The sequence below is a fragment of the Elaeis guineensis genome, chromosome 4 (assembly GCF_000442705.2).
Source record: "Elaeis guineensis isolate ETL-2024a chromosome 4, EG11, whole genome shotgun sequence".
NCBI classification, from domain to species: domain Eukaryota; kingdom Viridiplantae; phylum Streptophyta; class Magnoliopsida; order Arecales; family Arecaceae; genus Elaeis; species Elaeis guineensis.
In genome coordinates this window covers 35269414-35341502 of record NC_025996.2, presented here as the reverse complement: position 1 = coordinate 35341502, position 72089 = coordinate 35269414, and the positions used below count along the sequence as shown (strand labels likewise).

The following is a 72089-nucleotide window of genomic DNA, read 5'->3' as shown; positions in this document are numbered from 1 at the left end:
GGCCAATGCAAATGATCAAGTGGTGACAGGTATTATCCCAGTCAATTTTATTCATGCTCGTGTGTTATTCGATTCTGGCTCTTCACACTCTTTTATATCTCTCAAGTTTGCTACTTCTTTGAATTGTGTGCCTGAAAACTAAATGAACCATTATATGTTAGCACACCTTTTAAAAATATTGTTGTTGCTAACATTATTTTTAAGAATTATATAATCCAAATAGAAGAAAAAGAATTAGCAGCAGATTTGATTCAGCTAAATATGTATGATTTTGACGTTATTCTTGAGATGAACTAGTTATCTTCGTACCATGCACATATTGATTGTTTTGGAAAAAGAGTGGTATTTCAAATTCCAGATGAACCACAATTCTTCTTTCAAGGCAAAGTTCATAATACGGAACCCAGACAATCTTTGGGTATTATCTCAATCATGAATGCAAGAAAAGCTTTAAGGAAAAGATGCAAAGCATTTTTGGCCCATATAATAGACGTCGAGAAGGAAAAAATAAAGTTGGATGATATCCCAATTGTCAAAAAAATTTTTGATATTTTTCCAGATGAACTATCCGGACTGCCCCCAGAGTATGAGGTTGAATTTAAAATTGATATCACACCAGGAATCGGACCTATATCAAAACCTCCTTATCGGATGGCTCCCATAGAATTACGAGAATTAAAGGATCAACTACAAGAACTTTCGAATAAAAAGTTTGTCCGATCAGGTACATCACCTTGGGGAGCTCCTGTGTTATTTGTGAAAAAGAAAGATGGGAGCATGCGTTTATGCATTGACTATCGGGAGTTGAACAAGATAACCATAAAGAATAAATATCCTCTTCCTCGAATAGATGACTTATTTGATCAACTTCAGGGTGCACAAGTTTTCTCCAAAATTGACTTACGATCAGGCTATCATCAACTAAGAATTAGAGATGAAGATGTACCTAAGACTGTATTTAGAGCCAGGTATGGCCATTATGAATTTTTAGTAATGCCTTTTGGACTAACCAATGCACCGACTGCTTTTATGGATATGATGAACAGAATTTTCAAACCGTATCTGGATCAATTCGTTATTATTTTTATTGATGATATCCTAGTTTATTCTAAAAATATAGAGGAACATGAGAGACATTTGAGGATCGTGTTTCAGACCTTGAGAAAAGAGAAGCTCTTCGCCAAGCTTAACAAGTGTGAGTTCTGGTTGGATAGTGTTGTCTTCCTCGGCCATGTAATATCTAAGGAAGGAATCTCAGTCGATCCAAAGAAGATAGAAGCCGTGGTGAATTGGCCTCGTCCGACTAATGTGACGGAAGTTAGAAGCTTCTTAGGCTTGGCTGGTTATTATAGAAGATTCGTCTAGGGATTTTCTTAAATTGCAATTCTTCTAACTCACTTAACTCAGAAATGAATAAAATTTGAATGGAGCAGTGAATGTGAGCAGAGTTTTCAAGATCTGAAGCAACGATTGATATCTGCCCCAGTTCTTACTTTACCATCTAATAAGGGAGGATTTGTCATTTATAGTGATGCTTCCAAGAAGAGATTAGGTTGTGTGTTGATGCAGAATGATAAGGTCATAGCTTATGCTTCTCGACAACTAAAAGCCTATGAGTAGAATTATCCGACACATGATTTGGAGTTAGCAGCTATTATTTTTGCTTTAAAGATTTGGTGACACTATTTATATGGAGAATCATGTGAAATCTTTACTGATCATAAAAGCTTGAAATACTTATTTACTCAAAAAGAGCTGAACATGAGGCAAAGAAGGTGGCTTGAACTATTAAAAGATTATGATCCAAAAATTAAATATCACCTTGGAAAAGCCAATATGGTGGCAGATGTACTTAGTAGGAAGTCTTCAGCGAATGTGATGACTCTGCTATCCTCAGCAACAAATTCTGAGGGATCTTGAAGATTTACAAATTGAAGTGACTTGTACTGATGTTAAGAATGTGTTAGCAAATTTAATGGTACAACCAGCATTGATCGAATAGATAAAAGTGGCCCAACAAAGTGATATTCATTTATGTCAGTTTAAGAAGGACATGGAGAAAGGGCAACGAACTGAGTTTAGGCTACATACAGATGGAACTCTTTATTTTGAGAACATATTATGTATACCAGGAGATCCTGAACTAAAAAAAAAATTTTGGAAGAAGCCCATAAATTTCGTTTCTCTTTTCATCCGGTAGTACAAAGATGATAGAGATTTAAAACAACTCTTCTGGTGGAATGGAATGAAGCAGGAGATAGCTCTGTTTGTATCTCAATGCTTGGTATGCCAGCAAGTGAAAGTCGAACATCAAAGACCTGCTAGTTTGCTAAGATCATTAGAGATACTAGAATGGAAATGGGAGCATATCACGATGGATTTCGTTACTGGACTTCCAAGGATAACAAAAAAAAATGATGCAGTGTGGGTGATTATTGATCGGCTTACTAAATCTGCTCACTTTCTACCTTTTCAAGTTGGCACTCCACTTGATAAGTTAGCCCAGATATATATTGATGGAATTGTATGCCTGCACGGTGTTCCAATAAGTATTGTGTCTGATCAAGATCCATGATTCGTATCTAGATTTTGGAAAAATTTTCAAGATGCTTTGGGGACAGAATTGAGGCTTAGTACTGCATTCCATCTCCAGACCGATGGCCAATCTGAAAGGACAATTCAAACTCTTGAGGACATGTTAAGAGCTTGTGCTTTTGATTTCGGAGGACATTGGGATAATCATGTGATATTGATTGAATTTGCATATAACAATAATTTTTATTCTAGTATCCGGATGGCACCCTATGAAGCCCTATATGGAAGAAAGTGTAGATCCCCTCTGTATTGGGATGAAGTAGGTGAAAAGAAATTAATAGGTCCTGAGTTAGTTCAAGATGCTAGAGATAAAATTTATCTAATCAAGAGAAGACTCAAGGCAGCACAGGATAGACAGAAGAGTTGGACAGATAGAAAAAGAAGAGAACTAGAATTTCAGGTCGGTGATCATGTTTTTCTAAAAGTATCACCTACTAAGGGTGTCATGAGGTTTGGGAGACATGGCAAGCTGAGTTCGCGATATATTAGACCTTTTGAAATTTTAAATCGAGTAGGAGATGTTGCTTACGAACTAGCCTTACCATTAGATTTATCCAAAGTGCACAATATCTTTCATGTTTCACTACTGAGAAAGTTTGTACCTGATCCAAATAATGTGATAAAGTATGAGCCATTACAAGTTCATGAAGATCTAACCTATTAAGAATTTTCCTTCCGAATTATTGATCGAAAAGAGCAAGTTTTAAGACGGCGTATCATTCCGTATGTAAAGATTCATTGGAGTAATCATGAAGAGAGAGAAGCCATATGGGAGCTTGAAGATGATATGAAGACGAGATATCCATACTTATTTGAAAATGAAGGTATGTTAAATTTCGAGGATGAAATTTTTTTTAGGAGGGTAGAATATGATAACCCGGCCCGATGGGCCAAAAGCCCACTAAGCCCATTTAAAAAAAAAAAAAAAACAGGGAGGAAGACTCCCGATCGGAGTCTTCCCCTTTCCCGGTTCTGATCAGAAATCGGAGTCCTAGGGCCATTAAAAGACCCTAGGACGAGCTCTATAAGAACCCCCCTCCTCTCCTCTAAGAGAAGACACAACAGTCACCGACGATCGCCGGAGTTCTTCTCCGATTTTCCTGATTGAAGCCGCGGCCCCTCGACTTGTGCTCGCCGCGATTTCACGCCGGTGGGGGTCATCGGAGGCTGTGGTAAGTTTCTCTTCCTCTTCCTCCCTTCTCTCCCTTCTTTTCCGTGCCGGTGGGCATGACTGCTGGCGACAGGAGTCACCGAATTTCGTCGGAAAAGGAAAGCCCTGTTCGGCCTCTCCCTTTTTCTGGTTTTTAAGGTGCCGACGGTCACGCCGACCACCGGCTCTGGCCTCTCCAAACCCGAGGGAAGGTCGTCCCTTGCCGTCGGCCACCGTCGGACAAGGTACGGTCGTGAACGATCGGTCTAAGGTACGAGGACCTCTAGGTCCCCTGTTTCGGCCAAAGAAAGCCACGGGAAAAAGAAAAGAAAAGGAAAAAAAAGAAAAGAAAAAGAAAAAGAAAAGAAAAGGAAAAAAGAAAAGAAAAGGAAAAAAAGAAAAGAAAAGGAAAAAGAAAAGAAAAGGAAAAAGAAAAGAAAAAGGAAAAAGAAAAAGAAAAAGAAAAGAAAAGAAAAATATATATTTATATAATAATGATAATAATAATAATAATAATAATAATAATAATAATAATACACATGAAAGAAGTTTCTCTCATCCCTTTCTAAAGTCTTTCTCTCTCTAAAATTGGACTCTTTCTCTCTCTAAAAATTTTTTCTCTAAGAAGCCCTATGAATCTCCTATTAGGCCATCTTCTCCACTCCTAGGGATCTATGACCTTAAATTGGTTTAGAGCCGAAGGAAGAGATTTATTAGACTGATCATCAAATCGGTAATCTCCTTATATTATGTAATTTTATTAAATATATGAAATAAAATTTATTGATGATTTAATATTTTAAATAGGACTGTCTGATTCTTTTAAAGAAGATTAAAAGGTCCAAGACGATCGAGGTAAGTAGATCTTATGCTCTTTATTTATTTTTAAATGATCATATTTTTATGTAAAGAATTGCTATTGATGAAATCATAATTTTTCATAAAATAAAGATCGGTATATGTGATATGAAAAAGCATGTTTTATTATGAGCATTGATTTCATGAATATGTCTTATGAAAATAGAATGATTATGAAGCATGAATTTTATTATTTTTTCATCTATGTATATGTATGCTTTAAGAAAAAGATATAATAATTTCAAAGGCTCTCAGATGGCTATGAATGAATCCCTTCGGGAAGGTCGACATTCGAAGCTAGCATCCACACGAAACATGGCCCTGCCAGTGGGTATAAAGTTGGCACATGAATTAAGAATTCTGTCGATTAAGAAACATGGCCCTGTCACGGGTATAATAGTGACCTTAGCACGAATATCTGTGAGCAATGTTTTGAAACATGATATGAATACATGATGAAAATAATTTACGATTCATAATTGTGAAATATACATGATTTATGCATGCATGATGAGCTTATAACTTGTTTTATTATACGCTCTATGAAATGTTTATTTTTACAATAATTGTTATTTGCTAAATGATGCATTATCATAGAAAACATATGCTTGATCCGGTAAGGAAGCAGAAGTCTACTAACTGAGCTGGTGTAGCTCATATTCTTTTTATTTTCTTTTTCATGTACAGAGAAATAAGGCTAGGACTGATGGAAAGGGAATCCAGGCTTGGGGATCAGTAAAGCAAGCTTGAAAATTTTGCACTAGAAATTCAGTTTATGTTTATCGATTGTAGTCATTATGAATTTTAAGGCTTGGATTATTTCATCTTTGGATTTAGATGCTCTAAACCAGTTTTGGTTTAATTAAATATTTGAATTGAACTTCATTATTACATTTATTTATGATACATCTATTATTATATTTAAGAAGATGAATTTTGGCTTCATGTTATCGTGGGTCCATCCCTCGGTAGCATGACTGTGTTATGTCTCAGATTTGGGGCGTGACAGTGAGTACCGGTGTATCCGAGAAGTTTCCATCGGGTATTGGATTTCAGTAAGCTACAATTTCTACAGCATTCTCAATTGGACTTCAGACATCGATAAATTACAGAAAGGAAAAGCGAAGCATCAAGCTACAAAGTTTCTTTTAATCTCATTGTGTTTCTAGTTGCGTAAGCATACATAAATGTGATGCATTTGCATGATGAGCAGTTGACCAATAATTTTTATATACTATAATATTTAATCATTTACATTTGATAACAAAAATACCGCACTATCTGCAGGTTTGAAAGCGGATTGCATTTTTTTTTCTTTTTTTTTTTGGGGTGGGGGAGCGGGGAATTGTAGAAACCTGCATTTTCAATGGCCAAGGATAAAAAAAAAAAAAAAGGGTGAGGAGGGGGGGGGGAGAGGAGGGAGCAACCTATCCTGGTCCCACATTGATTCATATAAAAATGCCTTGCAGGTTTATTGGTCTGGTCCAATCCTTCTAATAGCTTTAGCTTTTGGGTTATGGTCCATGGCAAGTGGCATTAGAGCTAGGCCTAACATGCATCATAATTTCTATTAGTCATGTGAGCCTCTTACTCAAGGATACCAAAGTTAAGAAGGAAATGATAGGTTTGACTAGGCTCTATGCCATGGATGCCCTCCCTCCCTTGAGGAGGAGCCAATCGTGATGAGGACATCATGGATATCATAGTCCTATATTGACCATAAAAGGGGTGCTACATGTATTTATCATCGAGGATTGGTCTTCTCAATAGCTTGTGGTTTTGGGTTGTGGTTTTGGGCTATGATCCATGACAAGTTGCTCTAACGTGATTAATGTAGACATATTAGGAGAGAACATATGGTGATATGCGAATTAACTTCACTCTTTTCTTACATATAGATGCGAGTTTCGGTAAAAAAAATTACTACGATTTCAAAGCCTTAGTCAATCTTTGGAGGTGCAAGTGAAATCTTTACCAAAAATAGGCACCAATGAAATAAATTCATAGGAGGTCAAGTTTGTTTTCAAAACTGAGTGGAACGAACCATATGCACAATAATAAAGGGATCAGTGTCTTTTGATTCAATGTTTGGTTGGCAAGAATTAAGAGTTAGGAATAGTTATTAGTTGTGTTAGTCCATTCGCATGTTTTGCAACTCATTTAGCTATAGAAAATGCTAATTCTCATGGGTATTGAAATCCTACAAAAGGAAGAATCCATAACCAATGAGCTTAGGTATTAATATTAGTTATATCACAAAAAGATGATATAGAATATTTTATACATTGGTAATATAATACTATATAAATTTGTGTTATGTACTAATATGACATATATTAAAATCATGCTATATATTATACTTGAGATTGTCATATCATGTCATATTGTATTATATATTGAACAATTATTATATTATTAAATTATATTATTATTATGCTATTATAGTTATATTATTATTTTATTTATATTTAACATACATAAGTATATAATATTACATATTAGATAATATAATCTTATGTACTATATTTGTATTTATACTATATTATAACTACATTTTTATTATATATTAAAAATAAAAATATTATATTTGATAACATTTATTAATAATATTCTTGTCATCACATATTAATATACTATATTTATTAGCATTGTTCTTGCATTATTAAATTATATTATCATAACAATAATATTATATTAATTATTATCTTTTTGTAATATATGAATATTGTTAAGCAAGTCATTGATGAAAAGGTAAAGGTAGCACTAACTAAAGATAAATTGAAAAAAGAATGATTGATATGGTTTGGACATGGACGATGTAGACCAAGAGATGTAGTAGAAAGAATGATTTGATACTTATAAAATGAAAGCGATTAGAGATAGACTAAAACTCATATGGTATGAAGTAGTAAAGAAGGATTGGACTGATTCATGTAGCTGACTCAACTAGTTCAAGATTAAGGCTTAATTGAGTTGAGTCAATTGATATATGAATAGAGCTATTAAAATATAAAATTATATTATATTCTATATTATTTATATTTGCATTATTTTGGAACACTATAATAATATTAATTAATATTATAGCAAAAGATTAATAATTTTATTGTACTGTGAATATTTATATTGTTATATTAATAGCACAAGTATCATCGAGTAAATACTTTATATTCTGTTATTATATTTGTATAAATTATAAATTATACAATATCATATATCACATTATATCATTTTATCATATTTTTTAAGTGTTATCATTAGGTTATAATAATATGGGATCAACAATAATAGTAGTAACACTAGTGGTATAATATTGCTGATATAAACACTAATATAACTTTTATGTATTATAATATATTGGTTGTAAATAATATATTGGATTATATACTATAAGGTTTATTTCATTCCCTTGAGATTACCCAGCTTATCCAAAAATGAGAATTGAAACTAGTCATTATCCAATAACAGATTTCCTAGAAATGAGCATATTAGGCTCAATTTCTATTCCCGGCAACCAAGTGTGGCATAAGAATTATGTGGTTTACATGTCTCTCTTTTCCACTAACCTCCTTTTGTTATTTTTTGTTGTCTTTTTTTTTTTTAATTTTTTTAGAGAAGTTGGATTAGTGAAGCATGGTCGAATATAGGATTAAGGGTGTGTAAAATCCATATTTACCACATGAACAAAAGAAAGTTAACCAACTGAGCTAGTTGGCACCCTCATATCCTAAGCCATTCTTTTATTTTATTTTTATTTTATCAAAATTTAAATGCTATAAATCTTGAAAATCACTTTATTTCCATCAATCACCAATGTTCTCCCCTTTTTGACATGTAGAACTTGAAGAAATAGATCTATTTTTTAGTATTTTATCATAAAAATAAAGTTAAAATAGAAGTGGTCGACATCGAAGGGGTACCAAATATAGTTTCCCACATTAAGTTAGAATATATATATAAGTGAGACATATGTTGTCTATTTAACCATTTTTATTATCGTGCCATGTCGATAGCTTTGAGGTGCTTATGTTTGTCTTCTTGTAGATAGATTATTTTGTATGAGACATTAGGTATTTTACTATCATGGGATTGCTTTGCCATTGCAACATAAAACTAGAAACAACCAGTTCTCACTAAATATTATTTTATTTATGAGTAAAATGGTGGCAAACAACAATTGATTAGTGAGATGGATGAATACAGATGACATTCTAATTGAACAATATACAAATAGCAAAACAAATTAAAAAAAGGAGCAATCATTAAAAGAGTTCTTAAATTTGGATTCTTACATATTTGGATTGGGGGTGCTTGCACTATCATTAAGAGAGAGAGAGTGAGTTACAATCGCAGCACCATCCATACCTGCTTAGCTATGCTTGTGGTTGCTCTTCCCCATAACAAACTTTAACTTGGTAAATTTTATTGCTAACTCTACATAAATCCAATCATATATTCTATCAATGAATCCAAGATAAGAAATCCTGATATCCTTTTTGATCATTACTGCACCAACAAAACCCCAGAATCCCATGACAAATCCCAATGTTGAGATGGCATAAATCCATATCGTATCAAAGTCATCTTCATCTACTTCATCTTCGTGATGTGGAGATGCATTAATAGGGCAGTCTGGTAGTGGTTGTCCGCAAAGATAGAGATTACCAATATAGATAGAGGGGTCATTAAAGGTCACAAATTGGCCCTCTGACAGAATTCTTCCTGATAAGTTGTTATATGATAAGTTCAAGTCACTTAAGTAATTCAAAGCAAGCATGGTTTGAGAAATTTGGCCTGAGAGATCATTCATTGATAAATCGAGTGATTCCAACTGCCTTATGTCGTTGATATTGTGTTTTGTTCAATAAAATGATCCCTAGATAAGTTCAAGAAATGTAATCCATGAAGAATTGTAAATTCATCAGGGATCTCTCCAGAAAGATTATTGTCTGATAGGTCAATACTTGTAACCAGTAACAGCATGCTAATGTACTCAAGTTCTAATTCTTTTGTATTTATCAAGAGACTCTCTTTGTAATATAACATTGTTGTACGATTTGAAAGCATCGGTTTGCCTCTCTCCTGTTCTTTTACCATGCAGTAAAATTTCTGAAGGATGATGGTGGATTTCCTGAGAAGTTGTTGTATGCCAAGTCCAAAACCTGAAGAGACGATAGACTAGATATTTGCATCGGGATATTACTATCAAAAGAATTCGATCTTGGATGTAGAACTCTTAGAGATGAGAGGCTTTCTCCAATCCATATGGGTATGTTGCCTGAGAATTTGTTTTCACCAAGATCAAGAATAACCAATTGTGTACAGAGTCTCAAGAAGGAAGGAAAGTTACCAGATAAGCGATTGTTTCTCACGTGCAAAGATTGGAGCTTAATAGGACATGCCATTGTGCTAGTCGTATCTTCTACTCTCATATTTTCTGGTACATCAAGGATTTCTTGATGTAATTTTCTCCAACAGTCTGGAAATCCTCCAGATAACTCATTACTGGAGAGGTCAAGAACCTCCAAAGAAGTCCAATTACAAATCCAGCAGTCTGGAAATTCTCCGGATAACTTATTATTAGAGAGGTCTAGAACCATCAATGAAGTCCATTTACAAAGGAACCGCGGAATGCTTCAAGTTATTTGGTTGTCGGATAAAGAGAGTACTATAAGGTCTACCTTTTCAGAGAAGTCCAAGGAAGTAGGTCCAGAAAAAGAGTTGTTGGAGAGAATTATGACCTCAGCCACCAGATAAGGTATTGGACCAGAAAAGCAGTTGGAGCTCAGATCAAGAGATGTATCAACATGGCTCCCCAAAGAACGTGGTAGCTGTCCTTCCATACAATCATGGGATACATTGAGATCAAAAATATCCCTATACCACAACCATGATGGAATCTTGTCTGAAATTCCAGTTTCATCTAGCCACAATGATTTCAGATGTGCCTGTGTTTGAAGCCAAGCCGAAAATTTAGGTCCCAAATGGTAAGAGGTCATATAGATATAAGAAGCATTGAAAGAAGGAATCCAACCATCACTTGGGATCATTGTCAAGGAGTTGTAAGACAGATCAAAGTAATCTAATGATGTGAGGTTGGAAAAGCGCTCCTCAGTCAAGTATCCTGTGAAGAAGTTCAAAGACAAATCCAAATGTATGAGTCCGGATAACTGGCCCAACTGTTCTGGGATTGTCCCACTAAAATTATTGTTGTTCAAGTCAAGAAATGCTAAACTCTGAAAACAGCTTCTCCCACCCAATTTATCATTAAAGCATTTAGAAAATCGTTCTATGAGTCTTGTGATGTCTCCTCCAATACTGTTATTTGATAATTCCAAGGAATACAAGTTGCATAGTTTTGATGTGTTTTTTGATATCTGTCCGGTAATATTGTTATTCGACAATAATAGATGTTCTAAATGGATAGAGTTTCCAATAGTTTCTAGTATTTGTCCGGCAATATTGTTACATGACAAATCTAATTTCTGCAAGTGGGCAAGGTTTCCAATGACTTTTGGAATTCTCCAATAATTCTGTTATAAGATAAACTTAAATGCTCTAGGTGGCTAAGATTTCCCACGTTTTCCAGAATTTTTCCACTAATTTGATTGCCATCCAATGCCAAGTGCATGCCTCAGTTGGCTAAGATTCCCCAAGATTTCTGCAGTAGTAATTTGGTTTTCAGATAAATCTAAATGCTCCAAGTATTTATTATTCCGCAAAGATTGTGAAATGCCCCCAGTAATATAGTTCTCAGAGAAATCCAGGTTCTTCAAATGGTTGAGATACCCCAGCATAGCTACAGCATTTGATAAGCTCCCATGAAAGTAACAAGCACGGAGTTCGAGTCGAACAAGATTGCTAATATTAAGCAGCCAGGAGGGGATGGTAGATTCAAAAGCATTGTGAGAGAGAGAAAGCATGGTGAGAGAAGTGAAGTTTACATGCTGTAGAGTAGAAGGAATACCAGGTAGTCCAGTAGAAGATAATTTCAAGACTGACAGAGAGGGGTGCAAATTGATCTCACGAAGCCAATTTGAAGCTTTTGAGAGGTTGGCGAAACTCAAGTCAAGGTATTGCAGAGAGATGATTCGGGAGAGCCATTGAAGGTCATTGACATGTAGAGCTATTGCATAATATTCAGAGTACATACCCACTTGATCATAAAACATGTACCCACCCCGAAGATCTAGATAGTGCAGGCTCGAGAGATTTCCAATCTGGAGAGGAATGGGTCCACCAAACCAAGCCTTGGAGAGGTTAAGGTACTCCAAGTGCATGAGAGAACCAATAAATTCGGGGATGGGAGCGCCAGAGAAGTTGTTCATGCTCAAATCCAAATACCTCAAATGTATCAAGCTTGATAAAGAAGGACTTACCTTACTTGGTCCAAGGAATTCAGTTCCATAAATCAGTTCATAACCATACGGGAATCTGAGATCAAGCTTTGCCACATGGCCGCTGGTGGTGTTGTCACAGCCGACTCCCCTCCATTGGCAACAGTCTTGGCCCGTCCAAGAAGAGAGCCACTCATCAGGGTCATAGACATCTGCTCTGATGGTAAGGAGAGCTCTTTTTTCACTCTCTATGCTGCTGCCCCCCATCTTGGAGCCATCTCCACTGCCTAGGCAGAGGCAGAAGGGGATGTCTCCCACGCATAAGAGGAACCCAATCAGCATAACACGTGTAATAGTGAGAGATCTCTTGTTGCATCCACCATCATTGGCCATAAGAGAAAGTCCCAACATTAATGTCACGTCCTGAATCCAACATCCGAGTCGGATACATGATGGCCGCATACTCCTTAGAGCAAGTCCTAAAGAATATGCAAGGTCAAAATAAATCATTACAACCTTAACATCCATAATAATTAATTTCAACAATAACTAGTAAAATTTGCATAATTACAAATTAAATTTTTTCTTCAATCTTCTGATCAGGTACTATGACACTCTATTTATCCATCTGCTCACCCGTAAATCCAAGCCATAGCCAATCATCAACATCCTGTAACTCTGAGAAGAAAAAAAAGATGAAGGGATGTGAGCTTTATAGCCCAGTAAGAATTTTCATATCACACTGATATAATAATATAATTTAAAAATAAAGATAAATAATAAAATATAAAATTTCATGTTCAATATCCAGAATAATACAAATATCTATAAATTATTTATCTTGTCAAAAAAATATACCATCATATGTTAACAGGTAAAATACTTTTGTTCAACAATTGTTTCATATCTTATCTTTCATTTCTCTTTTCATAATATCTTCAAAGGTGGTCGGTCAGACGGAACTAGCGGCGACTGAGAGCACAGCGAGGGTGGAGATTGGAGAGATGATCAAATGGAGATGTGGCAAGGGTGAAGGTGGAGATGAACGATCGCAGAGATGGAAGTCACGAAACATATTTTTTTTTAATATTTTTTATAAATAGATATTGAGTTTTATTTCTTTTTAAGGATTATAAACAAGTTGTAAATAGGTCGAATCAAGTAACCTATTTATTAAATAGGTCGGATTCGGATTTTAAAATCTGACCTATTTATTTAAATAGATCAGGTTTGGGTTCAAAATTTTTTGACTCAATCCATATCTTAACCGATCTATTTATATTCAATTCGATTGGTTGCCACCCTCAAGAGAGGCTGAGTGAGTAGTGTTGGAAATAGTCTATTTTAAGAATATGATAAAACTGATGGTATTAAGGGTAAGAGTAGTCTTTGGAAGTATTTTTAATATGGAAGGGCTTTTAATGCGGAAGTGTTTTTAAAGATATTTTTGTACTTTAGTGAAAAACGTAAGGATATTTCTATGCTTCCTACTCAGTGCGACGTGGAAGTTTTTGTGGTGGGTCTTTTTGTAGTTTAAGGGATAACAAAGAATATTTCTGTAATATGATGTTAGTATATTAAAAATTAATAAATATAATATATTATTAATATATTAATAAAATATATATTTATCAAATAATATATTATTATATCAATAAAATGATATTTTATTATAAACTAACAAAAATATTTATTAATAAAATAAATATTTTATAAATAAATAAGATATATTATTTTCTGAATAATTATATATTTTTTTAAATAAAAAATGTGCCCTGTACATAGCATAGGTAATATGCTAGTGAGTGGTAAACTATAAATCTGATAGATAACCAACAATTTAGTTCTTATTAAAAAGGGTGATAAGCGAAAATGTAGTTCAATTGAGAGTTCACCGAATTATAGTCGCTTATTTTATTGGATCCATGTTAGAAATGGTTAAGCGGGGCATCGTCAAAGTCAAGAACCTAGCTAGAGGGCAACAGCCAATCCTGCACTTCGTACGAAATTTTAATGGAACGCAAGAGTTAAGGAAAACATAAAATCCCAATGGAGGGATAACCCTACAAATAATAAATGCTGCAACAACATTGTCCCTTCGAAAAAGTCAAAAATACTGGGATCTCTGTGTAACACCCCGGCCCATTTGGATCCTGGATCAAGCCCAAAAACCCAACGCCCATACAAAAAAAAAAAAAAAAAAAACAGAACGGAAAGAAGACTCCCGATGGGAGTCTTCTTCTCCGATGAATCCCGGACGGAGAAGAGTTCTGGGATCCTTAAAACTCTAGGACCCTCTATAAATAAGACTCTCTCTCCCTCACGAGCCTCCATCGGCGACCGTTGAGCCCGATTCCTCCCATTTTCTCTGTGGAAGCCGCGGCAGCCTCTTTTCGTGTTCATCGAAAATCAAAGGTCGAAGAGGCCATCGGAGCTCAGGTAAGGCTCCAAATTTTCTTCCTCTCCCTCTTTCCTTTCTCTCCTTGGTTTTAGACCCTCACCGGCCGTCGGGATCATCGAAAAATCCATGAACAAGGTGAACCCCCATTTTGCTCTGTTTCGGCCGGATCCTTTCCTCTTTTTTCCGGCCACTGGTGCCGTCGGTTGCGGCGTCTCATCCCTAGGATAGGATCCTCATCCCTTTATCTCTCTTCTCTGAAGGTATTGGCCGCCGGTGATCGGCCAATGACTGGAAAACAAAAGGAAAAAGTGGCAGTCCTCTGTTTTTCCGATCTTTTCTTGATTTCTAGCCGGTCGACCTTGCCGCCGGCCATCCCTTGCTCCACCGCCGCCTCCACCTGCTGCCGGACCTCTGACGAAGCCGTCGCCCTCGTCGGAGCCAAGTTGGAGCCCCTTGTCCGTCCCCTGTTTCGGCCAGGAAAGAACCCGAAGAAGAAAAGAAAAAGAGAAAAGAAAAGAAGAAGAAGAAGAAGAAGAAAGAAGAAAAAAAAATAGAAAAAGAAAAAGAGAAAGAGAAAAAAAAATAGAAAAAAAAAGAAAGAGAGAATTTTCTCTCTCTTCTCTCTCTTTTCTCTTTCCTCTCTCTATCTTCTCTCTCCATTTTCTCTCTCTAGATTCTCTTCCTATTTTCTCTCTAGACCTTTTTCTCTCTTTATGGATTTTATCTCTCTAGTGTCTTTCTCTCTCTGATTTCATCACGGATCCTAAGATAAAATTGATATGAAAATATGATGATCTGAGATTACTCCGATATTCGTGCAGTAGATTAGATCCCGATCTGATCTTTATTCGAAATTGATAACATCAATCAAGATTAATCCATATTGAGTCACCCTGATATGATCTTTGATGATCTCGATCATGATTGCCTCGTCTGAAGGATACAAAAATTTTCTCTCCATTTTCTCTCTATAGAATTTTCTCTCTTCATGGATTTTCTCTCTCTAAAAGTCTTGTGGATCAGTGGAGGATCCTGATACATAGACAAATCCTAATTTTGGTTAATCTTGAGAGAGGTCCTAGATTTGTGTTATTAGGATCGATTATTAAGTAATTTTTTTCATATATGATTTTTATATTTGATTAGAGTTTTGAAGAGATGATTGTCTGCATATGATATCGAGTGGAATATTTTATTAAAGAAATTTATAAATCAAAGAAGAATATTGATTTCTGTGCTTGGATCAATCACCGGTAAAGATAAGAATTCCTGTACATGATCACTATTATATATGTTATTTTACCGTTGGTTTTATCTCATTGATTTTATATCATTGGATTTGAGATCGATGAATTTGTTATATCTGAGACACTATTATTTATTTATGTGATTTTGAGCATGAGTATGCTATATCAATACATATGTATCAGCGATTGATGGCATGATTATATGTGTATGATATATTAATTACACTGCAAAATTTGAATTGATTAATGAAGTCAAATATTATAATTTCATGAAAATGAAAAGAAAGAAAAATATGGTTTGGACTGACCTTGTCATGTCGAATAGCCTGCTAGGAGCATATGCCTGGGACAGCCCCCACAGGCTTATGTGTGGAAGAATCTGATCCGAGAAAGATCATGAATGATTTGATCCAAGAAAGATCATGGCCACTTTGATCCGAGAAAGATCATGAATATTTTGATCCGAGGAAGATCACAGAAATCGATCTGAATAAAAGATCGTCGCATGATCCTGGTAGTCCAAAGCCAAAGCCAAAAAGAAAAGGATTAAAGATGATGTGATAATAGAAGAAAATAGAAAGATAAGACATGAAACAATCGTTGAATAAAATTGTTTCACTTATTAACATATGATAATGCATCTCTTTTGATAAAATAGATAATCTATAATTGTTTGCAGTATTCTGGACAGTGAACATCGGCTTTTATGTGTTATTGCTTATCTTTATTTTCAGATTATATTATTATATTGGTATGATATGAGAATTCTTACTGGGCTGTAAAGCTCACACCCCTTCATCTTTCTTTTTCTTCTCAAAGTTACAAGATGTCCATGGTTGGCTATGGTATGGATTTGTGAGTGAGCGGATGCATAGATAGAGTACCGTTGATACCCGATCAGAGGATTGAAGGAATGTTAATTGTAATTATGCAAGTTTTATGAATTATTATTGAAATTAAATATTATGGTTGATAAGGTTGTAATGATTTAATTTGGCCTTGCATATTCTTTAGGGCTTGCTCTAAGGAGTGTGCGGCCATCACGTATCCGATCCGGATATTGGGTTCCGAGCGTGACACTCTATTAAGGCATAGTGCTCGATGGCAAGACAACCCTCAGGTGGTTCAAAAATACTGGGATCTCTATTCACAAAATGGCAAGTGAATGAGTCTAATAATTTTTTTTAGGGTTTATCCAAGGGGATTTCACGAGGCCTAAAGTTTTCAGCTGATGAATTCCTGATGAAACAAGTTGATATGCATCTATTGTCGGACTTATGTTTTGCATGGAGGCCTCTGGTCAACATCTTTATAAGGATTTATAAAGGAGGAATTCCACAGGCACGGTTGTAGCATAATTTTCTTCCGATGCCAGACTTGGTGAACTTTCCGCGATCAACGCCAGAGTAGAATGGAAGGCGTGATGGTGTATGGGCCGTACTTTGGAGGGGGTATGTGCCGTACTTTGGAGGTACCGTGGAGAAGTTTCTGGAGGAGCATTAATTGTCAGGCGTTAGTATTGTTGTATATTGCAATCACTTTCACAGATGCCGCCACGCTTTTGACATTGCGCGGATGCTATTTCGGAAAAACTGAAATGGAAAAGATAGGCATTGAAGGTTGCAACTCATTGCCTTCAAGGATTTATAATATGGAGGAATTTGATGCCCTCTATATTGTCGTTTTATTCTTTTAAGTCAAAGTTGATAGCTCATCGGGACTTGGTGAGTTTTAATCCACAACTATTGACGTGTGGAGTGCTGCTCCACACGATAAGGATGGAGCGTGTGCCATGCTTTGAAGATATTCGCAGAGTTTCCGCCGAGACAAGGTGCAGTGGCACTACCGCAGTTGCCTTCATGAATGTTTTTTTCTCCCTCTCATTACTCAAGTAAAAAGTATTGCAAGTCTTATATCAATCCATTCTCCCTTGTTATCAAGTCACACAAGAAAAGTTTCTCTTGAATCATATTGAGAAACTGTCATGTTTAAACAATAAAAAATCAAAGAAGTTGTTGAGGTCTACTGCCCATAGTACGAAACCATTTTCTCCACCCAATCGTGAGGTATTATCCGCTCTGAGGCGGGACCCAGGCCTTTGACCCGGTCAGCACCCCATCCCTCACGGTTTTACCCTGCAAAAGGCACCTCACGTGGGAAAGGGGAAACTTATACTAATAAGCAGTAGGCTCTCTTGATTGTATCCGATATCCGGTATGGGACTTTCGGGCTCGATGCCCCCGATGCCCATCCCACAACAGCCCCCCCAGCAAAGGAGCGTACTGCTGCAGGTAGGGGACGGATTCCCAGGTGCCTCACGTGGGAGAAGAGGAACTCATACTAATAAGCAGTAGGCTCTCTTGATTGTATCCGGTATGGAACTTTCGGACTCGATGCCCCCGATGCCCATCCCACAACAGAAATCATATTGTTATTTTGGGATTTGTTTCCATGTCTTTGTTTTTAAAGCAAAATTTAGATATCGTCTCAACCATTGAAAAAGAAAGCCCCTGAAAGAAAGGTGTTCGGCAATAACCACTGCATTCAAATTCTAAAATGTAGTTAGAACTGCCATTTCATTTTTTTTGTTTTTGGAATATTTTTAGGGTGATAATCTGTACTTGCAACCAAACTGTGATGCTGTGCTTTCCGTGTACCATGCACAATCTCACCAGTGCCAAGCTAGACCTGTTTCCTAAAAATTATTATTTCTGAACAACTTAATAACCATCCTTCATATGGTGCAATAGGTATGATTCCAAAATGATCATCCTGTGCCAACAGGGCTGAGCAAATAATCGAAACTTAAAAAAACTCACCCAATCCGACCCAATAAACATCGGTTTCGAACGATTGAAAGATAAATAGAATAGAATTAGATTGAGATTTGTAAAAAATTGATTATTTACGATCAGATTCAATTCCTATACTTTTAATCGATATGAAACCGAATCCAATTGATGTAGTATTTCACAAACTCATTTTTATTTTGAGACGTCATTATTTAGATTTTAATATTTTATTAAAAAAAATACCCCGTCACCCATCTAGATTCATGAGAATATTAATGTTGAATTGTTGATGAAAGCACATCAATTTGAGACAATTCTAAAGTGAACACTTTCAGATGTAGTTACTTTCAAATGAATAAATCTTTTTTTTTCTGTTTTATTCTGTATAAATTTAAAAATAAACCTAAAATTTATAACTTATAAGATCTAGATATTTTTTATATTAAATTGATAAAAAATTTTAAATAAGCTTAAATGGGTTAATATTGGACTTAAAATCAATATTGAATCAATATTGAAATCCAAACTGATACAATCCATCCGATTCCGCTACAAATCATTTATTTCAGTTTCAAATAGTTTGTATTGAACAAGTTTACATTTGATTTGAAGTTGTGACTCGGTTGATTGATTTGGTATTTAATTGGTTATTTAAAATTTTGAAGTGTTAAATTATTAGGCCTTACATGATCCTCAGGGCATTGCTCTAGGGTTGTGTGGCCGTGTCTCATGCCCAACTCAGGTACTGGGTTTGGGACGTGACAATACTTCTCCTCAGAAAATATTAGGATTGTTGCAATCTGGCTCTTGAATTACTCCTGGTCTGCACTCATGTTATGACCATTGATGTGCAAGCGGCATATGCTGGTTATCATATCGGTCTTCCGGCCTTTGGTTTTAGTTTTTATGCCTTAAGGTAGTATAAGCGAAAAAAATATATAACATGTAAATATAACAACTGTTATGCCTTTGCTTGCTGTAATGGGTTATTTGATCTATCAATTTGAAGTTTTAATATCCATGGAAATGTGAGAACAGAGCATTTTATTTCTTTAAAATAATATTCCAGACATTTTGTTATCTTCATCAGCCAATTTATGCATGCATGTTAAGAAGCCTCATCTTGAAGGTATGCTGTGTATTTTTCGCACTCTTATTGTGAGCTCTAGCACACTTCATCCTGTAAAGCCAAAAACAGCTCTTTGTGAAACGAACCCTCGCTTCACTATCGCTCTCCTTTCACCCTAGCAACCTGCCTACTCTTATCTCCTCTAGCTTTTATTTAAGCATTCATTATTGTTTGTCACACTGGATTCTTATTTTACAATGTTATTAAGTGTATAAATTATTTGTTCTTTAAAATTTTAATTTACAAACTTGTATGATAAGTGTATAAACTATTTAAGCATTAATTTCTTTATCTAGGAGGAAACGTCTAAGAAATCAGTATACAGAGACATGATGCGGATTCCATCAGTTTTTCCCTTTTCTTTTAGAGTGAGGCTATAAATGTGTCATCTTAGTATTTTAAGTTGTCCATACCCACATGTTTTATTTTTTTGATATTATAGTTTATGCTAAATGGACTCTTGTAGTTTACCAGAATCTTCAAAAAGATGTCAGTAAATGGCATGAACCATGCATGTTTAACTATAATAAATAAATGGGCAATACAAGTTCGACATACGAACTGGCTGATCTAAATGTCGAAGCTATGCATCAGGTGATGATGAGGATGACATTGGCCGGGAGGAATGGTGAACTAAGATAAATTGAAAGTTTTGTATGTGCCTTTTATGAACCAGGCGAGCTCCCTTCGCTGACAATCCAATGTTTGTTATAGTCCCATATGCTAAGAAATAAGCACAGAGTATCCTTCCAGACACGTCTCATTAGCATATATAATGACATCCGATGACAACAGAATATGCATTATTGGATTAGCTTTTCTGCAGCGTGGAGAAAAATTTACACCAAGGAATTGATGGAAATTCAGCTGATACATTGTACTGTCATTCTTAATGCATCCTACCAACAAGTTTTTTGACATTCTGGAGTGCAACCCCAGACCGTGTTTATGATGATCAAGCCAATGGGAAGCCTTTTTAATGCTTTCTAAGCAACCTATACCCATGGCACATATATACAGCTAAAACTAAAGAATGAATTACAAAGCCATAAATATGATGAAGGTGTTATTTGCTAATTCAAGAAACCCAATCCTTAGCTCTAACGCCATGTGTGAATAACTATGTATTTGCGATTCAAGAATTGCATGGAAGAAAGGAAGAGGGGAAAAAGTACAAAGTGCCCTTTCAGTCTTTTGGTATGCCCTCAAACTTCAGCTTCTTTACCTTCAGCTTGAGTTTTTTTTTTTTGATTGAATAGGAGGCTGAGAAAACCTCAGCCACCTGAAGCTTTATTAAAGGAAGAACAGAGAACCAATGGGATCTTAAACATAATTTTCCAATCTCAGTAACATAACACTCAGAGAACTCCTACTTTTATAGTAAATTGAATGGGCATCACTTCAGGATTTTTCGGAAGGACAATTGAACCACCTGGTGAATTGAAGAATTCTCGAGGTCAACTAGAGATCCTGTAACGGTAATGAAATATTTCCTATCTTGTTCGAGATCCTCCCAAAAGGAGGATGCAGCTTCTGATTACACATGATAGACCACTCAATGAAGAGTGTTGAGTCCTTTCACGGCTGTAGGGGGAATCAAACTACTTTTGCTGAGAAAAATTCTGTAGTTCCTTTCATTCCATTGAACCCAAGCGAAGGCCGCGTAAAGCATCAGAATAACTAGTTGCAGAGACTTTGAGAAGGTCCTCCTCCTCCACGATAGACTAAAATCCTCAAAAGAAGACTGTGGATGAAGCACTCCGAATAGAGAGGACACAGCCTTCCAAATTGTTGAAAAGAAGAAGAAGAAGTTTATGTGGTGGGTCTTTTTGTAGTTTAAGGGACAACAAAGAATATTTCTGTAATATGATATTAGTATATTAAAAACTAATAAATATGATATATTATTAATATATTAATAAAATATAAATTTATCAAATAATATATTATTACATCAATAAAATGATATTTTATTATAAACTAACAAAATTATTTATTAATAAAATAAATATTTTATAAATAAATAAGATATATTATTTTTTAAATAATTATATATTTTTTAAATAAAAAATGTGCCCTACACATAGCATAGGTAATATGCTAGTGAGTGGTAAACTTTAAATCTGATAGATAACCAACAATTTAGTTCTTATTAAAAAGGATGATGAGTTAAAATGTAGTTCATTTGAGAGTTCACCGAATTATAGTCACTTATTTTATTGGATCCATGTTAGTAATGGTTAAGCGGTGGATCATCAAAGTCAAGAACCTAGCTAGAGGGCAACAGCCAATCCTGCACTATGCACGAAATTTTAACGGACCGCAAGAGTTAAGGAAAACATATGTTGCGGCCAATCTCCCTCTCTCGCCCGATCGCCGGTGTCACGCACCTGCAAGAAAAATCCATATTGATTGGAGATGCCTCCGGCGGGGACCTTCCGATGGTCAAGTCAGAGAGGAGACTAGGCAACAGTAGAAAAGAATCAGAGGCTCAGCGGGAGAGAATTAGAGAGAGAGAGAGCTCAGGGGCCTAGAAAAAACCTCCTCCAATACAGTTGCCTTCTCCATTTTATAGCAAAGCGCGGCGTGGTCCTGCCATTAATGGCACAGACAACCGGGGAGTTGTCAAATCGCCGGAGGCTGTTAGAGTCACTGCGGACTGACAAGTCACCGTGGGCTGTCAAATCACTGGGGCTGACCTATGTCCTTGGCAGGACGATGCCCCCAGGGCGGTCACGTCACATGTCCTTGTCAGGACAGCAGCCCATAGCAGTCGTACGGTATTTGGGGGAGCTGACCGACCATACATCGGCATTCGACTGCGAGACGTCGGGTGAAGACCCGGGGACACCGTCGGTTGGTCTGGCGCATTGCGGGAGTCGGACATCGGCTGCCACCCCCGTTCGACAGTGAGTCGGTAATCTAGGCTCCGTCGCTCGATTAGTAGGAAACAGAATGGATCTGCCCGACCGACATACCTTCGGTCGGATAATGTCGGCAGCTAGTGTCGGCAGTCGTCGGTCGGTGCGGTCGGTAGAGTCGGGCATCGGTCGGACAGGCCCGAGGATGAGTAGGTGTAAAAGGGGTCGGTCGGTATATCCCAACAGTTGCCCCCCCACTCCTGAGTCGGATGTCGTGCTGGCCAGCATTTCTGCGTGGGCGATGGCTTCGGGCGAAAGGAGTGGATATCCATCACATCATGCTTCGACTCTGACGACCGTATCAATGATCGGTCCGGTGTCAGACGTTCCATTGGTGTCAGACGTCCCATTGGTGTCAGACGTCCCATTGGGAACAAGAACCACCATTTTCGCCGTCTCCTCGGGAACGCAAACCGCCGTCGGTTAGTGAATCCTGAGATGCGGTTTTTCCACCACGTGGCAGGGGGCCATTGGGCCGAACCCGTTCAGGCGGATAGAGGTGATGTGGCTTGATCTGGGACAGGTGCGTCAAATCGTCGAACCGAGGGAAGGCCCAGATGCTGCCATGTGTCAGAATCTGGGAGACCCTCATTGGGCGTGCTCTCATCCTGGCCGTCAAGGGACACTATATATATAGGATCACCTGTATCCAAGACTCCACTTTTCACAGCCCTGTTGCCGAGACTGTGGTCGAGTGGTCTTCCAGTTCCAAGTTCTAGGTAGTTGTGCCTGTCTCTCTCCTCGGGAAGCTTTCTTTGAGATTTTTGTCTCCTTGCATTTTTTGCTTCCTTCGCTTCCTTTGGACTTTCTTTCGTCTTCTTCTTCTTCATCCTCCGACCTTGGTTCTAGCATCATGGCCAGAATCTCTCCACGAAGAAGTCAGTCGGGGAATCCGACTGACGACTCACGGTCGACCCCGGAGGTGGAGGTTTCTTCACTTTCGGGGGCAAGTGTCGAACGGCTCAGGGAGCAATACAGTATCCCAAAGCAGTTCGAGCTCTTCGCCCCTAGGGCTGAGGGTCAGGTTAACAACCCGCCTCCGAGCCAAGTGGCCTTCTATATCGAGGACCTTCAGGTAGGTCTTCGTTTTTTGATTTCGGAGTTTGTCTGGAACGTCTTGGATTACTACAGGCTCTGTCCAGTGCAACTGACGCCGAACTCAGTTCGGCTAGTAATCAGTTTCGCCTTGCTGTGTTGGCTTTTGCCGACCTATCCTCGTATTTCCCTCTTCCGGGCATTCTTTGTCCTCCGACCCCACCCAAAGGCCCGAGGATGGTGGTTCTTCAACCCCCGGAAGGGTTTCTCGTTCATCACTGATCTTCCATTGTCAATCCACGGATGGAAGAATCAATTTTTTTTGCTTCTTCTCTGCTTCCTTGGGGGTTCCCTTCCCGCTGGGGGGACCCCCGGACTCAGCCGAATGAGAACAGTTGGATGGAGGACGGAGATCGAGAGGATTTCCACCGATTGAAGGATATCTCGGTGCCGAAGCAGAGGGAGCTCGTCATCGAGCAAGCTCTATACGACGCCGGCCTAAGCTCGGTTCCTTGTTTAGGTACATCTCGATCTGTCATTTTTTGTCTTTTTTCTGTCTTTGGATCAGTGCTGATCCTCTGTTAAAATTGCAGGCACGCCATCGAGGGTGAGGCCGACAGATGCCGACATTCGGCAACATACGGCGAGGAAGAGGCCGGCGCACGGAGCCGAACCATCGTGGCCTCCCAAGAGGCCTCAGATAGCATCGCCGAGCGACCCTGCGGTGACAGGAGCGCAGCTCGACTCCGAACGTGCATCGGGCCATGAGCCAGTTATTGCATTGTCGGTGCCGACGATGCCTCCCGAAGCACCATCCGAAGAATGGGCGGCCGAGGGAGTAGCCAAAGGTGTGCCGGCTGCACAGCCCACAGAAGAAGTTCGGGCCGAAACACGCGAGCCCGAACGACCTGCGTCGGCAGCCGTCGCGGCCTCAGGAGGGACCCAGTCGAGCTCGAGCCTCCCGTCTTTTCCTGACTTCAGGGCCTGGGCGGCCGAACGAGGGAAGGCTCCGATGGCGCCAGGCGACGACAGAAGGTCGGCCGGCCGTGCCGCATCCTCCGATGTCCAACTTTCCGAAGGAGCGTCAGCCCTGGCCAATCATGATTTGGCCAGGATGTTATGTCAGGTGACCATCCTCCCGGTCGATCGGGAGATCATGAAGAATCAGCGGGTGTCCGACATGCTTTCTTCCTTCTACCTGACCATGATCCAGGTGAGCTTCTCTCCTTTACTTTTCATTTTCATCATTATTTTCTATCAGTTCGATCTTCTAACGATCGGCCTATTATTTGCAGCTGATCTACAACATGTCCGAGCTAGAGGCCGGGTATCGGAGGTTCGATGATCTCCGGGCAGCCTGGAAGAATAGGGCCGAGGCCATCGAGGCCGAGAAGGTGACAATGGTCGAGCAGCTGAAGCAGTCAGTCGACCGTGAGGCCCGACTCGAGGAGGAGATCTCTCGCCTTACCGATGCCCTGACTGCCACGGGGGCCGAACTACAGTCGGCTCGTGAGGAAGTCAATCGAAAGTTTTGTACCGCTCGTCGGCTACGGCGTGAGCGGGATGGTTGCGTCGGTGAGCTCAAAGCCGAGCGCAAGCAACTCTGGGTGAGTCTGGGGAATCTCACCAAGGTCGAGGAGAATTTGTCCACCACTCAAGCCGATGCAGACATAGCGAGGGCGGAGGCAGAGTCGGCGAAAGAGGCAATGAGTCAGACGGTGGAGGACTTCCGTGGCTCCGACGAATATCGAGAGGAGCTCCTGGAGAGCGGTTTCACCTCGTACTGAGTGGGGTACGAGGATGCTTGGGGCGCAGTCCAGGGTCTGTATCCGGTGCTTGACCTCAGCAGCGTCGTTCCCCCAGGGTCGGAGGGCCAAGTCACAGATGAGGTGGCCGACCCGACGTCGGGAGGTCACTCTACCATGGAGGAAGTCATTCCGGATCAGGTTACCGAAGGTGAGGTGGCTCCGACCCCCGATGCTACTCCAGCCCGAGCGGCCACGCCAATCACCCTCGAACTTCTCCCGATTGAAGAAGTTGACTCCGACGAGTAGTCGGAGCATCTTCTATTTTTGTTCTTACTTAGTGTACTTGTAATCGAACTTCAGCCCAATTTTGTAAATTCAGTTTATACTTGAATGAAATTGAGAACTTTCCAACTTTTTTTCTTTATGTATCCTGAAATGTATCTTAGAATGTATGTTTTGCCGAAACGCCCCCGAGCGTGTAAGTCGTAGGCCCGACGTACCTTGTTTGGACGTTCGGTAAGATCTCGGGTAGTTAGCCGAGATAGTCGGTAGCACGTGCCATGGTAAAGGTAGAGCGAGCTACGATTATAGATTGGCATCCTGACTGTCGTACGACCCGACAGTCGAGAGTCTAAGTCGAGCGTCCGTTGCCCAGACCTGAGTCGGGCGTGTTTGTCGAGTCGGGTGTCGTCCGACCTTCGGGCGTAGCTCTTTGACCCGATCATCCCGTAGAGTCTGATAGTCGAATAGTGTCTGATGCATTCGGTTAAGATAACGATGACAAGTCGATCATCCGTTGCCCGATTCTTTGTCAGGCGTATGTGTCGCGATGTGTGATAAATGGTGGTAAGTCAAATACCCTTCGACCGATTGTGACCTGATCGATATGTCGCGAACGCGACGTTGGTCGCATTGGCATTCTGTCTTTCTTGGCCGGAGCCAAGTTGGCAAGTTAGCCAGTCGTCTTGCTCGAGAGTTGACTGTGGAAGGAGCGTGGCTTCAACTTAGGGGGGTTTCATCGCCATCACCGGCCTTCCACCAACGTAGATATATCGATTCTCATAAGAGTCTGACGCATCATCGGCAATCGAGCCACAGATTTCCAACAAAATATTGGGCCCAAGTCGGGGCATCGGGGCTCGTACTACTGGTGAGCGCCGACCCACAATCGAAGAGCCGAAATTCTAGACTTCGGAGTTTTGAAACTGAGTTTGTATTCTGAACAAGGGCACATAGAGTTCACTGGTAGTACAATCTCAGGTTGTCGTCATTCCAAGTCCAGAGAATGATCATTTCTTCTAGAGTCTCTAGTCAGTAGGCTCCCAGCCTGTAGGTGTTCGCTATCTTGTAGGGTCCTTCCCAGTTCGGAGATAATTTCTCTTGGTCCAAAGGCTTCGAAACTTCCACCTTCCTTAAGACCAGGTCTTCGGGTCTAAAAAACTTCGGCTTAACCTTAGCATTATAGTATCGGGCCACTCTTTGTCGGTAGGAAGCCATGCGGAGTTGGGCCTCATGTCGGAGTTCGAGTAGGAGGTCCAAGTCGACTCTCCGACACTCGAAGTTGTCCGGCTCGCGGTACTGCTCAACTCTAGTCGATGGTAGCCCGATCTCGAGCGGGATCGTTGCCTCCGTCCCATAGGCCAAGCTGAAAGGAGATTCTTTGATCGGGACATGGGGTGTCGTTTGGTACGCCCACAAGACGGAATTCAATTCCTCAACCCAGAAGCCTTTGACTTCATTCAGTCGGGTCTTCAGTCCATGCAGAATGGTTCGATTGGTTACTTCGACCTCACCGTTGGACTATGGATACTCGATCGAGGTCAGTCTGTGCGCGATATGAAATCTCACACAGAACTCTCGAAAGTCTCGGTTGTCGAATTGTCGTCCATTATCAGTGATAATAGTGTGCGGTAGTCCGAACTTGAAGATGATGGACTTCTGGACGAAGTCTTTCATCTTTCGCTCAGTGATTTGCGTCAGAGATTCGGCTTCCACCCACTTAGTGAAGTAGTCGATCACGATGACTATGAACTTCTTTTGACCAGACGTCGGAGGGAAAGGACCAAGTATGTCGATTCTCCACTGGGCGAAGGGCCACGGGGCGACAATGGGAGTAATCTGGTTGGCGGGTCGGTGTTGTATGTTAGCGTACCTCTGGCATGGCTCACACCTCCGAACCAACTCAGCCGTATCCTTTTTCATGGTGGGCTAGTAGTAACCCTGCTGTAGGAGCTTGTAGGTCAAGGATTTGCCCCCCAAGTGATTTTCGCAGATCCCTTCATGCACCACTCTGAGCGCGTAGTTCGCGTCAGTCGGTCCCAGGCACCTCAGCAAGGAAAGGGAGAACGACCTTTTGTAGAGTCGGCCGTCCATCATTACATATTGGGAGGCCATCCACCGGAGTCGTTTGGCTTTCACGGGGTCTTTAGGGCTGGTTCCATCGGTCAGATACTAAATGATCGGATCCATCCAGTTTGGCTCGGTCGCTAGTTGCAGCACCTCCTCGACCCTGTCGATGTTCGGTTACTCGAGACTCTCCACAAGTGTCCGGCCTAAAGTGTCGTAGGCTGATGTCGCAAGCCTGGAGAGTGCGTCGGCCCGAGCATTCTCCGATCTGGAAATGTGGAAGATCTTGAAATACTTGAGGTGTGCCACGAGATCTCTCACCTTCTGAAAATATTTTACCATGGTCGGGTCCCGCGCCTCGAATTCGCCTTTGACTTGTCCCACGATCAGCTGGGAGTCGGAGAAGACTCTGAGGCTATCAATCTCGAGCTCCTTCACTACTCTCAAGCCAGCGAGGAGCGCTTCATATTCGGCTTGATTATTGGAGGCTTTGAAGTCGAATCGAAGGATGTACTCGGTAACCACTCCCTCTGAGTTGGTGAGCAGGAACCCGACCCCGCTCCCTCGAGCATTGGAAGCTCCATCGATGTGCAATACCCAGGTAGACCCGGGGTCACGTTCAGAGGTTGCAGCCTCTTTGGAGCTCCCACCTTTCGATTCTTGGTCGGTTGTCAGGCACTCTACAATAAAGTCGGCCAAAACCTGGGCTTTCAAAGCAAGTTGTAGTCGGTACTGAATGTCGAACTCATTCAGCTTCATCGCTCATTTCATCAGTCGTCCTGATGTGTCAGGGCGACGCAAGATCGCCCTCAGGGGCTGGTCGGTGAGGACCACGATAGCGTGCGTTTGAAAATATGGACGGAGTCGTTGTGCAGACATGATCAAGGTGAATATCATTTTCTTCGTCTTTGAATATCGAGCTTCAGCTTCGTGGAGCACTTTGCTGGTGTAGTATATAGGCTAGTGAATTCGGCTCTCGTTCTCCCGGACGAGCATCGAGCTAACCGCCTCTGGGGAGGTTGCCAAGTAGAGGTACAACGTTTCTCTGACTTCTGGCTTTATAAGCAGCGACGGAGAGTCCAGATATCTCTTTAGATCCTCGAAGGCCTACCGGCACTCGTTCGGCCAAGAGAAGTCCTTCGCCTGCCTCAGGATTTTGAAGAATGGGAGGCATCTCTCAGCCGATCGAGAGATGAATCGACTGAGCATGATGATCCTTCCGTTAAGCTGTTGTACCTCCTTTTTGGTGTCCGGGTGCCGCATGTCGATGATCACCTTTATCTTCTCAGGGTTGGCCTCAATTTCTCGTTGAGAAATGAGGAATCCGAGGAACTTTTCCGAAGTCACTCCGAAGACGCACTTAGTTGGATTCAGCCTCATCTGATATTGTCGAAGAGTGCGAAAAGTTTCTTCAAGATCTTGGACATGATCTGTAGTCTGTGCACTCTTCACCAGCATGTCGTCCACGTATATCTCCATGTTGTGCCCGATTTGATCTTTGATGACCTTATTGATGAGTCGCTGGTAGGTGGCTTCGATATTTTTCAGTCCGAAGGACATTACTCTGTAGCAGTAAAGGCCCTTGGCAGTCACGAAGGCTGTATGCTCCTCATCTTCGGATGCCATTCAGATTTGATTGTATCTGGCAAAGGCATCCATGAAGCTGAGCAGTCAATGGCCGGACGTCGCGTCTACCAGCTGGTCGATTTTCAGAAGTAGGAAGCTGTCCTTCGAGCAGGCACGATTCAGGTCGGTATAGTCGATGCAGATCCTCCACCTTCCGTTGGCTTTTTTCACCATGACAATATTGACGAGCTAGTCGGGATACGTGGTTTCTCTGATGAAGCCCGCCTCGAGTAGCTTGTCCACTTCCTCGTCGATGGCCTTCTGTCTTTCGGGAGCAAAAGACCGCTTCTTCTGCCTCACCGACCTCATTCCAAGGTCAATGTTGAGTCGGTGAGTCATCATCTCCGGGGGGATGCCGGACATATTCGCTGCTGACCAAGCGAATACGATGGCATTGGCCTTCAACAGCTCTATTAGCTACCGTTGCTCAAGGTCGGATAATTGAGATCCGACCCAGACCACTCGTTCGGGATTCTCCGCTATTGGGATGGAAACCAGCTGTTTGGCCGGTTCGCCCCGTTCTTTCTCTCTCCGTTGGTCCAACTTGTCGACCGTCAGGGAGTCCTTCGCTTCATTACTTCGAGCAGAGATTTGGAAGCATCGCCGAACGAGCTGTTGATCCCCGCGCATCTCTCCGACTCCATTTTTGGTCGGGAACCGAACCAGCAGGTGGTAGGTCGAAACTATCGCTCTGAGGGTATTTAGTCCGAGTCTTCCAAGTATGGCGTTGTAGGCCGAAGTTACTTGGACGACCGCAAAGGTTAGGTAGACGGTGCTTTGTCGTGGTTCAGTTCCAGCTGTCACGGGAAGAGTAATTTCTCCTTTCACCGTGACAGCATCTCTAGTGAAACCTACTAGGGGTGTAGAGACTCTCTTGAGCCGATCAGCCGACAGTCGCATTTGAGAGAAGGTCGAGTAGAACAAAACATTAGTCGAACTTCCATTATCAACAAGGATTCTTCTTACATCATAATTTGCTATTGTTGTCGAGACAATAACAGCGTCGTCATGGAGAATTTGGATTCTCCGAGCATCTTCATCTGTAAAAGTAATTACATCATCTTGGCGCAGCTTCTTCATTGACTCCCCTCCAGCAGTCGTCCCTCGGTCCAGTCATTTTGAGATCATGTTGATGACCCCGATCGTGGGCTGGTTGTTAAATACCTCTTCAGTCGGTTGGGGTCGTCGGTCGGGGACGGGCCAAGTCAGCGGGTTCCTTCGAAATTTTTTGAGATACCCTCGGCGTATGAGGGCCTCGATTTCATCCCTGAGTTGGATGCACTGTTCGGTGTTGTGGCCGTAGCCCCAATGAAATCGACAGTATTTTCGTCGGTCGAGGCCCTTTGCCTTCAAAGGCGGAGGCCGTCGCAGATATTCCTCTCCTTCGATCTCCATCAAAAGCTGTGCACGAGGAGCAGAGAGAGGAGTATAGGAGTCATACCTGCGATGCATCGGCCTCGGACTCCGCCGTCGGGGTGATCTCGGGCTCTGTCATCGGGGTGAAACCTGTTCATCGATCGGGGGCCCGCTAGGCTCGGCAGGAGGCCGACCTTTCCTTCGCTTCTATTTCGGGCCCTTGGTCTCAGCCAGGCGCCGGTCGGAAGCTCCTTCATCTGCATGCATGTATTTGTATGTGCGCTCCAGCAGTTCGGCATATGTCCGGGAGAGGGTCTTGTCCAAGGAGTATGTAAATCGGGACCCCCTCAGCCCCCTCTTCATGGCTGAGATAGCCATGTCTTCATTGAGGTTCCAAACCTCAAGCGTGGCCACGTTGAATCACGTCACGAAGTGTCGGAGCGTCTCATTTTCTCCCTGCTTGAGGGAGAAAAGGCTGTCCGAGGTTCGTGGCGGCTTCCGACTCATGCTGAAATGGGCCACAAAAGAATGCTCGAGCTGTCCGAAGGAGTGGATACTTTCTGAGCGGAGGCCGGAGTACCAGGCCCTGGCGGCTTTGCAAAGTGTGGTGGGGAAGTCGATGTAGAGGAGGACATCGGTTGCCCCTTGGATCGTCATGAGAGCCTTGTAGCTCTCCAGATGGTCAACTGGGTCGGTGGAGCCGTCGTAAGGCTCCACATGAGGCATCTTGAACCGACTAGAAATCGGCTCGTCGAGGATGAGTCGGAAGAGAGGTTGGGCGGTCTGAAAGTTGACGTCGTTCGAAGACTTCTGTCCGTCCACCTGGAGCTGGACAAGCCAACGATCGATTTCTTTGAACCTACGTTCGTAGTCGTCGATCCGTCGGTGTTGGGAGACCCCAAGGGTTGAGTCTCCCGATGAATCTGAGAGGGAGGCGGATGGTGTCCGCGGCCGCTTCTCCTTCCTCGCTCATTCCAGCTGGGAAGGAGAGGGTCGTCGAGATCGGTGGGTGTCACGCTGTGGCCGCCTCTTCCCTTCTCGATGGGAGTGCTGAGACGGCTGCTCCTGAGGAGGAGACGGAGACCGATGCGGACGTCGGCGGCTGCTCCTGGATGGCATCGGGTGTGCCGTCGGTTGCTCCACCGGCGAGTGCGGCAATCGGATTGATTGTTGTTGAAGGCTTTTGACTGCATCCGTCAGCACAGTCATCTGCCGCACGATCACCGCGATCTGCACCTCCGTGGTCACCACAGGATGCGGAGAGTTGGATTCCGCCATGGAGGGTGGAGGAGAGGCCTCTTCCCGACGGGAAGAGTGCCTCGCCGATTCGGTGGCTCTTAATTGCTGAGCCCTGATTCTTGTCATCTCGAAAGGGTCTTTCAAGCTCTGTGGAGGTCGTGATCCCCCCTACTTGGAGCGCCAAATCTGTTGCGGCCAATCCCCCCCCATCGTCCGATCATCGGTATCGCGCACCTACAAGAAAAGTCCACACTGACCGGAGATGCCTCCGGCGGGGACCCTCCGACGGTCAAGTCAGAGAGGAGACTAGGCAACAGTAGAAAAGAATCAGGGGCTCAGCGGGAGAGAGCTAGAGAGAGAGAGAGCTCAGGGGCCTAGAAAAAACCTCCTCCAACACTGTTGCCTTCTCCGTTTTATAGCAAAGCGCGGCGTGGTCCTGCCATTAATGGTGCAAACAACCGGAGAGTTGTCAAATCGTCGGAGGCTGTCAGAGTCATCGCGGACTGACAAGTCACCGTGGGCTGTCAAATCACTGGGGCTGACCTATGTCCTTGGCAGGACGATGCCCTCAAGGTGGTTACATCGCATGTCCTTGTCAGGACAGCAGCCCATAGCAGTCGTATGGCGTTTTGGGGAGCTGACCGACCATACGTCGGCATTCGGCTGTGGGACGTCGGGTGAAGACCTGGGGACACCGTCGGCTGGTCTGGCGCATTGCGGGAGTCGGACGTCGGCTGCCACCCCCGCCCGACAGTAAGTCGATAATCTAGACTCCGCCGCTCGGCTAGTCGGGAACAGAATGGGTCTGTCCGACCGACATACTTCGGTCGGATAATGTCGGCGGCTACTGTCGGCAGTCGTCAGTCGGTGCGGTCGGTAGAGTCGGACGTCGATCGGACAGGCCCGAGGGTGAGTCAGCGTAAAAGGGATCGATCGGTATATCCCAACAACATGAACCCCAATGGAGGGATAACACTACAAATAATAAATGCTGCAACAACATTGTCCCTTCAAAAAAGTCAAAAATACTGGGATCTCTATTAATGCATAGTGCTCGATGGCAAGACAACCCTCGGGTGGTTCAGCTACCGGTGCCTTTGGTTTGGGCTTTCTCCACAACAATGGCCTGTGTTGTTAGGACCATTGCAGCAACCGACGCAGCATTCTGCAGTGCACACCTTGTCACTTTTGCAGGGTCAATTACACCAGCTTCTAAGAGATTCTCATACTTGTCAGCCATTGCATTGTGGCCAACCTCCCACTCGCTATCCTTAATCTTCTCCACCACCACTTCTCCTTCCACACCCGCATTATGTGCTATTAACGCAGCAGGTGCCACCAGTGCCTGTCCAGTCACGAAATGGCGAGTGAATTAGTCTAATAATTTTTTTTAGAGTGTATCCAAGTGGAGTTCACAAGGCCTAAAGTTTTCAGCTGATGAATTCCTGATGAAACAACTTGACATGCATCTAGGTCAACATCTTTATAAGGATTTATAAAGGAGGAATTCCACAGGCACGGTTGTAATATAATTTTCTTCCGACGCTAGACTTGGTGAACTTTCCGCGATCAACGCCGGAGTAGAATGAAAGGCGGGATGGTGTATGTGCCGTACTTCGGAGGTACCGTGGAGAAGTTTCTGGAGGAGCATTAATTGTCAGGCGTTAGTATGTGCACAAGAAAAGTTTCTCTTGAATCATATTGAGAAATTGTCATGTTTAAACAATAAAAAATCAAAGAAAACATATTGTTATTTTGGGATTTGTTTCCATGTCTTTGTTTTTTAAAGCAAAATTTAGATATCGTCTCAACCATTGAAAAAGAGAGCCCCTCTAAAAAGGTGTTCGGCAATCACGACTACATTCAAATTCTAAAATGTAGTTAGAACTGCCATTTCTTTTTTTTTTTTTTTCGGAATATTTTTAGGGTGATATTCTGTACTTGCAACTAAACTGTGTTATGAATTCAAATTCTAGCGATTGGTATTATGATATAAACACGATTTCATGATCGCTCTGAAAAATAAACATTGGTCTTGGAAGAGGTTCTGTTTTTATGTTTAAGAATTTAATTAAATATTGTGATCAAACATATCTCAGCAGCACTCCCATATTTATTACAGAATGATAGTAGCTACATTCACGTTGGCCCATCCAAGTAGTCAGGCTGACCATCGGCAACGATCGCAACTACGGTGATACCATATTTGTGCGTGTGATGCTGTGCTTTCCGTGTACCATGCACAATCTCACCAGTGCCAAGCTAGACCTGTTTCCTAAAAATTATTATTTCCGAACAACTTAATAATACGATTTCAAAATAATCATCCTGTGCTAATAGGGCTGAGCAAATAATCAAAATCTAGAGGAATCCATCCAATCCGATCCAATAAACATTGGTTTCGGTCGGTTGAAAGATAAATCGGATAAAATTAGATTAAAATTTATAAAAAATCGATTATTTACAATCGGATTCGATTCCTATATTTTTAATCTGTATGAAATCGAATACAATTAATGTAGTATTTCACAAACTCACTTTTATTTTGAGACGGCATCATTTAGACTTCAATACTTCATTTAAAAAAATACCCCATCATCCATCTAGATTCATGAAAATATTAATGTTGAATTATTGATGGAAGCATATCAATTTGAGATAATTCTAAAGCGAACACTTTCAGTTGCTTTCAGATGAGTAAATCTTTTTTTTCTATTTTATTCTGTATAGATTCAAAAATAAATTTAAAATTTGTAACTTATAAGATCTAGGTATTTTTTATATTAAATTGATAAAAAAAATTTAAATAAGCTTAAGTGGGTTAATATTGGACTTAAAATCAATATTGAATCAATATTGAAGTCCAAATCGATACAATCCATCCGAATCTGCTACAAATCGTTCATTTCAATTTCAAATAGTTTATACATGTTAAACGATCGGCAGCGGATTGAATTTTCTTCAACCCCATTGGTTCGATTGGATAAAATTTTTCTCTCAATTCGGTCGAACCTGACTCGTGCTCAGCTTTAGCTATGTGCCAACATGACAAAGCTGAAATCTTCGAGTGCACATGATTGGCTCTGCTGAGCATTACTTATTTTGCGGATATTAAACACGAATTTTAAGAATATATCAGGATACAACGTATGTTATACTCAACAGATCTTATGCAGGGGATAACGACATATTAGGATAGATTAGTAGAGATCCAAGAAACCCTTAGCCTATATGCAATATTATTTATAATTAAGATAAAAAATACAAAATTATACACCTGGCAATATGTAGGATTTGGGTCGGATATTGTACTATCCATCTTCAAACCCGAACTTAATACTCAATACCCAAACCTTATCCGATACCCGATCGAATAAGAAAAAAGATATCCATCCCCATACCTAATAGGTTCGGAGATATCCACAGATAACCCATTTTCCCATATCCAACCCATATCTGTCCCATACCTATCTCATATCTAAAAAAAATAAACAATCAAAATAATTTTATGCATATTATTAATCAAAACAAAATTACCAATTCAACATAGAACATAATTTATAAATCCAGATTTATAGAAATCAAACATAGAAATACAATTACAATTCAACATAAAATATATAAATAATCAGAATAATTTTATGCATATTATCAACCAAAATAAAATTACCAAAACATAATTATAAACATATATATTCGAGTATAAGTTCGGGTATTACCCATATTCGTAGGTTCAGATCGGGTTCAGATTCAGATTTGGGTAGAAAACAGCACTATCCATACCCATGCTACAGTTTTCGAGTTTTACCCAAATCCAGTTAAACTCTATTTTTTCGGGTTTGACCAGATTTAGATAGGGTGCATACCCATCGGGTCGGATCGATTTTGCCATTCCTAACCCCGCCGAGCCGATATATATTTTTAACACTTATCGATTTTATACTTTAGTAAATAAAAATAAAATATAAATAAAAAAATAAATTAAAAAAAATATGATAATTTAAGTATATTGTTCCCGCATTTTTTTTTCAATGTTTATTCTTTTAATCATCGGCATATAACTTTTCCAACAATCCAAACCAATGTTAACCAGGCATAGCCAGTTTGCATTGGACAGTCATTGGGTTTGTAGGCGGCAAGAGTCGTCCACCGCATGCTCTATGGCAACCCTCTGCCCATTCGTCATTGCCTCCCATTTCGTGTGTTGCTCTCAGCCCGAATGCACGATTATCGGCAGGGGTTTTTTGAGGAATTTTGTCAACCAGCTGGAAGATGAAGGAGTATGCTGCTACGTACCTCTGATGCATGCCAATCTCCCGTATCAACACAATCACATTATCTTGTAGTTCTGCTCCTATTACATCATAAATAAGTATCACCTCTACAGATCAATAGAGGTGGCTATTAGGTCGGATCAAATCATATACGGATCGGATTAATACATGTCGAATCAGAAAATTATCAATTCAAATTCAACCTATTTATTAAACAGATAATCCGATCTGACCTATTTAATCTATTTATTAAACAAGATAAATTAGATTAAATAGGATAAATGGGTTAGACGAGTTAAACAGATCAGATTAAATGGATCCAAAACAAGTTAAATAGGTTTTAAACAGGTTTAAAATAGATTGAACAGATTAAACAGATTGGATCAAATAAATTAAAAATTAGTTAAAGAGATTTTAAATAGGTTAAATGCATTAAATGGATTATCTGACTCAATTCAACTTAAATATTAAATGGATTAAATAAGTAAAATAGGTCGATACCTAAAACTTAAATCCGATCCAAATATTAAATAAATTATACGGGTCGACCTGTTTATGGCCCAAACTCATTTAGCCTAAATTCAAATCTATTTATGATCGGTCGAACATGGATTGGATTGATGGATCGGATTATATTTTGCCGGCCCTATAGACCGTATTGCAAATGAGATGGCACAGTGAAAATTTCACTGTTATACTATCATTAGAATACAGAAGAGATGAGCAAACACCCTTTAGCTAGATTTCAGCAACTGCCATGAGCTTTATAGCAGTCCTCCCAGTGACACTGGAAGCAATTTCGGCGACATGACAAAGACCGATGGTCTTGTGGTCAGGTAGAACAGTATACTTCTCCTCAGAAAATATTAGGATAGTTGCAATATGGCTCTTGAATTACTACTGGTCTGCACTCATGTTATGACCATTGATGTGCAAGCGGCACATGCTGGTCTTCCGGCCTTTGGTTTTAGTTTTTATGCCTTAAGGTAGTATAAGCGAAAAAAATATATAACATGTAAATATAATAAGTAACTGTTATGCCTTTGCTTGTTGTAATGGGTTATTTGATCTATCAATTTGAAGTTTTAATGTCCATGGAAATGTGAGAACAGAGCGTTTTATTTCTTTAAAATAACATTCCAGACATTTTGTTATCTTCATCAGCCAATTTATGCACGCATGTGAAGAAGCCTCATCTTGATGGTGTGCTGTGTATTTTTCTCTCTTATTGTGAGCTCTAGCACACTTACATCCTGTAAAGCCAAAAATAGCTTTTTGTGAAATGAACCCTCATCTAACTAATCACTCTCCTTTCACCCTGGCAGCCTGCCTCCTTTCATCTCCTCTAGCTTTTATTTAAGCATTCATTGTTTGTCACAGTGGATTCTTATTTTACGATGCTATTAAGCATCTAAATTATTTGTTTTTAAATTTTTAGTTTACAAACTTGTATGATAAGTGTATAAACTATTTAAGCATTAATTTCTTTATCTAGGAGGAAACGTCTAAGAAATCAGTATACAGAGACATGATGCGGATTCCATCAGTTTTTCCCTTTTCTTTTAGAGTGAGGCTATAAATGTGTCATCTTAGTATTTTAAGTTGTCCATACCCACATGTTTTATTTTTTTGATATTATAGTTTATGCTAAATGGACTCTTGTAGTTTACCAGAATCTTCAAAAAGATGTCAGTAAATGGCATGAACCATGCATGTTTAACTATAATAAATAAATGGGCAATACAAATTCGACATACGAACTGGCTGATCTAAATGTCGAAGCTATGCATCAGGCGATGATGAGGATGACATTGGCTGGGAGGAATGGTGAACTAAGATAAATTGAAAGTTATGTATGTGCCTTTTATGAACCAGGCGAGCTCCCTTCGCTAACAATCCGATGTGTGTTATAGTCCCATATGCTAAGAAATAAGCACAGAGTATCCTTCCAGACACGTCTGATTAGCATGATGGCATCCGATGACAAAAGAATATACATTATTGGATTAGCTTTTCTGCAGCGTGGAGAAAAGTTTACACCAAGGAATTGAAGGAAATTCAGTTGACACATTGTAGGAAATTCAGCTGATACATTGTAGGGTGGTTCTTAATGCATCCTATCAACAAGTTGGTTGGCATTCTGGAGTGCAGCTCTAGACCGAGTTTATGATGATCAAGCCAATGGCAAGCCTTTTTAGTGCTTTCTAAGCAACCTGTACCCATGGCAGAAATATACGGCTAAAACTAAAGAATGAATTACAAAGCCATAAATATGATGAAGGTGTTATTTGCTAATTCAAGAAACCCAATACTTAGCTCTAACGCCATGTGTGAATAACTATGTATTTGCGAGCTCTAACGCCATGTGTGAATAACTATTTATTTGCGATTCAAGAATTGCATGGAAGAAAGGAAGAGGGGAAAAAGTACAAAGTGCCCTTTCAGTCTTTTGTATGCTCTCAAACTTCAGCTTCTTTACCTTCAGCTTGAGTTTTTTTTTTTTTTTTGATTGAATAGGAGGCTGAGAAAACCTCAGCCACCTGAAGCTTTATTAAAAGAAGAACGGAGAACCAATGGGATCTAGAACATAATTTTCCAATCTCAGTAACATAACACTCAGAGAACTCCTACTTTTATAGTAAATTGAATGGGCATCACTTCAGGATTTTTCGGATGAACCACCTGCTGGATTGAAGAATTATCGAGGTCAACTAGAGATCCTGTAAAGGTAATGAAATATTTCCTATCTTGTTCGAGATCCTTCCAAAAGGAGGATGCAGCTTCTGATTACACATGATAGACCACTCAATGAAGAGTGTTGAGTCCTTTCGCGGCTGTAGAGGGAATCAAACTACTTTTGCTAAGAAAAATTCTCTAGTTCCTTTCATTCCAGCAAACCCAAGCGAAGGCTGCGTAAAGCATCAGAATAACTAGTTGCAGAGACTTTGAGAAGGTCCTCCTCCACGATAGACTAAAATCCTCAAAAGAAGACTCTGGATGAAGCACTCCGAATAGAGAGGACACAGCCTTTCAAATTGTTGAGGAGAAGAAACAAGTTGAAAATAAATGATCTACAGACTCCTCCATATGACCAAAAAGAGCACAACCACCCAGATTTTGTCCGCTTTTCTTTCGCAGCAGCTCACGAGTATTCAATCTTTTCTTCCTGCACAACCAAAGAAATCACTTAACTTTGAGTGGCACATTGACTCTCCAGAGGGATTTGGCAAACCTGCATTTGATGCCTCTTGTGTTGATGAAGTTATATAAGGACGCAGTTGTAAAGGAGCCATTGGAATCCAATTTGCATAACACCTTGTCTCTATCTTTAATTAGCTGAGCATGTGCAAGAATTTGGTGTAAACTACCAAATTCAAGCAGAGTACCTTCAGCGTAAGTTGTTTGGATGGCCGCTGAACCTTCATGCACTGGACAACATGGAGATGCAGAAAAATCAAGGTATGCTAGAGAAGGTCCTGGGTTCAGCTCATCACTGTGCTCTACGGGGAGATTTGGCACGAGAGGAATTCTAGAATTTTTCTAAGAAAAGTTCCTCCATCAAAGCAGTCCTCTCAAAAACTCTTCACACTTTTAAACTTGGGGAAAGTTGTGCTCTGCAAAGGAAATCTGGGCGGCCATAGAATTTCATCTTGTCTTCTCTTGCGCCTCTCTTTTGATACTATGATCTTCACCGTACCCTTCCTGTAACCACTTATCTCTTTCTTTTTCCTTCGTGGTAACCATTCTTGCATTAATTATTCAACTAATTGGGGGAGGTTTTGCTCCCTCCGTTACATACCCAAAAAAAAGTGGGCATTTTCATTTGTTCTCTCTTTTTTACCATTTGCTGCTCAAAAAAGGTTTCGAGCAAACGACTACTGTTGATTTGTAGCCTTGAGTGATCAATCTTTAAATGTGCGAACAAAATAAATTCATAGCGGGTCAAATTTGTTTAGATATGTATGCAAAGAGATGCATCATTACTAAATAGTGATTTGATACACGTAGGAAGAAAAAGGGACATAGATAGATCACAAATCATATAGAAAGAAGTAATAAGGAAGAACTAGATAAAACTATTTTTTAAAAAGTATAAAATAAACAAAATGGAATGGAGAAAAAGGATTTACATAGCCCACCATAGCTAATTTGAGATAAACGCTAAATATAGTTTTTAAAATATGATCATTAAAGTATGATATTATATGCTATATTGCTTATATTTGCATTATTTTTAAGCACTATTACAATATTAATACTTTAATAGAAGATTAACATTTTGTTATAATGTAAATATTTGCATTATTATATTAATAGTACAACTATCATTGAATAACACTTTATATTCTATTTTATAATAATTGTAGAAATTATAAATTATACAGCATCATGTATTATGTATCACATTATATCAATTTATCATAAGCATAATTATTTTATAGTAATTATATGGTACTAATAATAATACTAATTATACTAGTGGTAACATTATACACTAGTGGTAATTATTATAGTAATAATAATATTTGTTATAAATAATTTAGCAGATTATATACTATAAGATTTATTTCACTCTCTAGAGACATAGAGTGAAAGTAGATTGGATAATATCCATCTAAATGCATTTTTTTATCCAAATCAATCAAAATATGGATTAAAATTTGAGTATTTAATATCTATATCTGTATTTATATCCATCAAAGAAAAATAGATATGGATAGACAACTATCCAATGCATATCCAAATATCTAATTTTATTTGATAATCTTATTTAATTTTATATAGCACTCATGAATTTTTAAAGAAAATATATGACCATATAGATATGCTATTAATTTGATTTGCAATCTACTTAGTGATATTTTTAATTCTATGATCATAAAATTTATTTGTTTGATTTATTTTTGTATTTATGTTTATACTCCCAATATCTGACTTCTATTCGTATCCATTTAAAATAAATATAGATATAAATTTTTGCATTCAACAAATATCCATATCTGTATTTGCATTTGTTAAATAAAATAAATATGGGCATTGGTATATTGGCATCCAATTTGATTTTAATTAAGTCTATATTGACATTATATGACTTATCCAAACTGAAGAATTGGCTCATTATCCAAGAACTTATTTCCTAGAAACAAAAAAACCAATCTTGATTTCTTTTCCTATAACCAAATTTGGCTTCAAAATGATGTTGTTTACATATCTCTCCTGCCGAAGAATATTATGCTAATCCCCTCCTCTTCTTCTTTCTTGCTTTCAGTTATTTATTTATTTTTTTTCTGAGAACTAGGATTTGGTCAAATATAGCTAGGAGTAAGGGTATGATAAAACCTATACTTCTTATTCTCAACACAAGAAAGTTGATGAATTAGGGCTAGTTGGCCCACTCATATCCTATGTCATTCTTTTAATTTTTCATTTTATGAGGATTTAACTCCCGTGAAAACACTTCGTTTCCACCAATCACCAAGGTTCTCCCTTTTTTGATTAGGTGGAACTTAGAAATAGGGCCTGGATACATATATTGACTTTTTAGTATTTCATTATGAGGATAAAGTTAAAAAGAAGTGATGGACATTGAAAGAGTAACTAAAAATAGTCTCCATCATGGAGCTATAATAGATACATCTTAGTCTATTTAATGATTTTTTTTATTGCATCATGCAGATAATCTTAAGGTGCTTATGTTTATCTTCTTGTAGATATGGCATCTTGTGTGACATTAGGTGTTTTACTGCCATTGTATCACTTTGCTAATGTGACATAAAAGCAAAAACATCCAATTCTTAAATATTATTTCATTTATAAGCAAAATGGTAGCAAATATAGATAGTGAACAACATAAAAGCAGCAAAACAACAAAAGAAATAATAATTCAAAAAGCTCTAAAGTTTTGATCCATACATATTTGGATTAGAGGTGCTGCCACCATCATTCAGAAATATAGAGAGAGATCACATTACAATTGCAGCACCATCTGCAACTGCTTAGCCATGCTTGTGGCTGCTCTTCCTCATGACAAGCTTCAACCTGGCAAACTTTTTTGCTGCTTCTAAATAAATATAATCACATATTCTGTCAAGGAATCGAAGATAAGCAATCCTAACATCCTTTTTGACTAACATCATGCCAACAAAACCCCAAAATCCAATGACAAATCCCAATGCCGAGCTACCATAAATCCATATCGTCTCATAGTCATCTTCATCTACTTCTTCCTCTTCTTGATGTGCAGATGCACTAATAGGGCATTCTGGCAAGGGCTGTCCACAAAGATAATGATTGCCGATATAGATGGAGGGATCATTGAAGGTTAGAAACTGATTCCCTGATGGAATTCTTCCCGACAAGTTGTTATATGACAAGTTCAAGTTGCTTAAGTAATTCAAAGCAAGCATGGTTTGGGGAATTTGGCCAGAAAGATTGTTCATTGATAAATCGAGTGATTCCAACTGCCTCATGTCACAAATATTTTCTGAAATTTTTCCAATGAAATGATTCCCAGACAAGTTCAAGAAATGCAATCCATGAAGATTTGTCATTTCATTAGGGATCTCTCCAGAAAGATTATTATGTGATAGGTCAATGCTTGTAACCAATAAAAGCACACTAGTGTACTCAAGTTCTAATCCTTTTGTAATTATCAATAGACTCTCATGGTAAAATGACATCGTGATCATACCTAGCATGGGTCGGCTTCTTTCTTGTATCTCAGCCAGTGTAGAAAAATTTCCAAAGGATGATGGCAGATTTCCAGAAAAATTATTGCATGCTAAGTCCAAAACCTGAAGAGAAGACAAACTCAATATTTGCATTGGGATATTACCATTAAAAGAATTCGATCTTAGACGAAGTACTCTTAGAGATGAGAGGCTTTCTCCAATCCATGTGGGTATATTGCCCGAGAATCTATTTTCACCAAGATCAAGAACAACCAAATTTTTACAAAATCTCAGGAAGGAAGGAAATTTACCAGATAATCGATTATTCCTCATGTGCAAAGATTGGAGTTTAATAGGATATGCCAATATGCTGGAATTATCTTCTACTTTTCTATTTTTTGGAACATCAAAGATTCCTAGATGTGGTTGACTCCAGCAGTCTGGAAATCCTCCAGATAACTTATTATTGGAGAGGTCAAGAACCTCTAAAAAAGTCCAATTGCAAATCCAGCTATCTGGAAATCCTTCAGATAACTCATTATTGGAGAGGTCAAGGACCCTCAAGAAAGTCCGATTAAAATGCAACTGCGGCATACTTCCATTTAAATGGTTGTGGGATAAAGAGAGTACCATAGGGCTATTCAAAAAGCTCAAGGAAATGGGTCCAGAAAAAGAATTATTGGAGAGAATCATGTACTGAGCCTTCAGATTAGGTATTGGACCAGAAAAGCAATTGGAGCTCAGGTCAAGATATGCATAAATATGGCTCCCTAGAGAACTTGGTAGCTGTCCTTCCATACAATTATGCGATAAATTGAGGTGATTTATATCCATCTTCCAGAACCATGATGGAATCTTGTCTGAAATTCCAGCTTCATTTAGTTTCAACATAAACAAATTTGTCTGGGTTCGAAGCCAGGCCGGAAATTTAGGTCCCACATTGCAAGAGCTCATGTAAATAAACAAAGCATTGAAAGAAGGAATCCAACTGTCACTTGAGATTATGTTCAAGGAGTTGTAAGATAGACCCAAAAAATCTAATCTTGTGAGGTTGGAAAAGTGCACTTCAGTCAAGTATCCTGTGAAGGAGTTGGAAGACAAATCCAACGTTTTGAGTTCAGATAACTTGCCCAAACTTTCTGGTATTTGCCCGGTAATATTATTAAATGACAAATTTAATAGCTGCAAGTGAACCAAGTTTCCAATAGTTTCTGGTATCCATCCACTGATTTGATTAGAGGACAAATCCAATAGCTCCAAGTTGAGGAGGTTCCACATGCTTTTTGGTATTTCTCCACTAATTTGATTGCCTCTCAAAAATAAGCGCCTCAGTTGGCTAGAATTCTCCAATATTTCTTCTGGTATACATCCTTTGATCTGGTTATAGGACAAATCCAATTCCTCCAAGTTGAGGAGGTCCCCCATGCCTTTTGGGACTTCTCCGCTAATTCTATTTTCAGACAAATATAAAGCCTCTAGATGGCTAAGATTTCCCATGCTTTCTGAAATTTCACCGCTAATTTGATTGCCAACCAATGCCAAGAACGTCAGTTGGCTAAGATTCCCAAATATTTTTGCAGCATGCCCAGTAATTTGGTTTCCAGATAAATCTAAATACTCCAGGTGCGTATTATTCCACAAAGATTGTGAAATGCCTCCAGTAATTTGGTTCTGACAGAAATCCAAATGCTTTAGATGGTTGAGATTCCCCAACATATCTGCTACAGTTGATATCCTCCCATGAAATGAACAACCTTGGAGATCAAGTTGAACAAGGCTGCTAATATTAAGTAGCCAATGGGGGACGGTAGAAATAGCATTGTAAGAGAGATCGAGCACGGTGAGAGAAGTGAAGTTTACATGCTGTAGAGTAGAAGGAATACCAGGAAGCCTGGTAGCAAATAATTTCAAGGCCAATAGAGAAGGGTGCATGTTGATTTCATGAAGCCAATTTGATGCCATGGAGAGGTCAGCAAAACTCAAGTCAAGGTATTGCAGAGAAGTGATTCTGGAGAGCCATTGAAGGTCATTAACACGTAGAGCTATTGGATAATATTCAGCGAACCCATACCATTTGTCAAGAAAAAGGTACCCACCCCCAAGATCTAGATAGTGCAAGCTCGAGAGATTTCCAATCTGGCGAGGAACGGATCCGCTGAACCAAGCCTTGGAGAGGTTAAGGTACTCCAAGTGCATAAGAGAACCAATGAACTCAGGGATGGGTGCAAAAGAAAAGTTGTTCATGCTCAAATCCAAATACCTCAAATGTATCAAGCCAGATATAGAAGGATTTACCTTACTTGGTTCAAGGATTTTTCCAGTTCCCAATATCAGATCATAACCAGATGGGTATTTGAGGTCAAGCGTTACCACCTGACCGGTGGTGTTGTCACAGCCAACACCCCTCCACTGGCAACAGTCTTGGCCCGTCCAAGAAGAAAGCCACTCACCAGGATCATAGATATCTGCTCTAATGGCAAGGAGAGCTCTCCTTTCGAGCTCTATGCAGCTGCCCCCCACCTTGGAGCCATCTTCACTGTCCAGGCAGAGGCAGAATGGGATGACTCCCACGCATAGGAGGATCCCAATCAGCATGACGTGCTCCATAATGAGGGATCTCCGATTGTATGGATCACTGGACATAAGAGGAAGTCCTACGACCAGCCTGAAGAAATTGAAACGGAGAGGATAGAATATGAGAGGTTGCATGGAGACCGTCGACTAACATCTTCAGGATTTATAAGGGAGGAAACGCACAGGCCAGGTTGTAATGTAATTTTCTTCTCGTGCCAGACTGGGTAAACTTTCCATAGTTGGTGCGGACTGGAACGGTTTGTGCGCACTGGAACGGAAAGTGGGATGGAGTTGCCGTGCTCGCACCGCAGTGTATCCGCGTTCCTTGGGCATTAGCTGTCCGTTTTTAGTACAGTTGTATATTGTAGTCACTTTCACGAACGCTGTCGACGTTGCCAGGGTACAATTCCAAAAGAACCGAATGGAAAAGATTAGACATCAGAGGTTGCATGGAGGTCTCCCATCGTTTTCAAGGATTTATTTGGAGGAATTCGTTGCTCACTATATTGTCGTTTTATTCTTTAAGTCAAAGTTGATAGCTCGCTGGGACCTGGTGAGCTTTAATCCACAAATAATGATGTGTGGAAATGGTGCTTCATACGACAAGGATGGAGCATGTGCTATACTTTGGAGATACTAACAAAGTTTCCACGGAAGAGAAGGTGCAGTGGTAGTGCTACCGTCATTGCCTTCATGAATGTTTTTTGGTTGCCTTTCAATACTTAAAGTAAGAAGTTCTCCAAGTCTCACATCAATGCTCTCCCTCGTTATCAGATCATATTACCGTATATTGCGGCCAATCCCCTGTTGCATTCATTGACAGAGAAAAATATCTATAAAAAAAATCCATACTGATAGAAGCTGTCCGACGAAGATCCTTCGATGCTTAAGTTAGTAGAGAGTAATGAACAGTAGATAGAATTTTAGAGAGACAGAGTATTAGCCCAGAACTATTTTACCAATGCTGTTCATTTACCTTTTTTTTATAGATGAGTTGTTGATAACTTTTTGTAATGGTTAGGCACGTGAGTTCTGCTTATTTCGACACTATGTGATCGTGGGATAGATGGTTAATATCCGCTAATGATCATGGTATGTGGCCATTATGCGCTTTCTATGCTGGATATTTCTGATATACCGATTTTGTATCGGTAGTCTGAGTGTGTCGACTGTATATCGGTAATGGTAAAAATTTGAATGGCCATTGGTCGGTAACTCTAATATACCAATGGTTAATATTGGTCATGAAATCGGTCGAGTCACCATAGTTGAATTATATTTGTTAGAAAAGTTGGTTGAGAATAGCCGACTGTTAGTCAGCTTACTGATTGATAGTCGGTGGTCGGTGCCTATTTGATTGATTGAAAGTCGGATGATGTGTTGTAATTGAGACAAAACTTGTTCTGTGATGTAGCTTTGATGGTTCATCGTTCGTAATCGATAGATATTCGGTTGGCTCACTGTGAATCGAAAAAACAGACTGAATTACCTCAACACTGTACATCAGAAAAGAAATCTCTTCAACCATGCTTAGAAATTGTCATTTTATTCAAATAAACAGTAATAACTAAAAAACCAACATTCCTTTGTGACACAAAAGCATGATAACTGACTCTTTTTTTGTCAAACCCTAGAGGGGAAAGAAGCACCAGATAAGGAGCTTTCAAAAACACTTCTCAAAAGCTCAGAAGAGCTGAAACTTGAGAACTACAGCAAAAGTTCCAGATGACAGAATGCAAGTGAGGAGAACCACTGAATGTTTAGTTCTTATATAAGATATTGATTATGCAGTGTGCAAGTGAACAAAAAGAAAATAGTACAACTTTGCGACTTTTAAAAGTCACTCCAGCCATCTACACGAATGTTGATATCTTACCTAAATTTGTTGAAGCTGGGATCTCAAAACTATTTTAAATTGATGCTTTTTACAGGTTTTCAAGCTTAAATTACGAAATCACAAGGTACACTGTAAGATATAAACATTTCTACTACAAAGTGGACGATCCTACTGATCTGTTTCAATAAAGGACTACCATGATGGCTCCCAACTCTCTGTAGACTTTGATGCACACAAATAATTAATGATCCCAGCACATTAAATGGGCAATGTTTACTTCCACATGGCAAAGGCTATCTTTTTGAGAACTAGGATGGCCCAATGATTTTACTAACTATACCCCTTCGGAGACTTCCTTGCCCGGCCTTCAATGTAAATAGTCATAGTCATGCAGTATTGAAATCAAAGTTAGTAAAGGGTAGCTCATGAAGGCCTTTGATCAGCATCGATCTTTGTGGAATTCCATTCCCGGTCGTCTTGTCTTCTTGTCAAGTCAATGATGGTGGTAGACCAAGACTTGGTGAGCTTTCCCCGGTCAAAGGCATGTGGAACTGTTCTTACACAAAAAAAAAAAAAAAAAAAAAAGAAAGAAAGAAAAGAAGGCAAAAAAGACGTGGAACGGTTGTCCTGCCGACAAGGAAGGAGCATGTGCCATGCCGTGGAGATATTTAAGTTTCAATCGACACAATCCAGTAGTACTGCTGCCAACGCCTTCATGAACGGTTTTTTTTTTTTCCTTTCATAACTAAAGTAAAACCCTTTCACAATTAAAGTAAAAAAGTTGGAGTACTGGGACTTACATCAATCCATTCTCTCTCATTATCAGGTCATATTACTGTACACTAGAAAATTTTTTTAGGTTGGTATCATATATACATTTGTCAAGCCTAATGACTTGATCGACTATTCTAGTTGGCACTTGGCACCCTCCATGGAGATGTTCAATTCATCTATCAGAATCAGATGATAAAATAATTAGAATGTATATCCTATTATATTTGAAACTAGGGCATTTAGTGAACCTGTGAAGCAGAATATGAAGCTATATTGGTGTTGAAGATGAAATCCCCTTATCAAAAAATAGATATTTATCCTTGTCTTGATATCTATTAGACTAATACAAAGTGGCTAGCTATGTTCAGAACACAAATAACAGCTCAACAAATTTGCCCTGTAACCACCAGCACACACCACGTGGTGATAACATCTCAGGGCATTAAAATATTAATTGGAAAATGATTAGAAAGGGAAGAAAATGGAAAACATGAAAATGAAGGGCCATGAATGTATCCCATTTTTCCTTAAATCTTGGGTGCCATGCGGTCTTACCTTTCACAAAGAATGAAATGCCATTTGTTTAGAAAATAGAAGACAGGAAAACTTTGCCGCTTTTGAACTTGCATATTATGCCTAAGTATCCAAACCCAACCTCAATTAAAAAGTGACAATCAAACATAGTAATGTCGACAAAATCTGTATCAGTCATCAGAAATCACATTGCTGCTTGGCAAAGTTTATTGTTAGTTCTGTACGAACATAATCACGTATTTTGTCAATAAATCCCAAATAATCAATCTGACAGCCTATTTGATCAATTCAGGGACTCCATCTCCATCTTCTTCTTCTTGATTGGGAGTTGCTAGTAGGGCGTTGCCTACGAAGTGGTCCTCAATGAATCTGATTACCATATGGAAACTGGTTGTGATTTATTCCAGCAACCTGGGGACCCTCCAGATAATTCATCAGTAGAGAGGTCAAGAACTTTCAGTGAAGTCCAATTTACAGATGAACCGAGGGATGTTACCATTGATATGATCATGACAGAAAGGCAGTATGTGAAATTCGATGGTGTAGAAAATCTGACGTGGAGCACACCACCTCATCCGATTAATCCATGTAGCACTCTCATGACTCGATGTGACGAATATCATTTCAGACCAAATCGGACATCTGAAGGTGCGAAAAAAGCAGAGGTGATACGCTGTTCCATCATTGAATACATTTAACGCATATCATAATCTGTTTTTCAAATTTAACATAACAAAAATATTCTCTCTCTCCAAGATCGGGATGTTTTTATTATTTTGCAGTCTGGTTAGACATTACGAATAATGCTTTTTTCTCTCTTCTACCTCATTTTGCTAAACTTCTATTTGAGCGCCTGGGGTCCAAGGAAAAAATTTTCAACTAGAATTGTGCGTCTGAGATTGTTAACTAGCATCTAGATAATATTATTCATTCAAACAATATGTCGCATCCATCAGGAAGTAAAATACTGTCTGTAGATCCTTTATTATGATTTTGTGATAGTTCTTTTATTACAGCAGCTCTTTTAGTAGTTAAACGAAGTTGATACGTTAGATAGCTTTAAATGGATTCTTTTTTCAGTTTTAAGTACAGTATGTCATAAATTTTTTTTTGAAAAGTATAATAAATCAGGATATCATGATTTTTATGATATTCTAGATTGATATTATAATATCTTGTAGGTAAAACAGATCGAAAGTATACTTTTAGATATTTTTGTGATATCTTAAGTCCAAATGATGACATTCGATGTTAAAATTATGACATCTTGTACGTAAAATATCTACTGAAGATAGTTCTGACAATATTATGATATCCTAGATTTAAATTATGATATTCTAGATTCAAATTATGACATCCTATAGGTAAAACAAATCCGAAATACTTTTTCTGACATTTTTATGACATCCTGAAATAAAATTATGACATTCAATGTTAAAATTATGACCTCATATAGTCAAAATATCTTTGAAGATAATTTTAATAATATTATGATATTCTAAATCAAAATTATGATATGCTAAATTAATATTATGATATCCTATAGATAAAATACTTTTGAAGTATAATTTTGATATTTCTATGATATCTTGGATCAAAATTATGATATTCTGAAGATAGTTCTGATAATATTATGACATCCTGCAGGTAAAATACTTTTCAATACTATAAGAGAATAGATTATTAGCGGTGGTTATTAACCATCGCTAATAGCACAATTGCCGTCGCTAATACTATTTGCGATGGACTCCCATCGTTAAAATTTTATCAGAAATAATATCATCGCTAATTACTATTATTAGCGATGAAAAAAATCCCATCGTTAACAAGGATAATTAGCGACAATAAAGCTATTGCTAATAATTTAAATTTTTTTATTAATTAGAAGTTAAAAACTATTAGCGACGACAATATCATCGCTAACATCATCGCTAATAATTTTTTAATTTTTTTAAAAAATTATTAGCAATGGCATTTGTGTCGCTAATACTATTGTTAATAATTTTTTATTTTTTTAAAAAAACTTATAATTAAATATTTTAAAATCTATTTAATGACAGTGACAAGCAATAATATTTTTTAAAATCTATTATAAATAAATAATAATTATTTATTATAATTATAAATATAAAATTAATTATATTATATTAAAAATATAAATTATATAATTTTATAAATTTATACTACTTTATAAATATCAAAATTACATATATATCCAAAAAAATCATGTGAGATCCTCTTCGTCATCCTCTTGAATCCTCCTTCTGCTTCTGTACATCTTATCTAGCAGTTGGTGGATGAGAATGGGATGTTCCAGTATTCTGTAATGAAAAAAAATAAAATATTATTAATAAGTTTTAATACAAAAGTATATATATTGATATAGAGATGTATATTTTGATATACTATTCTGATTCTCAAACAGATTATTTCTATATATTTTATTCGATGATATGAAGCTATAGACACATCCGATCTATCGATTGGATGGTTAGATTGAATTTTTACACCTTAAATCTCTTTTCTGGAGTCATGCCTAAATATATGAAGCTTCAAAATATAAAATTTAAAATAAATAAAGAAAATTATAGCTAGACTTACCTGCTGCGATGGCTGTGACGATAAGCCTAGCTGATTGTGTAGATGTAGATCCTAGAGAATCTCAATAACTATATCGTGGATGGTATCTCGAAAGCTCTGAGGTCGTTGGCTCTATAGTCTCCGTACGATCTTCTTCACATGTGCATCACTCCATGTCGGAGTCGTCAGGGTCTGAAAGAAGAATATCGAAGAGTATCGACCTGCTAGAGGATCGAAGCTATGAACGAATCCTATGACCTGGCTCCTACTCACCCCTTCGGTAGCCTTGAGCCATCTCTCGAGATCAAAGAGGTTCTGAGAAGGATGGGTCCTTACTGTGCCACAATACTAGATACTCCGCATAATCTGTCTATATAATTTAGAAATTCATTAGTATATACATATCAGTATATATAAAAATTTAATAAATAATATCTTAAGTTTGTTACCGTGATCTATCGAGATCTAGGTTTAAGTAATCACCAGTCCTCCTAGACTGATGTGTGATCCCATATCTGTAACTGCCTTGGTGTGTGACCCAGCTACCTTGTCTATAATAAATAAATAATAAAATTAAATTAACTATAATATATATATGATTAATTCAATATGAAATTAATTTAAGTGTAAAATTTTTATCAATCTATCGGCTATAACATGTGTGCCAATAGAGCCGCTAGTGTGCTTGATCAAATGCTGTTGGATGGAATGATTCTGTCATGCCCTCTGCTGCCTACTAAAGTACTCTTCAATACTCCACTAGTCACAGAAGGCCTCTCATGTTTTCGTCCGCATTCAATGATCTGTGTAGAACTTTCAGTTTGATGGTGACTCAACATTGGAGTCCTCTATGATGGATTGCTGAAAGCTATATAGTCCATCCCCAAACCTCCATGTAGCCACCCCCTTGAAAGTCCAATGGCCAGCCTTTTCATCCTGAGGAGTCTTGAATCGATAGTACCCCCGCAAGTAGAAGCAACCGTGTATTAATAAATAGAATACAAACTTACCATGAATTTAAAAATTAAATATCTTTGACTTACCAAGAACGTCTCTTAGGCTACATCATAAGCCCTCGATGGCCAACTGGAGAGCTCATTCACAGATCCAACATCAATCATCGGATGATTCCGATAACCATATAAGGCACCTCAGGCTCTGTAAATATGTTGCAAAATTAATTTTGAATAATAAATGTTAGTCTCTAAAATGACTAAATTTTAAATAAATTCAATAAAGATATGTACTTACGAGCGGCTCTGAATGTAGACGAGCTCTCTATCCTCCAATCCAGTTGGAGATACCACGAGCTGGGTAGGTCCTCTATCATTGCACTGACTCTGAGAGTCGGACGCTGTTCCGTGTGAGTGTGGGGTCAATGATGCCTCACATCATCTAAATCTGAGAGTACCAAAATATCATAAAGAATGTTATATAAGATAATAAAAGATAAAATAATATAAAATAGAATATCTAAAGTATTAGAGTTTATGATATGGTATGTCTGATGCAGAACCATACGAGCTGGCTGTACGGAGTTCTCTCTTTGATTGTGACGGCTCCAGCCTCTAGAAGATATGATCTATAATCTCTGAAAATAAAAATAAATAAATTTATGAATTAATTACATAATTATGGATGGTAATATAAATTTAAAATGATATATTTTATTGGTCAATAATCCAATAGTCTGTAACTAAGTTAACTAAAACTGAAAAACTATTATAATTGATCCACCTCAAGTCTAAATCAGCATGGAGGAATATATTTTAATATACTGCTTTGATTCTAAAATGGATTATTTCTACATATTTTATTCGATGATACGGAGCTTAGATACCTCCAGCCCATCCATCGGATGGTTAGATTAAATTTTGACTCTTTTCTATCCATCCCTTCCACCTCAAGTCTAAACCGGCATGGAGGAGTATATTTCGATATACTCTTTCGATTTTTGAATGGATTGTTCCTGTACATTTCATTCGATAATATGTATGTATCTATATCTTCATCCCATATATCGAATAGAAAGATTGATTTTTGACACCTAGATCTCCTTCCTCCGACTTAAGCCTAACTATGTGAAGCTTCTAAATATAAAAATTTAAAATAAGTAAAAAAATTTATTAATACTGCTTGACTTATTTGCTATGATGGTTGTGACAATGAGCTTAACTAAATGAGCGACAAGTAACTGGAATGTTGACCTTTACATGCAAACACCCTCAAGATAGGAAACGCAATATCCCTTTCTTATTTCTTGACTTTATTCTATCTTTCCAGTGTACATCTTGAGTCCAAATATTGCAGATTTCTTTATGATAAGTATGCAAAAGAGTTTAGAATCATAGTTAGAAATCAGCTTGCTGCAGTTGATGTCCAGATCTTGGCACCTCTAAAGATATGTTGTACTTGTATTCATCATATTCATCTGAAAGTAGTTTACCTGCAGTAATTTGAAATCACATCTTTCAGATGCTTTAACTAAAGTATTATAACTTTGGAAGGCCCAACCCTAGCCCAAACCCATTGAAATTTTTTAAAAAATAAAATAAAAACTTAAAAATAGTACTTAAATCAGAGACCAACAAAGTAAACAAGAGAAAAAGGAAAAGAAGAAGGCTTAGATTTGTCATTAGAAAATAAGGCATTGCAAGTTCCTCTATAACTTTAATCATAAGGTGATTGCAAGTGGTTGTCTGTGATGTAACAGACCATCCAAGCTTATCCTGCAAGTACAACAATAAGAATATAAATGTACGTATCACCTCCATCGATCTCTCTCTAGACTCTTTAGGTGCATCTCGCATAGGCAGTCATCATAGCCTCATCGAGTCTTCGGCCACCTTCCCAAGCCCCCCACCCCTACCCGAGCCCAGTCTGAAAATTTTTTTTGAGCTTTGGATCGGGCATAGGCCCAATAATTTTAGAAAAAATTAGGCCCGAGCTTGGTCTGAACCATGAGGTAGCTATAAAGTAAGAAGGCTGCAAACTAGGAGTAAATTTTTTTTTAAAAAATAAAATAAAAACTTAAAAACAGTATTTAAATCAGAGACCAACAAAGTAAATAAGAGAAAGAGGAAAAGAACAAGATTTATATTTGCCATTGAAAAATAAGGCAATGCAAGTTCCTCTGCAACTTTAACCATGAGGTGACTGCAAGTGATTGTCTGCAATTAACAAACCATCCAAGCTTGCCCTACAATTACAACAACAAGAATAGAAATGCATCACCTCCATTGATCTCTTTCTACTCTTTAGATGCATCTCGCACAGACAGTCATCAAAGCCTCCCCGAGCCCTGAGCCCCCCACCCCTACTGGAGCCCAACCCAAAAATTCTTTTCGAACTTCAGGTTGCACTTAGGCCCGATGATTTTAGAAAAAATCAGATCTGAGGTTGGTCCAAACCCATTTAGGTAGGCCCGAACCATGAAGTGGCTGCAAAGTAAGAAGGTTACAAACTAGGAGTAAAATTTTTTTAAAAAAATAAAATAAAAACTTAAAAATAATACTTAAATCAGGGACCAATAAAGATATATTCGAGTCTGGTCTGAAATTTAAATGAACATTGTAATTAGGCCCAAGTTGGTCTGAACTATTTCAAGCCTAGCCTGAAGTTCGCCCCAAATTCGGACCGGCCTAAAGCCCATCGAACTGATCTGGACCCAGCTCCAGCCCTAATCATCGTTAAATAAAATACTTAATTAATTAATTAATTAAATTAATATATAATTATTTAATTATCTAATTAAAATTAATTAATATATTAAAATAAAAAGACTTTTAGCAATGGCTCGACTGTCGTCACCGCCACCATCGTTAATACTCACTAAATACAAAAATGTAGGCCCAAAGACGTCGGCGGTGTAGGAATGGTGGTGCGGGGATGGAGATGGCGATTCGGCATGGGGATGGTGGATCCGATAAGGGAGGTGGTGTATCTGGCAAGACGGTGGCAGATCCAACAAGAAAATGGTGGATCGGTAACTAGGAGAGCGGATTTGGCAAGGGGGCGATGGATCTAGCAAGGGATGCAGCGTGGGGACTCCAATAGTGTGGGGATGGCGAAGGGGGAGGCGGCATTGGGGAACCGGGAGATGTGGAGAGGGGGGGTCTCGATTGCTGGTGGAGGAGATGAAAATTGAGGGCCGAGGGGGGGGCACAAATGAGAGGGTAGGGAGGAGGGTGGTCGATCACTGGCGGGAGAGAGAACCTAAAAATCGAGAGGGAAAAATGAGGGCCGAAGAGGGGGGTTGGGGAATATGGGGGTCTTGATCATTGGGAGGGGATGGAGGTGGGGGAGGGGGAGAGGGAAAACGAGGGCAGTCATTGGTGGGGGAGCTAACCCAAAAATAGAGAGGGCTGGAGAGTGGGGTCAGGGGCCAGGGAGGGGGGTTGGGGGTCTTGATCATCAGATGGGGGAACAATGAGAGAGGAGGATATCGTTAGCAAGGAAGCCAACCAGAAACCAAGAGAGCCAGGGGGTTGGGGGTCTTGATCGTTAGGAGAGAGAAAATAAAGGCGGGGGGTGGGGGCGATCGATGGAAAGTTAGGGTTATTAGTGTTGAAATTTACCATCGATAATACCATATCTCCATCACTAATAATCTTATGATCTAATTAAAAAAATAAGATTACTACTTATTATTTACGCAATTAGCTGTCGTTAAAAATCAAAAACTCCATCATTAATATTTTTTTTTCAATGATTTATATTTTGATCGCCATTGCTAGTTTGTAAAAGGGGTTATTAATGATGGCAAAACTACCATTGCTAATGGCTATCGCTAAAGAATATTTTTCTTGCAGTGTAAGTATACTTTTTGATATTTTTATGATATGCTGCGTTAAAATTATGATCTTTTATGTTAAAATCATGATATCCTATTAATAAAATATCTTTTAAAGATAGTTTTGATAATATTATTATATTTTTTACCAAAATTATGATATTATAGATTAATATTATGATATCTTATAGCTATAATACATTTAAAATATTTTCTTATATTTTTATGATATTTTAGATCAAAATTATGATATTTTATAATAAAATTAAAATATTTTATTGGTAAAATATTTTTTGAAGATAGTTTTAATAATATTATAATATAACAGATCAAATTTATGATATGTTAGGTTAATATTATGATATATATCCTGTAGATAAAATATCTTTTAAATATATTTTTTAATATTTTTATGATATCTTGGGTTAACATCATGACATTCTATATTAAAATTATGATATTTTATAAGTAAAAAATCTCTTAAGTATATCTTTTTGATATTTTTATGACATTCTAAATCAAAATTATGATATTCTAAGTTAATATTATGACATCCTATTTATAAAATACCTCTCGAAGATAGTTTTGACAATATTATTATATCATATAATTAAAATTATGATATTATAGATTAATATTATGATATTCTATAGCTATAACATCTCAAAGTATATTTTTTTATATTTTTATAACATTTTAAATTAAAATTATGATATTTTTTATATTAAAATTATGATATTCTGTAGTTAAAATGCTCTCCCTTGAAGATAAATTTGATAATATTATGATATAATAAGTTAAATTTATGATATGCTAGGTTAATATTATGACATCTTATAGGTAAAATATCTTTCAGATATAATTTTTTAATATTTTTATAATATTTTAAATTAATATTATAATATTTTATATTAAAATTATGATATTTTATAAATAAAATACTTTTTAGATATTTTTTTTTGATATTTTTATGATATTTTAGATCAAAATTATGATATTCTAGATTAACATCATGATATTATATAGATAAAATATCTTTCAAATATATTTTTTAATATTTTTATAATATACTGTATCAAAATTATGATATTTTATATTAAAATTTTGATATCTTATTGATAAAATATCTTTTGAATATAGTTTTGATAATATTATTATATTCTATATCAAAATTATTATATTAAAGGTTAATATTATGATATCCAATATTTCATACAAATAACACCTCTAAAGTATATTTTTTTAATATTTTTATAATATTTTAGATCAAAATTATCATATTTTTTGTTAAAATTATGGTATTCTATTGGTTAAATATTTTTTAAAGATAGTTTTGATAATATTATAACTTAATAGGTCAAATTTATGATATGCTAGATTAATATTATGACATCCTATAGATAAAACACCTTCCAGATATATCTTTTTGATATTTTTTGATATTTTGGATCAAAATTATGATATTTTATATTAAAATTATAATATCCTGTATATAACATACCTCCTAGATATATTTTTTAATATTTTTATGATATACTGTATCAAAATTATGATATTTTAGATTAATATTATGATATCTTATGGGTAAAATACTTCTTGAAGATAATTTTAATAATATTATGATATAATAGATCAAATTTATGATATTCTATATTAAAAATTATGGCATTCTTTTGATGACATGTCTCCTAAATATAGTATTGACAATATTATTACATCCTATATTAAAATTATAATATTATACATTAATATTATAATATTCTATACCTATAACACCTTCAAAGTATATCTTTTTTATATTTTTATGATATCCTGATTCAAAAATTTGATATTTTATGTTAGAATATGACATCCTATAGGTAAAATACCTTTCAAAGATGATTTTGACAATATTATGACATCATGTGGTGGTTCTTTTGAGAATCCATTTTCTTCTAGTACACTATATGTATATAATGATAATGTTGATTCTCATGTTGGAATGAAGTTTAATTCAATAACCAATATGTATAATTTCTATAATGTTTATGTGAGAAGAATCAATTTGGAATCACAATCATATGCAGTAGGTCTAATAAAAAAAATTATGCTTCAAATATTTAACATGCTGGAGGGAAAGAAAATCTAAGAAAATGGACAATTCCATGAATCCTAGAGACACTGATAAAATTGATTGTAAGGCCTCGATAAAAAATAGTCTTAATAATAAGATCGATAAGTAGAGATTGGAGGATGCTATTCTAAAACACAACTATGACCTATCCATATCAATGGTCACATACCTACGGTCTCACAGAAATATCAAAACACAGATTATAAATATGCATGCCATGAATATATCTATAACTCAAATATACTCTGCTATGGCAAGAAGGAAAGGGAAAAGAAGGCAGTTAGACTTGATAGAGAAGGATGCTCATAATTATACTTGTCAGAAACATCAAAGTCAACTAAAAGAAGGAGATGCATAGTCAATGATTGCCCATTTCAAACAAATACAAGCTAAAAATATAAATTTCTTTTATACATTGAATTTAAATAGCAATGCGCAGTTACGAAATATGTTCTAGATCTATCCAAGATCAAGAATGGCAAGCACTTACTTTGGTGATGTATTGACTTTTGACTCCACTTATCTCATAAATACATATCAAATACCATTCTATCCATTTGTTAAAGTTAACCACCATAGACAGTCCATCTTGCTTGGCTATGCATTATTGCTGGACAAGAGGATAGAGACTTTAAATGGATATTTCAGTCATGGCTAAATGCAAATGGTGGTAAAGCACCCAATGTCATTATTATCGATCAGGATAAGATAATTGAGGCTACTGTCAGGGAGATTTTTCTTAATGTGTGACATCAATTTGATCTTTGGTACATCTTGAAGAAGATCTCTAAAAAGATAGGCCATATATATACAAAACATCCCAAATTTATAGTTGAATTCGATGATGCTATATATGACACTATTATGACATAGTCTTTCGAGAAAAAATAAGGATAACTCATGGACAAATATAAAGAATATAAGAGTATAGATTGGTTACATGATCTCTACGAATGTCAGGATAAATGGGTTTCAGTTTATCTCAAGGACACATTCTTTGCAGGTATGTTAGAATCATAACATAATTTTTTTTAATCTTTTTATAATATCCTATAACATTATATTGGTAATCTTTTTTGCCTCTAACATCCTTTTTAGGCATGTCTTGCTCTCAGAGAAGTGAGAGCATTAACCACTTTTTCGATGAGTTTGTAAATTCGGAGACTATCCTAAAGAAATTCATTGAGAAGTATGAGGATGCATTGGAGAAAGATATGGAGTAGAAAATAAACAAGACAATAAGTTCTTATAAATTAATGCTTTCCTCAAGATATCCTCACCTTTTGAGAGGTAAGTAGTATAGGCATATACATAAGATACATATTCAAAAAATTTCAGATCGAGGTACTTGAGTGGCTGCATGAAATGTTAGATTAACTGAAGAAGTTGATAACTTCACTGTATATTCTGTAAAGTCATTCGATAGAATTAAAGTTAATAAAATTGAAAAGTAGATTATCAAAGACTATATTGTATTGTGGTCCAGTCGGTCGGAGGAAGTGAAATGCTAGTGCTGATCATTTGAATTTAGGAGATACTTGTGTAGGTATGCCTTATTGGTTCTCCATTAAGATGAAGTACTTTGCATTTCTGATAAGTACTTTTTCAGTAGATAATGAAAGAATATGAAATACAGATTCGATGATTTAAATTATAATGTTTAATTCGGTGATTAGACCATCAAAAAATCTAGGTATGTCATCCTATAACTAAATTACAATATCCTATCTATAACTACAACAATCTATTACAGCATATCGATATCTTATTTGATATAGATATGCTTTGATGAGTCATCAATTGATGAAGCTTATGGAGGTTGCCTCCATGTCTGAAGTTGTATTTAATTTGATGATGGTTGATCTAATTTTATTATTCAGAAGAGCAGTAGATGCTAATAGCTCAGCACAATCGAGTTCCAAATTTATTATCCAAGATCCTGATAATATCACCACAAAGGGATGGTCGAGAGAGAGAAGATAAAGAGTGGAGTTGAAAAGAGGTCAAAGAAAGCTATAAAGAGTGAAGCCATCGGATCTTTACTGCTCATGTCTCCAACCATCGAATCGTGCAAACAAAGCCTCGGATCTTGCCCGCTTGCTTTTCAATAGTTAGATCAGGACTCAGATCATGCCTGCGAACCTCTAAAGCTATCCAATCACGATTCGATCCATGAAAACACTTGTGAACCATAAGAAAGCAGTGAAAAACTAGCATCGATCCACGGTCAACCGTGAGAAATCGGATGGGAAATGCCTGATCAATCCATGCGACCCTTCTGTGAGCTTGATCCACTGTGGACCGCATCTCCCAATAGGCCTAGGTGCCTGTGCGTTCGCTAGGCTGCACTCTCCTACGCGCGCTCGTGCATCCATCGGGCCTGGCTATGCCGCCGTCATTTTTTGCCAGCCCGCTGCCAGCCTCCATCGTTTTGTGGGCCGTGCTACCTGTTTCGGACTTCTCTTATACGTATCCCTCCATCTGGACTCCGTTTAGACTATTCTTAGACTCGTTAGATTTCGTTCGTCGTCCTGGACCTATTCTGAATTTATTATGGATCGAATCTTGAGATATTTTTTTCAATAGGCCGAAAAGGAGGGTTGGAGGTTGGGGAGGGGGGGTCAGGGAAAATGGAGGTCTCGATCGTCGGGTGGGCGAAAATGAGGTCGGGGGATGGGGTGGGGGAAAATGAGGGTGGCCATCGGTGGGGGTGCCAACCCAGAAATAGAGCAGGCCAAGGAGGGGGGTCGAGGATCTCGATCATCGGATGGGGGAAAAACAAGGGTGGGGGATATTGCAGTTGAGGAAGTCAACCCAAAAATCAAGAGGTCCAAGGAGGGGGGTCGGGAGTCTCGATTGTTGGGTGAGGAAAAATATGGGTCCGGGGGCACGAATCGATGGAAAGTTAGTGTTATTAGTGATGGAATTTACCATCGATAATATGATATCTCCATCTCTAATAATCTTACGATCTAATTAAAAAAAAATAAAATTACTATTTATTGGCTACGTAATTATTCAATGCTAAAAATCAAAAACCCCATCGCTAATATTTTTTTTTCCAATGACTTATATTTTGGTCGTTATTGGTGGTCGGTAAAAGGGTTTATTAGTGACGGCAAAATTGCCATCGCTAATGGCCATCGCTAAAGAACATTTTTCTTATAGTTTATGTATACTTTTTGATATTTTTATGATATGCTGTGTTAAAATTTTGATATTTTATGTTAAAATTATGATATCCTATTAGTAAAATATCTCTCGAAGATAGTTTTGATAATATTATTATATCTCTATCAAAATTATGATATTATAGATTAATATTATGATATCCTATAGCTATAACATATCTAAAATATATATTTTTATATTTTTATGATATTTTAGATCAAAATTATGATATTTTATGATAAAATTATGATATTTTGTAAGTGAAACACCTTTTGAAGATAGCTTTAACAATATTATGACATAATAGATCCAATTTATGATATGTTAGGATAATATTATGACATATATTTCAAAAAAAAAATACCTTTCAGTTATATTTTTTGTTATTTTTATGATATTCTGGATTAATATCATGATATTTTATGTTAAAATTATGATATTTTATAGGTAAAATATCTCTTAAGTATATCTTTTTGATATTTTTATGATATTCTGAATCAAAATTATGATATTCTAGATTAATACTATGATATCATATTAGTAAAATACCTCTCGAAGATAGTTTTGATACTATTATTACATCTTATATCAGAATTATGACATTATAGGTTAGTATTATGATATCCTATGGCTATAACATCTTCGAGATATATTTTTTATATTTTTATGATATTTTAAATTAAAATTATGATATTTTATAATTAAAAATATCTCTTCTGAAGATAGTTTTGATAATATTATGATATAATAAGTTAAATTTATGATATCTTAAATTAATATTATGATATTCTATAGATAAAATACTTTTCAGACATAATTTTTTAATATTTTTATGATATCTCATATAAATATTATAATATTTTATATTTAAATTATGATATTCTATAGGTAAAATACCTCTTGAATTTTTTTTTTGATATTTTTATGATATTTTAGATTAAAATTATGATATTCTAGATTAATATTATGACATCATGTAGGTAAAATATATTTTAAGTATATTTTTTGATATTTTTATGATATGCTGCTTCAAAATTATGATATTTTATATTAAAATTTTGATATCTTGTTGATAAAATATCTTCTAAATATAGTTTTCATAACATTATTACATTCTATGTCCAAATTATTATATTAAAGATTAATATTATGATATCTGATATCTTGTACGTATAACACCTTCAAAGTATTTTTTTTATATTTTTATGAGATCTTAGATCAAAATTATGATATTTTATGTTAAAATTCTGACATTCTATAGGTTAAATATTTTTTAAAGATAGTTTTGATAATATTATGACTTAATAGATCAAATTTATGATATGCTAGGTTAATATTATGACATCTTGTAGATAAAATATCTCTCAGATATATCTTTTTGATATTTTTATGATATCTTGGATCAAAATTATGATATTCTATATTAAAATTATAATATCCTGTATGTAAACATCTTCTAAATTTATTTTTTTATATATTTTTAAAATATTTTGTATCAAAATTATGATATTTCAGATTAATATTATGATATCTTGTAGGAAAAATATGTCTTAAAGATAATTTTGACAATATTATGACATAATAGATCAAAATTATGATATTTTATATTAAAAATTATGGCATCTTTTGGATAAAATACCTTTCAAATATAGTGTTGATAATATTATTATATCTTATATCAAAATTATGATATTATAAGTTAATATTATAATATCCTATACCTATAACACCTCCGAAGTATATCTTTTTTATATTTTTATGATATTCTGGTTCAAAAATTTGATATTTTATGTTAGAATTATGACATCCTATAGATAAAATATCTTTCAAAGATTATTTTGATAATATTATGACATTATGTGGTGGTTCTCTTGAGAATCCATCTTCTTCTAGTGCACCACTTGTATATAATGATAATGTTGATCCTCATGTTGGAATGAAGCTCAATTTAGTGACCAATATATATAATTTCTACAATGCTTATGTGAGAAGAGTTGATTTTGGAATCACAATCATGTGCAGTAAATCCAATAAAAAAATTATACTTCAAACATTTAGTATGCTAGAGGTGTTGTGCAGGATCCGGTACCATACGGTACAACAAAAAGAAAAAAAAATAAAATAACAAATACAATATAAATATGTGGATCGGCCTCAAGTCTACCTCCATGGAGCGTGCAAGCTTCACTATGAAAGAATAAAATAAAACCAATATAAGAGAAACTCATCACTCAACCCTTGTACAAGAATCTCTCAACAAAAAATTTTAAAACCCTCATAAAAGCTCTTTGAAATCACTCTTGAAGTTTTTCTGCACCTCCAAGATATCACCAGCTCTTCAACACATTAAACGGATTATCAATTGGAGCTATATAGGCTCTAAAATCTCAAAAATACTGTTACAGTAGGAATACAGAGTCCCAATCAATCTTAAAATCATCCGTGACCGTCCGATCGTGATCGGCTCGCACTAGAGCCATCCAATCGCACACATTATGGCCATCGATCACTTGATCAAATCCAAAATCATCCTCAGCCATCTGATCACGAATGACTCGCTCCAGAGCCATCAAATCATATAAAAAATATCGTTGATCGTGCGTGGACCGCGTGATCGGTCCACATGGCTTTCATGGACCGCCCAGCACCCCATGGTCCATGGTGGACCGTGCATGGATGTTGGGCCTGGGCACCAGTGCATGCTGGGCTGGCCTGCGCGTGCATCTCCGTTGGGCCCGATCGTGCCATCACCGACTGCTGGCTCATCGTCAGTTTGCTGTTGCCTCGTGCATCGTGCCACTTTCTTTGATCTTCTTTCACATGTATCTTTACCGTCTGGACTTCGAGCTATTTTTGAGCTCGTTGGACTCTGTTCGTCATCTTAGACCTCGTTGTGGGCTCAATATGGATCGAATCTTGAGGTATCAAATCTCAACAATCTTCATTTTGACTCGATATTCGACCTCCATCTATTTCTGAGAGCCTGTAATCCATCTCATCCCCATGTCGTGGGACATGCTTACTGTCTCATAAATGGGCAAATATGAGAGTTGAGCCAGGCCGCTCGATCCCACCTCTGTCATGGGCTGTGTCCACTCTGACCAAAGATCTGCTCGAAAAAGTCTTCGATGGCAATAGAAACTTTACTCTGTGACATCGCCTCTCATCCTCTCGAGTCTCTTATCTAGTATTCGATCCACCACCACCTAGAGCTCCACCTTGCTCTAGACTCCTCCTAGCTCCCGAAACTCCACCTCGCACTGGACTCCCCATAAGGTAGTAATATCCTCTCATCCTCTTCTTTCTCTCTAAAATAATCTTATCACTGTATAATACCTTCAAGATTCCTCTACCAGTTACCGTCCTGTAGTCTCTCGAATTCAGTCTGCTCAGTGAGATAAGATTTCACTTGAAATCAGATATGTATCGGACATCTCCCAATCTCCTCACTGTACCATCATATATCCTTCAGCTGATCATCTTGATGCCTCTGATCGTATAGCTCGATCCATCCGATAGATAAATAGTACCCTCACTGCTCTTCAAGGAGTCAAACTACTCTCTGCAACATACATGATAGGTGTATGCATAATCTAAAATCTACTACTGAAAAGAAGTAGATACCTCATCAGATATTTCTAGGACATCATCTTCTGACTCGCTACTGGCTGTCGCTGAAGTAGCTCTCATCCGATCTCTGAGTTGAGAGTAATCTCTAGCTATATGCCCCAACTCGTCACACCGATAACATCTAGTCTTGCTCAAGTCTCTCATCCTGAACTTGGATCACTCTCGCCGTGATCTCCTATCACTCTGTCTGTTGCCTTCTGCTCCTTCAGAAATCATCAAAGCTGAGCTACCGCCACTTGGGCTCGAAGCTGGATTCTCTCTCTTGAGAATCTCGTTCTGGAGAATTACTGCGGTGACCTCATCCATCTTGATAGTGCTCTTCCCTACTAGAAGCACAGTCACTAAAGACTCATACGAAGGGAGAGTGATGCTAGCGAGACCAGCATCCTGATATTCTCCTCAACTTTCTTGCCAACACTGAGGAGGTCGGTGAGGATTTCTGAAAGTGGCTGAGATGCTCCTGCACACTCTGTCCCTCAATCATCCGCAGCTGGTAGAACTGTCTCTAGAGGAAGAGCGTGTCAGTAAGAGATTTCATTATGTATAACTCTTCGAGCTTCAACCATGCTAGATACAAATGGATTGTACTCATCGCCTACATTTAGAGCCGCCTCCAATCCTGTACCTCTATGGTAGTCAACTTTTTCTAGCACAAGAGAGCATCTATGAACCCTTACTAGATGAGCACATCCTTCACTCTTGTCTGCCACAAAGAGAAATTGCTCTTTCCATCAAACTGGTTGATCTTTTATCTTAATTATGCTTGTCTTCTCCATCTTCTATCATGACCACCATCGCTGCAATCTATGCTCTAGTACCACCTTGCTCTGATACCAATTATTATGTAGGATTTGATACCACACAGTGCAATAGAAAGAAAAAAGAAATAAAATAAAAAATATAATATAAATATATGGATCGACCTCAAGTCTATCTCCATGGGGCATGCAAGCTTCACTATGAGAGAATTAAGCAAAATCAATACAAGAGAAACTCACCACTCAACCCTTATATAAGAGTCTCTCAATAAAAAGTATCAAAATTTTTACAAAAGCTCTCTGAAATCTCTCTTGAAGTCTTTTTACACTTTCAGAATATCATCAGCTCTCCAACACAATAAACGGTTCGTCAATCAGAGCTATATAGTCTCCAAAATCTCAAAAATACTGTTATAGTAGGAATACAGAATCTCAATCAATCCTAAAACTATCCGTGGCCATCCGATCGTAATCGACTCACACCAGAGCCGTCTGATCATGCACATCAGGGCCATCGATCACCTGATCAAATCCGAAATCATCTTCAACCATCCGATCATGAATGGCTCACTCCAAAGCCGTCAGATCGCATAAAAAATACTGTAGACCGTGCATGGACTGCGTGATCGGTCCATGAGGCTTTTATGGAACGCCCAGCACCCCGCAGTCCATGGTGGATCGTGCAGGGGCACTGGGCCTAGGCACTCGCATGCACACCGGTGCTAGGCCCGCCCGCGTATTGGGCCGTGCATGCCTACATGCGTGCGCGTCTCCATCGGGCCCGACCATGCCACCGTCGGCCGCCGCTGACCCACCACCGCCTCATGCACCATGATACCTTCTTCAATCTTTTTTCATACGTATCTTCGCCGTTTGGACTTCGTTTGGACTATTCTTGGACTCGTTGGATTCCGTTCGTTGTCCTGGACCTCGCTGTGGGCCTCAATATGAACTAAATCTTGAGACATCAAATCTCAACAGAAAGAAAAGAAAGTCTAAGAAAATAGATAATTCCATAAATCTCAGAGACACCGACAAAATTGATTACAAGATCTCAATAAAAAATAAACTTAATAATAAGATCAATAAGTGGAGATTGAAGGATGCTATTCTAGAATACAACCATGACCTATCCATATTAATGGTCACTTATCTACAATCCCACGGGAATATCAGCATACTAGAAAAAATAGAGATTACAAATATACATGTCGTAAATATATCTACAACTTAAATTTACTTTGCTATGGTAAGAAGGAAAAAGAGAAGAAGACAATTAGAATTCACAAAGAAAGATGCTCATAATTATATTTGTCAAAAATATCAAAATCAACTGATAGAAGGAGATGCACAGTCAATGGTTGTCCACTTCATACGAATACAAGCTAAAAATATAAATTTCTTTTATACATTGGACTTGAATAGCAATGCACAGTTACGAAATATGTTCTGGATCCATCCAAGATCAAGAATGGCATGTATTTAGTTGGGTGACGTATTGACTTTTGACTCCACTTATCTCACAAATACATATCAAATACCATTCTGTCCATTCTTTTAAGTTAACCATCTTAGGCAGTCCATCTTGCTTGACTATGCATTATTGTCGGACAAGAGGATGGAGACTTTTAAATGGATATTTCAGTCATGGCTAGATGGAAATGGTGGTAAAGCACCCAATGCCATCATCATAGATCAGGATAAGGCAATCGAGGCTGCTGTCAGGGAGATTTTTCCTAATACGTGATATTGATTTTATCTTTGGCACATCTTGAAGAAGATCCTTAAAAAAATAGGCCATATATGCACAACACATTTCAAATTTATGATTGTATTTGATGATGCTGCATATAACACTGTTATGACAATCTTTCAAAAAAAAATGAGGACAACTCATGGACAGGTATGAAGAATATAAGAGTGTAGACTGGTTGCATGATCTTTACAAATACCTAGATAAATGGATTCCAGTTTATCTCAAGGGCATATTCTTTGCAGGTATATTGGAATCATAATATAATTTTTTTAATCTTTCTATTATATCCTGTAATACTATATCAGTAATTTTCTTTGCTTCTAACATCTTTTTTAGGTATATCCTTCTCTTAGAGGAGTGAGAGCATTAACCACTTCTTTGATGAGTTTGTGAATTCGAAGACTATCCTAAAAAAATTCATCGAGAAGTATGAGGATGCATTGGAGAAAGATATGAAGTAGAAAATTAACAAGACAATAAATTCTTATAAACTAATACTTTCCTCAAGACATATATCCTCACCTTTTGAGAGGCAAGTAGTGCAGTCATATACATAAGATGCATATTCAAAAAAATTTTAGATCGAGGTACTTGAGATGGCTGCATCAAGTGTTAGATTAACTGAAGAAGTTGGCAACTTTGTCGTATATTTCATGAAGTCATTCGATAGAATTAAAGTTAATGAAATTGAAAAGCAGATTGTCATAGACTATACTATATCATAGTCCAGTCGGTTGGAGGAAGTAAAATACCAATGCTGATCATTTGAATTTAGGAGATACTTGTGCAGGCACGTCTTATTGGTTCTCTATTAAGATGAAGTATTTCGCATTCCTGATAAGTATTTTTTCAGCAGATGGTGCAAGGATATGAAATATAGATTCGATAATTTAAATTATAATGTTTAATTCTATGATTAGACCATCAAAAAATCTAGGTATGTCATCCTATAACCAAATTACAATATCCTATCTATAACTACAACAATCTATTATAGCATATCGATATCTTATTTGATATAGGTATGCTTTGATGCATCATTAGTTGATGAAGCTTGTGGAGGTTGCTTCCGTATCTAAAGATGTATTTAACTTCGTGATGGTTGATCTAACTTCATTATTCAAAAAAATAGTAGATGCTAATAGCTCAGCACAGTCGAGTTTCGAATTTGTTATCCAGATCCTAATAATATCGCCACAAAGAGACGATCGAGAGAGAGGAGAATAAAGAGTGGAGTCAAAAAGAAGTCAAAAAAAGCTGTGAAGAAGACATCCAATGATCCATCTGCCAAAGAAAATAGTAAAAAGCTTGTTAAAAGGCAAAGGATGACCCCAGATGAAGTTGTGGAGGTAGACCAACAAACAACTGCGATCAATCAACCATCCTTTGATCCATTTTTGGATAAGTTTGATGCTTACATGTGCAGCCAACTAACAAAGGAGAAAATTTGATCCTCATAATTTGAATCCAGGGTGTCATAATTCTACATTCAGAGATATTTTTTGTTCCAATATGTTATAATTTTAACCTACAATGTTATCATTTTGATATAGGATGTCATAATTCTGTGTTTGAGAATATTTTCATACGAGAATGTCATAATTTTAATAAACAATGTGATAATTCTGTATGTACTGTGTTTGTGCTGCGTGATCTCTCAATGCACCACTTGTCGCACTTGGGACTCTTCAGGATAGTTGATCCTTTTTTTAGTGAGAAGCTTCTTGAGCCCTCTTAATGTTTTCACTTTCAACTTTCTCAATGCTCGCTAACATCCACCTCTTCCCCACCATGCTCAAGCCCTCTATAAATAGAAGTTAGGGCTACCACCTATGGTCAAAATTATCTCTTCCAGCCTTCCCTTTAGGTAAAGATGTGATAGAAATGCTGTCATCACCGTGATGCTTCTGTACAATGGAGGGGTACTCCCCCCACCCTCCAGATGAATGCTGGGAGCTCGAAAGGGGTGTGCTATTGAACACCCACCTTGGAATGGGAGGTGTTGGAAATGTTGAAAAATAGGAGGAACAAGGAAGAAGAGTGCCAATGATGAAAACAACATGCTATAAATTTCTTATTGAATCTCATAATTTATATATCATATATTTTTATTTCATCAAAATATAAAATATATTGTAACAGATGGTCTTAAATTTGAAATATATTACATGGACTGATCTTATCTATGTAATGCTTTTTGTTTTGAAAAAAAAATTTATACATGATTTTATATTTTCAATTCAAATGCATTCAGAGATATTTTCTATGCTAAAATGTCAAAATTTTCAACTATAATATCATAATTGGAACCCATTATATGATAATTCTATGTTCGAAGATTTTTTTGTGGTATAATATCATAATTTTAACCTATAATATTATAATTTTATCTTAGGATGTTATAATTCTATTTTTGGAGATTATCGAATGTTATAATTTTAATCCACAATGCCATAATTTGGATAGGATGTTATAAATCTACATACTAGGATATTTACTATGCTAGGATGTTATAATTTTAATTTAAAATATCATAATTTTATATTCAAAAATATTTATTGTGTTAGATGTCATAATTACGTCATAGAATGTAATAATTTTGATCCAGAATATCATAATTTTCAGTTTGAGATCTTTTTAATGATAGAATATCATAATTTTAATTTATAATATCATAATTTTTATCAAAGATATCATAATTTTATATTTAGAGATGTTTACTTTATTGCATGCCATAATTTTAATCTACAATGTCATAATTTTCATCCAAGATGCCATAGTTTTGCATATAGGGATATTTTTTACTAAGAATGTCATAACTATGATCTATAATATCATAATTTTGATCTAAGATGTCATGATTCTATGTTCGCTTATATTTTTTATTTCTGAATGTTATAATTTTGAAGTACTAATTGCTATCACAAGTACCAAAGAATGATAATTTAATTTGACTCAACTATTATATAGAATAGATGAGATTAGGTGTCGAATTCTTAGAGATCAAAGGACTGAATTATGTTCAAACTAAAAAATATGGTGAAGGAATAAGAATTTTAGGATTTAGAAAAGACACAAGAAACAAGTTGATAAAGATAAAATTTTAAAAAAATCAAGTAAAAAAAATACCTCAGGATTCTTGAATCCGTCCTTAATTACATATTAATATTTTAATCAAAATAATCTAAATCACTACAAACTACAAGTCATAGTGATAATAAAAAGATAAATCTATGATCTTGTTCTCAACATAGCTTATCTTATTGAACATGAATTATATCCTTAGATTACGACTCGTCTCTCCATAGTCATAAGCTATTCGAGATCAAATACCATAAAATCATGAATACTACTACTTAAACATATGAATAAATCATAAAATTATTCATGTTTACAAAATATTCAATATTATTCAAAACAAATATGCCTTGCAACATTTAAATAGTGATTGCATAATAAAAAAAATACACAATAAGAATAAAAAATAAAATATAAATCTGATCTTAAAGAGTTCATCTACTCTCTCGAGAATGAAGGATCTAGCTGCTCATGGATTGGATCTCGCTTGCCACCAAAGCTCCAACTTCTTTGATTGTTGGGGAGAACTTGAAGAAGAAGATATAGAATCTCTCTTCCAAAACTCCAACACCTGGCAACCTCTCTCTCTTCCTCCTACAAGATTTATCTACAATTATTTCTCTCTCAATCTCTTCTCTTTTAGGTGCCCCTACATCTTCTTTTATAGCCTTCAAAAGCCCTAGAGTCCTAGCTATCCCAAGTCTCCTAAGCTTTCATGTCTATCTCTTCTTTTTTTACTTTTAAAACTTCAAATCCTAGCCACCATAAAAATCCCGCTTCTCTCTTCTTTCTTTTTATATTATTTTTAAAACCCTAAGGCCTTCTCTGTTCATCCCAGGTGCATGCCCGCATCCGCCATCACATCTAGTCCACATCCCAGTGCATTTGAACCGCACCCTGCATGAAGCCCCCATGCACGTCAATCATGTTTGCACACCCGCTCGTGCACCCATGACCGCATCCACGTGCCAAGACCATGCCCGAACACACCCTGCCTGTGCTTGGATCCATGCCCGCGCACTATGAGCCACGTGATAAATCGAGCTGCCTTGTTCCCATACACGGTGCGTGGACCATGCAGTTGATTTTCTATGAGCTGCCTGTGGACCGCTGGTTGGCCTCCTCGTGCACTGCACGTGGACCGCACTCCTGTTGTGGGCGGGTGCATGAACCACTAGGCCATATGGACTTCTTTATTCTGGGTCGTGTGGTTTGCTTTTTTGATGCATGTTGGTTTAAAATTTATCGATAGAGGCAGGCTAACTTGACTTTAACTTGGGCTTCGTCACTGTAAATATTGGAGGCCTTTGCTAGTTGGTGTGTGAATAATTCTCCATGATTAATAATTTTGAAAAGAATATAAGAAGTATCAAATATTAAATAATAGATATTAAATAATAAAAAATTTATACTTCTTATGTTATATTAATGCATTGATAACACCCCCCAACTTGAACTTACTCATCCTCGAGTAAGGAAAAAGTCAGTGTCATATACTTTCTTGCTTAGAGATGAGTGTTTTATCAAAAATTTAAAGACAAATGATATTCTACCAAAAAATTAGCAAAGTATGTCATCGGAGTATTAATAATATCCAATAAAGTGGTTAAGTAGAGAATATAAAATTTTTTAAAAATTTTTCTTGACTGACTCCTTATTTTTATCTTTAAATCATCTAACTCCGAGTGTGTTGATGTATTATCATCAAGCATATTTGTTCCTTCTCTCTCTTTTTTTTTAAAATTATATACACAGTCGATGCAATGT

At 37.6% G+C, this 72089-nt stretch overlaps 2 protein-coding genes and 1 pseudogene across 2 annotated transcripts; all 3 read right to left on the bottom strand.

The window, feature by feature from the left end:
• Positions 1–8972: 8972 nt before the first annotated feature.
• LOC105043003 (receptor-like protein EIX1) lies at positions 8973–12351 on the bottom strand (annotated as a pseudogene).
• A 20510-nt stretch (positions 12352–32861) lies between these two features.
• Positions 32862–35935, bottom strand: LOC140857309 (ruBisCO large subunit-binding protein subunit alpha, chloroplastic-like). The gene is made up of 2 exons (XM_073256090.1): positions 35861–35935; positions 32862–33125 (listed from the first exon to the last, which is right to left on the bottom strand). The coding sequence occupies exons 1-2, from the start codon at positions 35933–35935 to the stop codon at positions 32862–32864; spliced, it is 339 nt and encodes a 112-aa protein (XP_073112191.1).
• Positions 35936–40926: 4991 nt separating this feature from the next.
• LOC105043004 (receptor-like protein EIX1) lies at positions 40927–45421 on the bottom strand. Its single transcript, XM_029264344.2, has one exon. The coding sequence runs from the start codon at positions 45366–45368 to the stop codon at positions 42051–42053; it is 3318 nt and encodes a 1105-aa protein (XP_029120177.2). The 5' UTR covers positions 45369–45421; the 3' UTR covers positions 40927–42050.
• Between the last annotated feature and the right edge of the window lie 26668 nt (positions 45422–72089).

Bases quoted from the DNA above. Each gene is read 5' to 3' on its own strand.
- LOC105043004 (XM_029264344.2), bottom strand. From the start codon at position 45,368: ATGTCCAGTGATCCATACAATCGGAGATCCCTCATTATGGAGCACGTC.
- LOC140857309 (XM_073256090.1), bottom strand. From the start codon at position 35,935: ATGCGGTGGACGACTCTTGCCGCCTACAAACCCAATGACTGTCCAATG. The intron at 33,126-35,860 runs GTTTGGATTGTT...GTGACTGGACAG, and splicing joins GCTATGCCTGGTTAACATTG to GCACTGGTGGCACCTGCTGC.